Source organism: Eutrema salsugineum, unplaced genomic scaffold, assembly GCF_000478725.1.
Source record: "Eutrema salsugineum unplaced genomic scaffold, Eutsalg1_0 scaffold_17, whole genome shotgun sequence".
Classification (NCBI taxonomy): Eukaryota; Viridiplantae; Streptophyta; class Magnoliopsida; order Brassicales; family Brassicaceae; genus Eutrema; species Eutrema salsugineum.
This window is the reverse complement of record NW_006256852.1, coordinates 2,015,819-2,085,473: the sequence shown is the minus strand read 5'-3', so window position 1 is coordinate 2,085,473 and position 69,655 is coordinate 2,015,819. Positions and strand designations below refer to the sequence as shown.

At 37.1% G+C, this 69,655-nt stretch overlaps 8 protein-coding genes and 1 long non-coding RNA gene across 10 annotated transcripts; 3 read left to right on the top strand and 6 right to left on the bottom strand.

The window, feature by feature from the left end:
* Positions 1-4,704: 4,704 nt before the first annotated feature.
* Positions 4,705-6,558, bottom strand: LOC112087570. The gene is made up of 5 exons (XR_002900137.1): positions 6,512-6,558; positions 6,288-6,352; positions 5,475-6,063; positions 5,096-5,301; positions 4,705-4,972 (listed from the first exon to the last, which is right to left on the bottom strand). It is a non-coding gene; the product is annotated as an uncharacterized LOC112087570 (long non-coding RNA).
* An 8,427-nt stretch (positions 6,559-14,985) lies between these two features.
* LOC18020582 (delta(3,5)-Delta(2,4)-dienoyl-CoA isomerase, peroxisomal) lies at positions 14,986-16,300 on the top strand. The gene is made up of 2 exons (XM_006403204.2): positions 14,986-15,823; positions 15,898-16,300. The coding sequence occupies exons 1-2, from the start codon at positions 15,187-15,189 to the stop codon at positions 16,086-16,088; spliced, it is 828 nt and encodes a 275-aa protein (XP_006403267.1). The 5' UTR covers positions 14,986-15,186; the 3' UTR covers positions 16,089-16,300.
* On the bottom strand, positions 16,260-17,568 carry LOC18020580 (probable WRKY transcription factor 49). Its single transcript, XM_024157573.1, has 3 exons — positions 17,305-17,568; positions 17,052-17,195; positions 16,260-16,871 (listed from the first exon to the last, which is right to left on the bottom strand). Exons 1-3 carry the CDS (start codon positions 17,562-17,564, stop codon positions 16,292-16,294), a joined length of 984 nt encoding a protein of 327 aa, XP_024013341.1. The 5' UTR covers positions 17,565-17,568; the 3' UTR covers positions 16,260-16,291.
* Positions 17,569-23,210: 5,642 nt separating this feature from the next.
* Positions 23,211-23,717, bottom strand: LOC112087468. Its single transcript, XM_024157385.1, has one exon. The coding sequence runs from the start codon at positions 23,715-23,717 to the stop codon at positions 23,211-23,213; it is 507 nt and encodes a 168-aa protein (XP_024013153.1).
* Positions 23,718-36,460: 12,743 nt separating this feature from the next.
* On the bottom strand, positions 36,461-39,165 carry LOC18020579 (glycerophosphodiester phosphodiesterase GDPD3). The gene is made up of 7 exons (XM_006403203.2): positions 39,056-39,165; positions 38,775-38,962; positions 38,027-38,086; positions 37,616-37,894; positions 37,245-37,340; positions 36,931-37,127; positions 36,461-36,849 (listed from the first exon to the last, which is right to left on the bottom strand). The coding sequence occupies exons 1-7, from the start codon at positions 39,105-39,107 to the stop codon at positions 36,609-36,611; spliced, it is 1,113 nt and encodes a 370-aa protein (XP_006403266.1). The 5' UTR covers positions 39,108-39,165; the 3' UTR covers positions 36,461-36,608.
* Positions 39,166-39,868: 703 nt separating this feature from the next.
* LOC18020578 (COP1-interacting protein 7) lies at positions 39,869-45,689 on the bottom strand. The gene is made up of 13 exons (XM_006403202.2): positions 45,381-45,689; positions 44,860-45,039; positions 44,642-44,762; positions 44,524-44,566; positions 44,271-44,323; positions 44,113-44,168; positions 43,867-44,019; positions 43,541-43,728; positions 42,150-43,414; positions 41,079-42,002; positions 40,590-40,995; positions 40,224-40,289; positions 39,869-40,093 (listed from the first exon to the last, which is right to left on the bottom strand). Exons 1-13 carry the CDS (start codon positions 45,437-45,439, stop codon positions 40,038-40,040), a joined length of 3,570 nt encoding a protein of 1,189 aa, XP_006403265.1. The 5' UTR covers positions 45,440-45,689; the 3' UTR covers positions 39,869-40,037.
* Positions 45,690-49,089: 3,400 nt separating this feature from the next.
* On the bottom strand, positions 49,090-52,887 carry LOC18020577 (casein kinase 1-like protein 8). Of its 2 annotated transcripts, none has more exons than XM_006403200.2 (14): positions 52,158-52,887; positions 52,036-52,076; positions 51,865-51,934; positions 51,570-51,718; positions 51,392-51,487; positions 51,213-51,283; positions 51,080-51,141; positions 50,906-50,969; positions 50,738-50,822; positions 50,465-50,591; positions 50,263-50,348; positions 50,107-50,170; positions 49,637-49,782; positions 49,090-49,552 (listed from the first exon to the last, which is right to left on the bottom strand). In XM_006403200.2, exons 1-14 carry the CDS (start codon positions 52,231-52,233, stop codon positions 49,253-49,255), a joined length of 1,437 nt encoding a protein of 478 aa, XP_006403263.1. In that variant the 5' UTR covers positions 52,234-52,887; the 3' UTR covers positions 49,090-49,252. The 2 variants fall into 2 exon arrangements, with proteins under 2 accessions (XP_006403263.1, XP_006403262.1); XM_006403199.2 differs by having other exon boundaries at positions 49,090-49,549.
* An 806-nt stretch (positions 52,888-53,693) lies between these two features.
* On the top strand, positions 53,694-55,896 carry LOC18020576 (malate dehydrogenase 1, cytoplasmic). The gene is made up of 7 exons (XM_006403198.2): positions 53,694-53,832; positions 54,271-54,429; positions 54,547-54,722; positions 54,798-55,075; positions 55,163-55,298; positions 55,385-55,496; positions 55,593-55,896. The coding sequence occupies exons 1-7, from the start codon at positions 53,790-53,792 to the stop codon at positions 55,685-55,687; spliced, it is 999 nt and encodes a 332-aa protein (XP_006403261.1). The 5' UTR covers positions 53,694-53,789; the 3' UTR covers positions 55,688-55,896.
* Positions 55,897-56,292: 396 nt separating this feature from the next.
* LOC112087466 lies at positions 56,293-57,555 on the top strand. Its single transcript, XM_024157384.1, has 2 exons — positions 56,293-56,606; positions 56,832-57,555. Exons 1-2 carry the CDS (start codon positions 56,293-56,295, stop codon positions 57,553-57,555), a joined length of 1,038 nt encoding a protein of 345 aa, XP_024013152.1.
* Positions 57,556-69,655: the final 12,100 nt, after the last annotated feature.

The window sequence follows — 69,655 nt, the reverse complement described above, 5'->3', positions numbered from 1 at the left end:
GAGTTCGACTTAAAGGAAAAAGTAAAAAGACTAAACAGTCTTCGAAGTCGCAGCTTGATCGGCATTGAGTATCTCATCATTTAAGCCAAACTGCTCGCCTCTCGCTGGATCCTGCGCGCTTTGAGTTACGTTCCCAACCGGGGCATCATCATCCTCTTCCGGAAACGGAGACATTCGTTTATCTTCCTCCGTGAGGACGCAAGCATCTACCGCACGAAAGTCTTGTAGCGCCTTAGCATGCTTCGTCTCGATCTCGGCCACCATCTCGGGTGGAACTTCATACAAACCTTTCTTCTTAAGCTGTTTGATGAAGCCGAGAACTCCGGTAAGCTGATTGATCACCAGGTAAGGCTTACGAGCCTGACAGCATCATCCAGACTTTGGATGACCTTCTCTAAGCGTTCGCAGGCTTTCGCGTGAACGCTCTTCGCCCGACCCTTCCAATGCGCCACTAAACCCTGAAATCGCTCCTTATCTTTCTCGAATTCCCGAGAAAGCAAGTTCTGAGCTTCGGTCAGTTCGGCTCTCACAGCCTTAAGCTCCGAACTCTCCCGCTTCAGCAAGTGACAGCAGTGTGAAGACTGTCGTTTATCTGGAGCTCGGTGGCAAGACGTTCCTCAGCTTTAGAAATCCGTTTTTCCAGCTCCGCGACCCTCACCTGTTCATCGTACAGAGCAACCTCATATGCCGCAACCAAATTGTTGGTCTGGCTGGCGAGCTGCGAAAAAGAAAAAGTAGTCAGAACTCATACTTAGGAAAAGAAATAATAGAAGAATGGAATCAGGAAATTACCACGGCAGTTGTACGCGCGATCCCTTTGTACAGATTAGGGAACCGGAGCTCGGAGATCGCCGAGAGACTCGGGACCTCAGTGGAGATCTTGTGGTTGAGGTCGGCACAGGCGTCGACGTTCTCCTCAAAAGGACCTTCCTCATCGTAATCGAAACACATCTTAGTCCTTTTGGCTGGTTCTGGTTCTGGAGAGTCCTCGGCATGACCTCTTTCTTGCCTCTTCCGGAGTTAGAGGCTTCAGGTTTAACCTGAGGAATCGCGAGGTCTGACGTCGCAGCCGTCGGAGGATCAAGCTCGGTGGTGGCATCCTGCACACGAGAAGAACCTTCAATCCTCTTTATTTTCTTCGAGGACTTCTTCCTTTTCAGCTTCTTCTGACCGGCCAGGTCAGGCGAGTTCGCAGCAGGCGGCAGTTCATCGAGCTGCTCATTAATCCCTTCAGTGGCAGGGATAGGAGCCGGATCTGCAACGTTCGGTTCCTCCTCATCGAACAGAGTAGGGATCTCGTCTAGTGAAAGCATCCTGGCAGTTCGAGCTCGTCTAGATTGCGGTTTTGGTGCTTTGCGTCTAGGAGCAGCTAGAGGCTTGTTCGCTCTACTTTTTGGCTTCAGGGGCTTCGGTTCCTTAACAGAAGCTGTAAAACATATAAGGAAGAGTTCGGAAAAACTCAAAGTAATGATCTAAAAGTGAAACTATTAATCAAACCTGATTTCTTAGCTCGGTGCTGAAGAATCTCTTCCCAAACTTCGGGCCAACGATGTTTGCCGGCTTCACTAAAAGCTGCTTGGAATTCGGAAGTGAGTCCGGAGTTGAGAATAATGCTTGGGAGATGACGACCTGCAAAGATGCACCAAAAAGGAGTTAGAAAGATACGAAAACAAAAATCAACGAAGTATAAGATCGTCTAGATCTACCGATCGGAATCTTCCACTCCGATTGAGTTGGGATGTCAGAATTGCTGACTGTGAGATCGTTCATCTCGAGAAAGAAGTACTGGGATTCTCAGTCGTTAAATTTACTGGGTTTAACCCCAGTAACGATGTCCTTCCTCGGCTTGGCGTTCGCTGCGAAGAACCAATCCTTGGACTTGTGGATATTGACCGAGAAGAGGTCTTCGAAGAGCCGACTAGTCGGAATCTCATCGAGCTCAGTACACAGAGTGACAAAGCCTACGTAGTTCGTCACCGATGCCGGCATCGTCTGAGTGAGGGCTACGCCACGCCGATTGCAATATCCAAGCAGACGAGAGGGAATTGGAAGAGAGAGCCCGCATTGCGTGAAGTACGTCAAGTAGATGCAGAGGAAGCTTTCGGGAACGTCCCATGGCCGATCTCCAGCTTCAGGTATTATGAAGATGACCTTATCTGAGAGCCTGTTTTCTTCGAGTACGGCCTGAACTGCACCCAGAGAAAGAGAAGAAGACGGCACATCATGAGGACGGAAAACTCTTCGCTTTGTAATTGGTGGTGATGCGTGGTTCACTGCTTCAAGGTTTTCCTCGGCATTTTGGTATCATTTCCTTCGTGATTCTCTTCTTCGGATTCCGCAACCTCCTCGATCTCGTGGTTAACGCCATCAGCGTTCGGCCCAGCTCAAGCTCCAGTTTCACGAGTCTCTGTTGCCAGTTGCTCAGGCGCTTCAACTCGCGGTCGAGATCGGCTACTATTTGCACCAGCCGATCTAGAATTTTTGCGGACCAGCTGCGGAAGATTACTTTCCCTTTGGGAAGAGTTTGGTGAAGGAGGGTTTGAAGAAGAGGAGCTCGGCTCCAAAGATTCGCGACGATCTTCCGGCAGAATTTGATTAGAAGAAGAGTTGATCGAAGAGCTAGAAGACATTCTGAGTTCGGAGAAACGGAGTTGAAGGAAGATCTAAAGGAAATGAAGAACAGGTTGAAGATCGATCGAAAAGATTGAAGATAGATCGAAGAACTTGAAGATTGATCGGAAAATTTGAAGATTGATCGGAAAGTTCAAAAGATTGCGGCGGAGAAACTAGAAGAAACTAGAGAGAACTGCGAATAAAATCCTAGAGAGAGAAACAAAATCTAGAGAGAAGGGAGAGCAGCGTACCTTATATATGCTTGAGCGAGAATAATGAATGTGTTGGGGATTTATTCCTTTATAAACAGTGGGAATCGTGGTTCCTTGATTTTTGCAAAATCCCGGAATTCACGCGCCTCATTGAAGACAGGTTGTGAAACGTGCGGGAAAGTGAATCGATTGCAGTTACCGAGCTCGGTTTGTGACCTACTTTTAAGTTTAGATCAAATGAGTTCGACTAAAAGCCGTACCCTTTCATCGAACTGAGGGGGGGGGCTAACTGTTGGAGGTGAAAACCGCACCCCCGGTTTTCTCCGGTACAAACCGAGATCGGCACGACGTAAGCCCGGTTTACAAAGGAAATGTACCGAGAATATTGGGCCGAGTGAGTTCTTGGGCCGAACGTAGCCCAACAAGCCGAAGTTGGTCGGAAACTTCTCGAAGGAACCAAGAAGTTCTCTGAGTTCGGAAGAAAATAGAAAGTTTCCGAGTAGAAAAAGGAAATTGACGAGATGAAAGGAAATTATCATGAGAAAAGGAAAAAGACCGAGAGAAAAGGAAAGTCTTCTCGATCCCATATCGCAGAAAAGACTCACGAAGACCAACTTAGAAGACATATATAAAGGGAGAGGAATCGACACCAGAGGACACGAAAAATTCCGGAGAGACTTGGAGATTGAGAGCTCAAGGCATTCATTAACTTCTTAATTTCCTAAGTCTTAGTTCGTTTATTATTTACATAGACGAACTCAGTTGTATTCTCGACCGATCTAATAAAATTCGAATTTTCGATCTAAGTTACTGTTTTGTCCCTTATCGATATACACATATCAACATTTTCTTATATCTGGTCCATAAATAATCTTTAGGCCGCTCTGTGAGTACTGATACTCCACTTAATAACCAGACTTTACCGTATATTTTCTAGACTTTGTAAAATGCCATCTAAAGAAATTTGGTTATATGTACTGTTTATAGGCATACCACGAATTAGCTCTACATTCACTGGGCCAATAACTGCAGTAATTAAACCGTGATTCCACGTAGTTAGTGGGTCAATCCGATGATTAACTTTTAAACTCAGATAATAATTATAATCCTTACAGGTGACAGGCCTCAGGCGAGAAGTGTTAGTTGATAATTGAGTTTGGTCGTATTTTATTTATAACTAGGTGAGTATCCGCGCATACGCACAGTTTTTTTTAATGTTTGTTTAAAATATTTGCAAAATCATCTAAATTTTATTATCTAAGTCACATTATCATCATTCTCCAAAAAGTTGCTATCCCATGTAATTAGTTTTGGTTTATTCTCATGAAATTGCTTATGTGATGGACTTTTGATATCTGGATTTGCCAATTTTAGAACGTACAAGAAAACTTTAATGAATATAAATTTATAGTCACAACCATGAATCAATAGTTATAGATTGCAGTTAGAGTGAGGAAAGGACATTGTTTTTGGCTAATGAGGTGACATAGTGAGAACTCGTTTTGTTGGAGTTTGATATGAATTCAAAATTGTGACTACATACAATGAGTATTGATCAAACATTTAGCCAAATCAAAACTGTGTTACTTTTGTGGAGTTTGATATGAATTCAAAATTGAAAATATTCCGGATGTAATTCAATTAAAAAAAAACATTGATCAAATCTTTAGCCAAGTCAATGAGGTTTTTTTTTTTGTTCTTCTATTATATAAATATATAGTACAACTTAAATATGCACATTACACACCAAGTAACCATGCAAATACATAACCAAATGGATGGGTATTGTAAGCAAAATTGTGAGAAATCACAAAACAGCTGTCAACCATACACAACATTCATTTCCGAAGAAGGCACTACAGGATAAAAGACTGCCGTCTTACTTGCAACGTTGTCGACTTCCATGTATTAAGATCTCGGGGTCGTTCCATGAACCTTTGTCTGAATGCATAGATTCGTCTTTATCTGCGCAGGTACAAGTACCACCCACAAAGGCAGTTCACTAAACAAACAATGAGAAGAGAGAGTCTTTAGATGCTTATCTGAAGATAAAACAACAGTTCCAAAGTCACATGTAAAGAGTTATCAAGTTAGCACTTGGCGTGAATGATTTCTAGCAGTTTGCTTTGGTATTGGTTGCCAAGAACCTGCCATTAATGAACAGAAGCAGTGGTTTTTTACTAACCAACCGAGACTGCTATAGACTATAGTCTTTCAAGTGGAAAAAGAAGTAAAGTTTGGATCTTGAAATGAAAGGAAAGCTTAATTACCTGAATCTTAGCTGTGGTCTTTGGGTCAAGAAAAGACTATACCATTTCCTTTAGATGTCGAAATCGTAAATAGACTTCGGTACCAGTGATACTGAGTATTAGTTTCAGTAAAAAGACAAATTTTGTGATTGGAAAGGCCTTACTGAAAGGAGCTTTTTTCTCCCAAAAACCGTCTCGACAGACATTCCATCCTCGTGGCTCACTGGCTGACAACATTGTAGTTCAGTGAAAGAAGGGGAATTCGATTTACGTATCTATTAAGGTAAATAGTAAGAAACATAGAGGAATAGACATAACGAAACTTTTTAGACGAGAGTAAATTCAGCCTGTTATTAGTGACTCTTCCTGTGATATTAATGAGTAATGGGGCAGTTATTACCATTGACTCTTCATGTCCTTCACCAAACCATAACGCCAGATCACACAAAGCTTGTCTTGTAGATTCTACATTCATTGGCTCACCATACGAGAAGCTGTGGTTCTAGGCTACAGAGAAACAAAAAATAGTTGGTAACATATTGATGTAAGAAAGGAACCACGAGAAGCAAAAACTGAGATGTCACTTGAGTCTTCGCTCGTGCGTGCATCAGCAATCAGATACTCATTGGACAACCTATATGGTCATCAATTGCCATTGTCTTCTCCATACTGCTCCGCTTCTGAAGATTAAAAGAGAGACTGACAAAGTAGTGTGTGACTATTATTATTGGTAAACTTCAAATGATTTTACTTTTGTTTTATACCTTTATGACTCATGCCTCACCAAGATTAAGTTTTGTGATGCAAATAGAACCCACTAAAGACAGATAAAAACAAAAGATTACATCTAAGATGCTTACAATGGAAAGTTGAATGAATCGGAATCAACCAGTTGTATTTTGCTGAACGTAGCAAGACTGTTAATACAAAGACGAGGCGCAAAGGGATACTCTTCTCGGACTTCAGATCAACTCCTCAGTATAACCAAGCTGCAACAATTCAAAAGCCTTGAGAATCAATGGATACACAAGTGCACACACCCAATCTACGCATATACCAACATAGCACATTACTAAATTAATCAAAAAAGAACACTATCTTTGATTCTCGCTCTTTGTCAACACAGGAAAACCCCGTTTCCCCCAATATTCTGGAAGCCGCTATTTTCTAGGGAAGCGATATACTGTAGTAGCTAGAGTATACGAGAAATTACCTTGATAGATTCATTGGCAATACTCAATGTGAAACAGACCTGTGTCGTACACTCATACTCAGTCCCTAAGAACAAAAATACCCGAGAATGATCTATATAAGCACCATAATCGTTGCATTTGTTGCGAACCCAGAAATGATGTTACAAGATTTCGTTTAAATGGATTATGAATGCCTAGAACACTTTACCAGCACAATCTCTTTCTTGAGTCTAAAGCCGCTTACCTTGCTTGTGGCTTCCATGGAAGAGAGGCGAAGCTGAGAAGACCCAATCTCCCACTCATTTGTATCAATATTTCTCCTGGTAGATTTAAAGAACGAATGGTTAGATGAGAAAAGTAAAATGAATTGATTTTCGTATAAATGAGGGAAGAGTAGAAGAGCAAACGCAGGAAAAAATTAATGTCCAGAGTAAATTCAAAACTAAAGAGAAGAAGACAAGAAGGCATGAGTAAAAGCGCGTGAGCATCAAACTATGAAAGAAGACACGTGGCACTTTTAAAGATGCTGACGTGTCGCAAATTTGGAAAGAGTTGAGCATATTTTATAGTATAGATTATATAAGTCCAATATGTATGCTAAGCCAAAAAGTGTGTGTAAGAGTTGTAACTTGTTTGATAAGTTACAATTGTTACCAATGGGTGCTTACGGTTATGTTATGTTATGTAGACGACTATATAAGTGTTATTATTGTCTTAATGTAAAGTTGTCGAGAATAATAAAGAAGGGTGGATTACTCAAGTATCCTGCAAACCAATGTTTATTAATAGTTTGACACACTTTTATTGTTTATGCTAAATTAACCTCGTATACCGATCGATCTTGCCCTTTTGGGCTTTGTTGAAAAAAACATTATTACGAAAATGCTATTATTTTTTATATGCCACGTAAGCAAAAAGTATCGCGACATTATGCATAAGTCTACCATTATTTATAGTAGACTTGTTTGAATTTGGTCAACGCAATTTTTTGATGGTAGATTTATTTGAGAGTTGGTAGATTTGTTGAACCTTAGTAGACTTGTTTTGGTAGACATATTTTTATAGCATAGTAGACTTATTTTGTGTTGGTAGACATATTTATTGTTGGTAGATTTATTATCTTTAATAATAGACTTATGAAAATATCGTTGACTTATCGTAAGTGTTTGACTTTTTTGGTAGATTTAAATAGTAATGGCGACAGATTTATTTGTAATGGTGACAGATTTAAATAGTAATGGCGACAGATTTATTTGTAATGGTGACAGATTTATTTAGTTTGATGTACAGTAGACTTATTTTGCTTGGTAGACTTATTGCTATTAATAGTAGCTTTATCAGGAGTTAGTAGACTTATTCGTATATATGGTAGACTTAAAACAGTCGTATTTTAGAAAATAATGTGGTAGATTTAATTATAAGTATGATAGGTTTTATTAAATTTTGGTAGATTTAATATTTGTAATTTACAATACTGGTAGACTTATGTTTGTATTTTGTTCTTACTCAATTAACCTGCACTTTGAAAAATAATCTTCAGTTTAGTAGACTTATAATTATTTGGGTGATGGTAGACTTATGAAGCTAGTTTATAGTAGACATTTGACTATTTTAAAATTTGAAAAGACATTTTTGCCCAAATTTGTTCGTAGATATTACAAAAAAAACTGATTGTGTCATCTTCTTCGATTAGGGTTGCAGCCGTCGAAGTGTGATACTTGAAAATTTATATTTTATGGTAGACATGTTATTTGAATAACCACTTGTAGTATACTTATTTATATTTTATAGTGAACATATTATTTGAAGTAGCATTTGTAGTAGACTTATTCACATGTTTTATAAGCAGATCAGGGTTGAAGATGCCAAACTTTTGGCTGTGCAAGTTATTGATGCAGATCAGTCAGAGGTTATTGGCACAACTTCTGCCCATGTTGTCAATTTGAAAGAAAAAACATGTACCTGCCGTCGGTTTGATCTTGATAAAATCCCTTGTGTACATGCCATAGCCGCTGAGGAAGCAAGAAAAACTTCACGAATCTCCCTATACCATCCCTACTATCAAACAAATTACTTGCAACATGCTTACGTAGGAAGTGTAATGCCAAGAGATATAGCACTACCAGTGCCAGAAGAAATGGCTAACAAAATTTTTCATACTGTTTTCGTTCGCAATCCTCCAGGCAGACCAAAGAAGACACGCATTAAGAGTGCATTCGAGATCGCGACAACGAACAAACGTCCAAGACAGATGCCTAAATGCTCTACTTGTGGTAAAAGTGGACATAATCGCATCACATGTAAAGCCTAAATTTTCTACTTTCTTGTAATAATCGGTTTGTTAGACTTGTAACACTTGCTTCATTTTTGTACTCTCTTCTAGTACTTGTATTGTCGTACTTTTTAAAAAAAAATATTGTCGACCTAATTGATGCAAAATATTCCAATAATTAACCGTTTTAACATTAAATATACCAAATTTTTAAAGAACCAACATCATGCCAAAAAACATCATGGTCCTTTTTAAGTCTAGTTCATCAATATGTCCTAAAAGAATCCGCCATAGAAGTCTTCCGTCGTTAGGGTTCGACATACAAAACAATAAAAGTCTACCTTCGTCAGGGTAGACATAACAAGTCTACCGTCATAACTGTTTGACATACAAAATAAGTTTATCACTCTCAATCATTTATGGAAACTCTTCTTCTGCAGAGGTGATCTCCCAGGCGAAAATAGTGTGGATGGGTACTCCTTTGTCTTGCTAGAAGAGGCCATCTCTGCATATATGTAATAAGAATTAGTCTACCATTCTTAATCAGTTACAAATAAGTCTACCACTCTCTATACAAATATGTTTACCACTCCTCAATCATTTACGAACAAGTCTACCACTCACTATACGAATATGTCTACCACTCTCAATCATTTATGAACAAGTCTACTAAACTAAACTCTATCTTTACTGAACATGTCTACCACCCTCAATCATTTATGAACAAGTCTACTAAACTAAACTCTATCTTTACTGAACAAGTCTACTACTCTTTCTGCTTTTCCGACAAGTCTACTACTCTTTCTCATTTATGAACAAGTATACTAGTCTTTATGGAAACAAGTCTACTACTCATTTTATATACCAATAACAAAAACTCAGCTTACTTAACAATAAATCGACCATAATATCACCCTAACTCACCGCAGATCTTCACCCTCACCGGATTTCCTCTAACCCACCGGGAATTTCTCTAACACCTGCAAACAAAAAATTAGGGTTAGATTTTACCCAAAAAAAACGGCGCCGCAAGGTAATTTTCGCTGTCTAATCCTTGCTGTCGAAAACTAAAACGGCGCCGCAAGGTTTTCGCAAAGAAATTCCGGCAACTCCTCGAAAATCTGCGGCGACTCAAACCCTAAAAATCGTCGAAAAACTCTGCAGATGCTTTGAACGGTGCAGAAACTTCTGTAAACAAAGAGGAAAGAATTTAGAAGTGTCAGGAAGAAGATCTTACCGGAAAACCTTCTATCTCCGCCGGAATCTGGTCGACAAAGTTTGTTCGTTCCTTTTCACCTTCGCCGTCGCCGCTATCGTTCTTTTTTTTTCAGAAACCAACAACTCCTCAATCTTAACTTTAACCTATTTCTATTTTTATTAATATCTATTTAAAAATAAAATAATATAATTGAAAATGGAAATTCTGTAATACTGTGTATCCTCGGGGTAAAATGGACATTGACAAACTTATTAAGAATAGTCTAGCAAGGTAGACTTATCCAAGGATACACTGGCAATAAACCATGCTTAGGAGGATAGTTTCATGCATTAACTCTAATAAAGAAACAAGGTTTCAGATTTGACTTTATTCTCTCTCTCGCCCAAGTCTCTCGTTCTTCTCTTGAGAGTTTTGTCTCTCATTCTTTGTGTTTTAACAAAAGTCTAACATGGTATCAGAGCTTATCTTGATCTTGGAGCCTGTCCAAATAAAACAAGAATAAGAAGAAGTCCGCTGTAAGAAGAAAAGAAATGGAGACAGCCATCAATGTTGAGAAACCTAAATTATTATTTCTTTGAGAGATTCAGTGGTTATGCTGTTCACTGTGATTGGCCTTCGGGGAAGTAGAATTCTCAATCTCGCGTGTGGAGTGTGGTTCCCGTGAAGAATCATCAGAGTTGGTGTAAGATTGGGAAGATTGAAGCACAAAGAGAAGCAAAAGAAACTGCAAAATCCACGCTAAAAGTTCTAGTAAAAACAGAAACCAAGGCAAGAAAAACACCAACAAGTGATTCTCATCTTTGGTGGAGAAGATGATAATTTCTAAAGTGTATAAAGATGAAGACTATCTTAATAATATGAGAATTATGGCGGTGGTGGATAACGGTGTTCCGGACTAACCGACGCAACCAGAGTAGACACCAAAATTGGTGTAATGGAAAATCCAAGGTAGGAAGCTTTAACGGAGTTAAGTACAGTGTCTGTAGCCTAGTTGGTATGAATCATTCAAGCACAAGAAGAAAACTGTGTTTCTTCACAGAATGAAACACGTATGAAGGTGCATCTAACGCACGACCAAGAAGAAGAGATTCTAGTTTTAAACCAGAAAATCTCAAAGAGAGGTGTGGTGTGTAAGAAAAAAAAATCTCACGGAGGAAGCCGCCTGTTGAAAGAAACAGAGCAAGGCTTATTATGAAAACGTGGTGTGGTATGTAAGAAATCACACTGAGGGTGCCACCTGTTGAAAAAGATAGAGAAGGCAGAAAACCATGGCTGGTGATCAGAGAAAGACACCAAGCAAGGAAGGACGCTGCTCACCGAAGAAGGGAGCAGGAATCGGTTTTAGAAACAACCGAAGAAGATGTGAAGAAAACTCACTAGACGTCAAAGAGACGTGAGGGAAGTTCTTGAGAAACTTGAAGAAGTCGTAGAAAGATTCTGATAACACCATATTTTGACCACTTTTGTGGATCGATTTTAAATTCTTTTCAAATGTTTTTTATTTATTTTAAGTATTTTTACTATTATTTTCTAGTATTTGTAGTTCCAAGACTCTTTTCAGGTTATTAAGGAAAAATGTGTGCATTTTGGAGCAAAAGATCATTTTGGATAAATTCAGACTGTCAGAAGTTTTACATTTGATGGAGACCCTCTCACCGTCTGATCATCCCCAAAATTGTACCTAATATAAAGGAGACAACTAGCTTTTAAATGCAATTAGTTTGGAGAAAATCTAATGGTTAGATCTCCGGATATCCTTGATGCACTGAAGACATGTTCTGCAGTCTCACGAAGGAAGCAAGCGCAGAATGAAGATTCCACCTCACAGACCAATATCCGCGGGTCCAGGAGCCACGACTGTGGGGAACACACTCTCGACCGCGGTTACGAGTCTTTGGCCGCGGCCAAACCCCAATTCACCGGGGTCAGAAGCCTCGCGACCAGGGCCAACTAAAAAGCTGGCCCATGACTCCATTTCAAGGCCAATTCGTCTTCTCTTCATAGAAAACCCTAAGGACGACTGAAGAGAGTTGAAGACCTATAAATATGTACCTAAGCAGCCTTATTTCGTGTGCTTCAGAAGAATCCCTTTTGGGAGCCACCAAATTTAGTTTTCTAGGGTTTTTATGTTCTTAGTTCTTAGTTTAGGGAGATAGAGATTTCTCTTGAACCCTCTTTATGTTCTACCTTTATTTTAATTCGGTTTTTACTCGTATGCATCTTTCAATTTTGTTTTTATCTTCTTCATATTAGATTAGTTGTTTAAAGGATTTGAAGAGAAATTCTTCTCCGAGCTTAGATCTCGAAATCGAGATGCTTCTTCTTCTTCTTCTTGTCTGTTTTTCTCTACTTCTTTCTTCTTATTATTCTATGCATGTCTCTTCTATTTACTTTATGCACGTTTTCGAATGATGAGGTATGAGTTTAAAGGCTCGATCGAAGGGAATCGACTATGATCGATAGGGATCTTCGCGAGATAAACCAAAGCCGAATTCTAGAAATCTTTCTTTTGAATTTATACTTAAAGCATGGATCTAGCGTCGCAAACTAGAGACTGATCCAGGTCCTTGGTGATGCGAAAGTATTCATCCGGGGCCAGATATAGTTTGGGATAGCAAAACAAACATAAGAGTGGAAACCTACCTATGGGCGATTTGTGAATGCTGACTACTCTTAAACATAATGCATCTTTTCTCTTCCAGGGCCAGAGTGGAAACCTACTAGTCAGGGTTGAGAGAGATAGTTGTCTATGATCACGACAGTGGCGTATTCATACGTCCGTGACTCGAGTTCTAAGAATTTAATAGGATCAATATTAAGAGCTTTTTTCATCTTTTAGATTTATTATCGATTTATTCACTTCTAGTTTTTAAAACTGTTTTTAAAACCCTTTTTAAAAAAACCCTTTTTGAAATCCTTTTCAAGCCCTTTTCAAATCTCTTTTTAAAATACATTTTAGAATCGTGACAACCTATCCAAAACTCCGTTTTTCGTCTTAGACTTCGTTTGCTAATTCTGGTTCTAAGCTTATGCAGGTAAAGCGTGGATTCTCTGTGGATTGACACCCTAGGTACTACAACGCATTGCTGTGCACTTGCAGATATCTAGGGTTATAAATTTAAAACATGAAGCCGCGAAGTCAACCCTAACAGTATCAGATTCACGCATGAGTCGTAACGACTTCAAAGAGACGTTGAGAAGATTCACGCACTAGATGTCAAAGAGACGTGAGGGAAGTTCTTGAGGAACTTGAAGAAGACGTGGAGAAGATTCATGCATGAGTCATCAAAGAGACGTAAGGAAGTTCTTGAGGAACTTGAAAAAGACGTGGAAAAGATTCACGCATAAGATGTGAGGAAAGCTCACGAAAGACTCGTATGAGACATGGACAAGGCTCGCGGAGCAAACCAAAAAAAAAAAAACAGAGATTCGACTCTGGAGAAGAAGCTGAGTTCGATCAAGGAGAATCGAAACAGGGGGAGATTGAGAAGAAGTTCACGTAAGAGGAATTTTTTTTTAAAAAAAAAAGAATTGGTCTTGCCGATGAATAATCAATCTCCACATGTTCCAGCCATATTCACTTATGGTGATGACAATGAAGAAGAAGAAGTCTATGAGGAAGACTTACAAACAGCACCACGAGGTCTGAAGGACTAAGAAAATGTCTTAGGGTTAGACCGAAACTCAATTAAGGGGAAGTGTTAATTGATAATTGAGTTTGGTCGTATTTTATTTATAATTATATAAGTCCAATTATGTATGCTAAGCCAAAAGGTGTGTGTAAGAGTTGTAACTTGTTTGATAAGTTACAACTGTTACCAATGGGTGCTTACGGTTATGTTATGTAGACAACTATATAAGTGTTATTATTGTCTTAATGTAAAGTTCTCGAGAATAATAAAGAAACATGGTTTCAGATTTGACTTTGTTCTCTCTTTCGTCCAAGTCTCTCGTTCTTCTCTTGGACTTTTGTCTCTCATTCTTTGTGTTTTAACAAAAGTCTAACAAGAAGAAGGTATCCAAAGATCATTTCATATTAAAATGGAAGTGCTTGAATCTGACTCTTTTAATTAGCTTTTTAATAACCAGAGATTTTACTTATATGATGGAAAATAAGATTAGATAAGATCTAAGGAATCCGGTTCCGGAAGTATCTTCCTTCCAAAACCCTTACGAACAAAGACCGCATTTTGTCTATAATCTCCACATATGTTTGGTCAGTAATGCTATATTAACATTTACCAAATTATAGAAACTCAGTCCCTCTTCTGATTTGCATCTACATATTTTTCGCTATTCCAGCCAATGCTTTTTTTTTGTTGTCATTTGAAAACCACCAATAGTGTGAAACCATCTACAAACGTGGAATTACGTCAATTGTTATTTGCTTAATTTTAGTAAATCATTGACTATATTTTTTAGGGGTGGACAAAAAAACCATGATTAATAAAACCAAACCGAACCGAACCGAAATATGTAAATTTGTTTTGGTTATGGGTAACCTAAAAACCCATTTGGTTTTCATTTTTATTGAAATTTTAGTTTCGGTGGTTTGGTTTAAAACCGTAAAACCGAATGAGTTTTCTGGTTTTTAGATTTAATATTAAATAAATAAATAACTTATATTTTTTGATTTAATAATATTTTTTCTAAGGACTAAAGAAGTTGATGAGAATCTGAATTTTCTTCTATTTATATTTTAGGTTTTTGTAATCTTGATTTTCATTATTGATGATTTAGATTTACATTTAGATTTTTAGTCTTTGAATTTTTTTTACAATTATTAGCTTAATATATTATTACCATTCATTTTATTTTTGTTTATAGAAGTTTAAACTCTATCATTATGAAATTCACTAAAAACCGTAACCGAACCAAACCAAACCGAACCAAATTGAGAAATGGTTTTTTTATGGTTTCAATTTTTATAAAACTGAAAAACCAAAAAACTGAAAAAAAACCCAACCATACCAAACCGAAATATATATGGTTTTTATATGGTTTGAAAACTGAAAAATTGAAAAACCAAAAAAAACCGAACTGAAACCAAACCATAAACCAAAGTGTCTACCCCTAATATTTTTTAAAAATTATTTACATTTGGTTATCCACTTAATTGTTCCAAAAGTCTTTTAAAATTTTGAAAAAAGAAAAACAAAAAAAAAATAACCAGAAATTAGAAAAAAAAAACTAAAATATTTTTTCAGTAAATTTGCTCTGACCCGCCGGTCAAGCACCTGTACGTTGACGAGTTTTGTTTCATCGGTTCATCGATTGATAACCGAAAAAACGGTTCACCTTAACCGTCTCCAATCATCCCTGCTAAACCATTCAAACCCAAAAAAACTCATGATTCATCAACCACCATCATCATCAAACCTCGAATCTCTTCAAACCTTATCATCACCAAAACTTCAAAATCGAAGCTATGGAGTCATACAAAACCCTAGAAATCGTTCGCAAGAACACAGATTCATCCGTGTTTCACCTCATCCTCAACAGACCATCACAGCTCAACGCTTTATCCCTCGATTTCTTCTTCGAATTCCCCAAAGCTCTAACATCCCTCGACCAAAACCCAGATGTTGCCGTCATCATCCTTTCCGGCGCCGGGAAACACTTCTGCTCCGGAATCGATCTCAGTTCCCTCTCTTCAATCTCCGAACGATCCGCGTCAGGCGAAAAAGGACGCTCGAGCGAGCGGTTACGCCGAAGGATCAAATCGATGCAAGCGGCGATCACCGCCGTTGAACATTGCCGGAAACCTGTCATCGCCGCTATAAACGGCGCGTGTATCGGAGGCGGTGTTGATTTGATCACCGCTTGTGATATTAGGTATTGCTCTGAGGACGCTTTCTTCGCGATCAAGGAGGTTGATCTCGCGATCGTCGCGGATTTAGGTACGCTCCAGCGATTGCCGAGCATCGTCGGACACGCAAACGCCATGGATTTGGCTTTAACGGCTCGACGATTCTCTGGACGTGAAGCGAAGGATCTTGGTCTTGTTTCTCAGGTCTTTGGATCTAAGTCAGATCTTGATAAAGGCGTCACGACGATCGCCGAAGGTACTCAAATTTTTCAATTTCAGTTTGATTCTGGAATGAGAATTGGATTTGTTAAAAAAATTTTCTTTTTTCAGGAATGGCAGCGAAGTCTCCTTTAGCTTTGACAGGGACAAAGGAAGTGTTGTTAAGAAGCAGAGAGATGAGTGTAGAACAAGGCCTTGACTACGTAGCAACTTGGAACTCTGCAATGCTTATATCAGATGATCTCAACGAAGCTGTCTCTGCTCAGATAATGAAAAGACAACCTCGTTTTGCAAAACTGTGACAAGAGTCTCTGTTGTGTTCTTGTCTGCCTAAAGACAACAAAACAATAAGGTCTTTCCTTGGAAGAACTTTCTCACTTTGTTATATAGTTTCTACAACGCTCAAATAAGGTTTGAAGAAATATATCATAGTCCATGATCTACTTTGATCAAGACATATATTCAAGTATAAGTTGATATTTATAAAACATACAAAAACGTTTCTTTAATACAAGCCGAATGATTCAAGTATTTCATCACTAAATCCAACGTTAAAATTGGGAGACCAACATAAAGAAGATGGAGAAAGGGGTGGTGAACTAGTCAGAGAAGAGGAGCTTGATGAAGAAGTATAAGACGATAATGAAGACCAAGAAGCTGCCAAAACACCTTCCCTCGTCGTAACATTTGTCATTGCCGGAGCCACCACATCTTCTAGAAGCCCTTGTCGCCGCCGGCACTGGTCAACTGAGAAAAACAATTCATCTCCGAGGTTTGCCGGTGTGTTTTCTTGGGCGTCATGAGCCGAATGATTTTGGTGGGTGGGTTCGACTAGTTGGGTTTGTTTGCTTTCTTCTTGTGTTTGAGATTTTTGCTTGTTTTCGAAATGTGGTTTACATTGAGCATCGTGTTTAAGTATTTTGGGCTTTTTATTGGGTCTATGCGTTCTCTTGGGTATGAAGAAAGGGTACGTGAAGTGCAAGTGGAAACCTTCGTAGGTGATGATATATGTGTTAGGCTCATCAATTGATCGCTCAACTTGCTTCTTTGCATTGCAAATTGGATTTGTGCACTTGTAATAACTCCTACACATAAATCACAAATAGTAGTAACGTTAGGATTGTGACCAAAACTATACATTATACAGGTTAGACAAGCCGATATTGGCTGAACCAAAGAAGTTCAATATATCATAGATCATTCATAGATTCCTTTATAGTACGTAAACAAACGGTTTCTGAAACGGAGTATGTATATATGCCTACCTTGGGTTAGGGCTATTTTTGATGGATTTTTGACCATATTTTCTCCATTTGTATCCATCATCATTCATCCCATTACAACTGCTCTTCACTTTTAATGTGAACCTATCCGCCTTGCTTGAAGTACCCCTTTCCAATATTGGGTTCCTTTATAATAATCAATATGGATAAACAAGAGACTCATGAGTAAATTTTATAGAAAAAATAATAAGGTATTAGGAGTTCTTGAAATTGAAAATTTTCTTTGTATATTTACGTTGATCCTGAGATTTGTCGGGATGGGTGCGTTAGGGGTTCGACCACGGCCAAAGCGTTTGCGATATCTTGGATTCTTGGACCAGAGTAAAGCGTTGATGAGACTAATAACTTGTTGGTGATGGAATCTTCATTTGGCATGAGTCTAAGATGTTCCTGAGGCTCATTAACGAAAAGCTCGTCAACGGCTTCGTTTCCATACCTTCTCCTCCACTCAGGAAGTTCTTCTTCTGCCATTTGAGTATGGGAACAAGATAACATATACAAGCAGGTGGAGGGATAAAGAGAGAGAGAGAGAGAGAGAGAGAGAGAGAGAGAAGGATTCTTTGTTGTTTTAAGACAAAAATGTTTGAATATATAAACTTTTCTTGACGGGTCTATGATAAGTTTATTACATTCTGTATATAATAGTATAATGAATAGTTTCGGTTTACTTTGTGTTTAATAATTTGTTTTGTTGATTTGTAATATATTGTTGACTTCAAAAAATGAGTTTGGTTGTTCTTCCTCTTGTAATTAATAACTAGGATTTGATCCAGACCGTGAGTCTAAATACATCTAAACACGAAAACAAAAAAAGTTTAGATGGTGGAATCCATAATAATAAAAGCCGTCAAAAAACCATTAACTCGATTAGAAAAGTATCAAAGACGAAGTATAGAAATTACATAATCGAATGGTACTAGGAAGTGATCATATTATATGTTTTGATTATTGGCCTAAAGAATGCACGGACTTTAGTTCAGAATCTCTTAATCATAAGATTAACAACAATCTTTATTAAAATCATAAAACGTAAATCACATTTTAGAAAAATATATAATATACATATGTACTAATCTTTGTTAAAACATGTATTATATGGTTGAAATTGGATAATGACAAAACGAAAATTTTATATATGATACATTTATAATTTTTTTTTAAAGATAAGGCAATAATGCATATTTTGTCATGTTTGAACTTGCGACAATCTATAACACGACCATTAAATGGGTCATCTTATCATTAGTTATTTTCCCCTGTAATGTCCACATATCTCATAAATCAACCGTCGTGGCTAACTTTGTAAGCTTATATCTTAGGCCCCATAACATTTACAAATCGAGTTTTCTTTTCTTGTTGCTATGTGGCTTTGACTTTGTGACGTAAAGACAAAAACATAGTGTGACTAGGTAGTGGACAGAAAAAACGTTTTGGGTTGACTTAGTGGTTTAGGTTTTGTCGTCTCTTCTATTGAGGAATTGGTTTTGGATTTTTCCTTCGTCAATCAATTAGCAAAGTCAACCGTGAAGTGTTTTTCTATTTTCACTGGCAATTAAGTTTTATAGATAGAGCCGTCCATATTGTCTATTTAGAATCCATTTTTTACGACTTTTTTTTAAATGAGAATTTTTTTAAAAGCCTATATTATTTTATTGCAATTTGAGAAGCATTTGTTATATAGAAGCTTAAAATAAGAGATACCTTTTTTTTTTAACTCCATCAAAAGTTTATGAGACCTTTTTCGAAGTTAATAAACTTAAATTTGTTACAAAAATATCGTTATATTAAAAATGGTAGTCAAACTTTATAGTAGAGAGCAAGTACCAATTGCTTTCGAAAGTTAAATAGAGTACCAAGTATAGCATGTTCTTTGTTAATCGTGTTATTGGAACATAAATTTTGATTTGAGAGTATTTTGTCAATGTAGACCACGTTCTAATTGGAATTTTAATTCGTATTTTGTTTATAAGAAAGATAGTTATTTCTAAAATCAATCCAAGCATGGTTTGGTGTTTGATATATATTCACTATTTTGGTACTCTCTATTTTAATAAGTAGAGTCATCGTCTCTTCCTCATTGCATCACAATAACTTACAAAGTCAATTGGGCATCTCTAAGTTTATTATTCTTTTCCGTCAACTCCTCTTCTTCTTCTCTCCATCCACTTCTCCCTCCCATACTTTAGTCACACTTCATTCATCTAATCCAAAACAAAATCCGCCTTTGTCTTCATGAATGACAAAGCACGGCCCACATTCTTCATCAATTTATTTGAAAGTCATGTTGGAAGACATATTCTCTGTTTCGGGCTTCACAACAACAATCTGAGACTTGAAACATAGTCTGTCTGCCAACATGACTCTCTTAAATAAAAAGATTGAAGAATGTGAGATGTGCAGTGCATATATATATATATATATGAGGAGAAAGTTTGAAATATTTATGTGCACAATGGACTCTGAAATCGCAAGAGACTCAGTTCATGGATGATTCGACCAAAGTTATTGTGATACATTGATCACTAGGTGACCGACCACCTACATAAGGCTTCAGATTTTTTGAGGTTGTGTGAACATACCAAAACAAAAAATTTAGCCGTTAAGGTGGAATGCAAAATTTTCATTACCGAACACAAGAGCGAAGACTCTTCCAAAAGAATATGGAGGTTCTGCTGAAACCCTGAAGCCAAAACAGAAGCTTAAGTTACATTCTGAACCTACTAATTAAAATCAAAATAACATAAACTCCAAAACCAAAGTAAGAAATGAAAATAAAGGATTTCAACGTACCATTTATAAACTCACATAATATCAACAGATAAACAAAACCTAAATCGTCTTTGAGAGTCATGTTGAGAGTTTCAGGCTTCTTCACAGAAACGACCTGAGACATAAACTTGAACTAGCTTTATGTCATAAAGTTGATGATGTGAAAAGATCCAAAACTAGCTATGACCTCCATTGTCTTGTCCTTGTAAAGAATATTTATATTCTTATGTGACTTATGTGTCTTTTCGGTTTAATTATAAAAATTAAATTCATATTAAAGTTTACGGCTCTAATATGAAAGACGATACCGCGATGGATCGGTTTCGATTAAAGACATTAAAATCTGGGTGTATTGATAACCCTCCTCCCTTACCATATTAAATTTTATAAGTATTATTTTCTTATATGGTTATATATATACATATATATATAATATGAAAGCATATATATGAAAGTACACTATGTTGGAAAAGCAACTCAATTATCTGTACATATATATATGTTGGTGGTTAATGTTGAAGGATGTGGGAAAACAATTACGTGTCTCTTCACTTAGAAGAGAAACAATTAAGTTTCCTTAAAACAGAAAACTATCGATCAAAGAGAAGAGGAAATTCCTTGTCCATCAAAAGGGATTATAAAGAAATTAGAGGTCAAAGGAAGGAAGAAAATCAATTGGTGAATAGAATCCATATCAAACTTTATCAAGCATGTATCAAGGTTAGTCTTTCTTCTTGTACAAGTAATTGTTTGTGGTTGAATTAAATTAAATCTAAATCATCCTGGAATTAGATTTCATAAATAAAATCATAAAAGTAATTTACATGTGGTGTCAGAGCCATCCTAGATTTGTTTAGTTTAACAATTAAATTATGCATTAGTGAACAAGTGCATATCGGCAAAATTCTGGAATTTTGCTCTGCATGATTATGACTTATGAGTATTCACTTATGCATTCATGAACGTAAAGCTGCATGTGTAAGGCATATTCTGGAAACATGTTTGTCTTCATGTTGTTGGAGAAGAAACAAAAATAACCGTTTTGCATAAAAAAGGTTATATGCATGTAACCGTTTCGTTCATGTGTCTTTACGTAAAGAGTCGTTATTATAGTAACGCCATAATTCATGAGAACACCATTAAAGAATAGAGATGACACATGAACCGCTGGTTTAGGTTGGTATGGTTAGGTGTCTCTTTGATATCTTTTTTTTATTGGTTTTGGTATAATCATGGAATTATGAAATCACGTGTCGCATGATTGCTCTGCATATAAAATTCGGGAAAATCGCATTTTAAACTTTCAAAGTTGGAAAAGATAACAGTTAAACCTTGAAGAAATTTCACTCACACTTTAAACCTTCATACTATTTATATATACACTTTAAACTTTCAATCTGGCCAATTTGTTCGAGTCGCCGCCGAACTTGACGGAACAGTAACGTACTGTCACGGAATAATTAACTACCGTTTAATTTACTAAAACGTAGGTAATTTCAAAATTATTTTTAATCAAAACTAAGTACTCAATTAATTTTTATCAATTAGAAAAAAGAAAAACAGCATAACCAACCAAATAAAAAAACCCAACTCGATTTGAGAATAGGGTTCGTCGTTGTTCTAAAACCCAGAAAATTGAAGGAGAGAAATAGGAGAAAATTGAAAGAAGAGTCACATGCGTTCAGATCGAAATGAGGTATTGTTGCTTTCTTCGTCCTTATGCTGTTCAATTCTTCTTCATTCATTGATTTCTGGGTTTGTGATTTTTATGTCTCTTCCTTCATATATCTTCGTTCAACTTCATATTCGTTATTTACAGCGACAATTCGACCATAAAACTCACAATCCACTTTGGTGGATCTATGAAGAAAGAAGGTGACGAATACAGCTACAATGGAGAGTTGGGTTCTGAAATTGTCAACTGGAAAGTCTCAGAAATTACATGGAAGTTCTTTTCTGACTTCTGCAAGCTTAACGCAAAGTTGAATGCACCGATCAGGTTCATATAGTACAAAGAGGCAGGAAAAGAGCTGAAGACAGTTAACTATGTATTTGATGATGCTCTCGAAGATATGTTTCCTTTGGTTCTGTTAGGGCAAAGTTCATCCCACCTTGACATTTTTATGGAGCATGATATTTCAGAAAACAGTGAGGCTGCAGCAATTCATCATCTTCCAAGTAGAGAACGTGAAGATCTTCATGATGATAGAAACTTCAGTTCAGATGGTGAAGAAGGGCAGAATGAAGAGCATAACTCAGACAGTAATGTAGATGTGGAGAGGCCAAAAGAGGATGAAGAACCTGAGCAATCTGAGGATGAAATACATGACGAAGGATATGATGCCGAAGGTGAAGCTGAGGCTGAGGCTCAAGATAAGGGCGATGGTGAGGATGAATTTTTTACTGAGAAATTGGCTGAAACTAGAGATCAGAATGTGGTAGCTTCGGATTTGAATAGAAATGAGAATGTAAATCAGGCTGATGATGGAGACGAAGTTGTTTTAGATGCTGGTGATGGTGCTAACGATGCTCGTTTTAGGTTACTCTTTGAGGAAGGTTCAATGGTAAGACCAGAGAAAGAGGCATATACAAATGTCTAAGTGCTATAGAGGAAGACGTATTGCATTGGATTCTATTCTTGAAGCTCAAACTACTCAATTTGGTAAACTCTGGGATTATGAGGCTGAGCTCATACGAACACATCCGCGTATCACCACGGAGCTTAATACTGTCGATGTCAATGGCGTAAACATGTTCGATTGCTTCTACATCTGCTTTGAAGAATTACGTAATACTTGGAAAAATTGTTGTAGACTGGTGATTGGTTTAGATGGTTGTTTCCTCAAATGGGAGTTGAATGGAGATTTGCTTGCAGCTGTTGGTAGAGACGCTGATAATAGGATGTACCCTATTGCATGGGCAGTAGTTAGAGGCGAAAACAAAGACACTTGGGGTTGGTTTGTGAGGAAGCTTAAGCAAGATCTTGGCATAGGGAATGGAGATAAATTGACTATTAAACAATGTCCTAATGCTTGTCTGGCTTTTTCCTTATGAAATCAAACACCATTTTTTATTTTTTTGCTAGTTTGTTATGAAATCAAACACCGTTTTTTATTGTTTTGCTAGTTTAGTCTTAATTATCGGTTATGTAACAGATTTTTCATTACAATTTGTCTGTATATTTTTGTTGCATTAAACAGTCCTAATGCTTGTATAGCTTTTGCATTATGAAATCAAGCACCATATAAACTAAAAATTCATTGCATAATACCAAGATGAACCAACAACTTAAATGATCCTTACATATAGTCTTCTAAATTAAAAGCATAACAAATACATGATTTTGCAATCCCGGGAAAGCATAACAGAATCTTACCACTTCCACATCGCCATTATTCCTATTACCACTACAAATCCAACCGACGAAGTTAAAAGAACATTGCGTAATATCGTACTTCTTTCACGTAGAATCAGCACCTCTAGCTTAAGTGCTTCATACTCATCCATTTTTTGCTTCATCTTCTCCATTACTTCACTCCTGTTTTCCATGGTCTCACCTTCCATAGTTTCACCTCCATGAGTTAGAGCTCTGACCGTGTTTCTTAAACCTTTGATCTCCTCTTTTTGCTCACGAATGGTATTCCTTGCCTCCAATAGTGCTTCATGTTGCCATCCTTGTGGTTTCTCCACATCAAACCAGCGAAAAAAGTTGCAATTTTCGTATCCGTTAGCAAACTTACGCCCTCTACAACTGTAGAATCTCCTTCCAGGGTTGTCAATTGTCCAGGCTCTCACAATTTTAGCTGATCGGTTACAATTACATAAAACACCAGTCTCGTTTTTAAATGAATTGGTTGATGAACTTGCACTATGAGCCATCTGCTAAATAAACAAACAACGTTTTTTATCACCAGCCACAGCTACATGACACACAGAAAATCCCATTTTGAGATTCCCATATCGAAAAACTATGGTCTTCTTCGTCCCCAACAATAGCAGAAAAGAAACTAATTAGATAAAAGACTTACCTTTTCTTCTTTATATGGTCTTCTTCGTCCGTTTTCTGTCACCAATACTTCTTATTTCTCTCCTTCAATTTTCTGGGTTTTAGAACAACTACGAACCCTATTCCCAAATCGAGTTGAGTTTTTTTATTTGGTTGGTTATTCTGTTTTTCTTTTTTTTAATTGATAAAAATTATTTGAGTAATTAGTTTTGATTAAAAATAATTTTGAAATTATCCACGTTTTAGTAAACTAAACGGAAGTTAATTATTCCGTGACAGCGCGTTACTGTTCCGTCAAGCTCGGCGGCGACGCGAACAAATTGGCCAGATTGAAGGTTTAAAGTGTAAGTATAAATAGTATGAAGGTTTAAAGTGTGAGTGAAATTTCATCAAGGTTTAAACTGTTATTTTTTCCAACCTTGAAGGTTTAAAATGCGATTTTTCTTATAAAATTCTATATAAAATTCTGGTGTTTGTTAAAACTGTTTAAGACACTGTTTCGATCAAGTGGTTTCGATCAAATGGTGTTTTTTGATTTTGAATAAAAAGTCATAATTAGAGTAAACACCATTAAAATTGAATGACTTAAGAAGAATAAAACCACTGCATAATAACGTTTTCTATGTAGTAAATTAAGACACGTATGTAGAAAATGATAAAATATTTGCATGAATGGATTCATAAATGTGAACAGAATCCATAATCATGGATAATTTAAAATTTCCGCTGTGCATATAAGTTAAAGGGTAATTTGTGTTATGAAATATTAACACAATATAAAAATATTTTTTATCCATTAAAGTTTTAATGTTTGTAATGTATATAACATGCTAGCCATCAAAATGGCCTTATTATATTACATATATACATTAAAATGTCATAAAAAATTTTAAATTGATCATGATTAAAGAGATGCTATAAATGACATTAAAGTTTTTGATTGATCAATTATTTTACTATCTATATTCTAGGAGATCACCCAAAGGTGGATCATTGAATATAATTAGTAATACGAAAAGGATTAATCATTTCTTACTATAGGCAATAATATGTATACCCAAAAGTAGCATACAGTAGAACCTCTATAAATTAATACTCGATAAATTAATAATCACTATAAATTAATAAATTTCTCTGGTTCCGAGTTGGGCCAATGTAAAAATCCATCAAATTCGATAAGATAATAAGATAATAATTTTTTTGAAACTCTTATGTAAATTTATGGTCCCAACATAAACATAAATTAATAATTATAAAAATTTATGTATATATAAATAAGATATAATATACTAAAATATGATTAATATGTTCTTTGTTATTATCTAAGTTCATCTCTTTAATTATTAACATTAATAACTTTAAATGTTGTTTTTTTTTTTAACTCCATTCAAAATTTGTGAAAAAATTTAGATTATATAATTGATTTTTTTACTCGTAACTGTTTTCAAATTATATTATGGTATTGTCTTCAATTTCAGCACTAACATTAAACATAGTAGCCATATTTTTTTCTAAATTTTGTACTAATGAACATTTATATAGATAATTCAGTCCACAATTAACAAGTAGAAATAACTATTCTATTGTGATTGCTATGATTTTAATCATAATTTTAAGTTTGTGCATGCCATTTTATAAACATATGAGTTTAAGTTCTTAAATATAACATCATTTCAAAAAAAAATTAAGAAGAATACGGACGAAAAATAATCTTTCTTTATAAATTAATAATTATAGATAAATTAATATCACGATAAATTAATAAAATATTATGGTCCTGACATTATTAATTTATAGAGGTTTTACTGTACTTATTTGACTTGTGTGTGATTTGATTAATTATAAAAGTTTAAATTTAGCATCGATGAAAGTGTATGCATTTAAGTATTGCCCAAAGGTTGCTTAAATTCATACTTTAAAGTTTTTATTACGGATTTTGTATCTGTATTAAAGTCTCAAAACACTAATGGGTAAGCATGTATAAATGTTTGCAGCTTCATCAAATTTGTTTACATCTGCTAACTCTGTCTTAAGTACAATGGGCTTAATTATGGAGAATGGTCCGAACAGATCCGGTTTACTCTGGGTGTTATGGCATTGGACTCTGCCATACTAACTGATGAGGAACCCTCAGCCATTACAGTAGATAGCTCAGAATCTGAAAAGTCTCGATATGAGAGATGGGAGCGATCTAACAGGCTGAGTTTGAACCTCATGAGGATGACGATGGCGGAAAGTATTAAGCCATCTATGCCTAAGACAGAGAAAGCAAGGGAATTCTTACAGAAAATTAAGGAGTGTTCCCACTCGGATTTGGCTGACAAGTCAATTGTAGGAAGCTTAATGAACGAGCTTACTACAAGAAAGTTTGACTGGTCTCAGCCAATCCATGATCATGTGACACACATATCTAACTTGGCAGCAAAGTTAATGACCTTGGGAATGGAGGTTCATGAACAGTTCTTGGTCCAGTTCATCATGAACTCTCTACCTTTTGAGTTTAGCCAGTTCCAGGTGAATTACAACACCATTAAGGATAAATGGAACTTTAAGGAATTAAAAGCTATGCTGGTTCAAGAGGAAGGAAGATTAAAGAAGATGAAGGATCAAGTTGCAAACCTCGTAAGTCATGGAAGTGCTAGCAGCAATAAAGGAAAACCAAGTAGAAAGGACAAAGGAAAGGCTTTCATGGAAGGACCTGAAAGTAAAATCCATAAGGAAAAGAAGTGTTTTTTTTGCAAGCAAATGGGACACTTCAAGAAAGATTGTCCGAAAAGAAAGGTGGTTCGATAAGAAAGGTAAACACCAGGTTTATGTTTGCTCTAAAGTGAACCTTATTGAAGTGCCTAATAATATTTGGTGGTTAGATTCTGGTGCCACTACTCATGTGTCTCATATTAAACAGGGATTCAGTTCGATCCAGCCCATAAGAGGACCTGAACAGTATTTGTTCATGGGAAACAAGATGAAGGCAGGAATAGAAGGCATTGGGACATATAGATTGATCATGGACACTAAGTGTCATTTGGATCTCGAAGGGTGTCTCTATGTACCTGAATGTGCTAGAAATCTTATTTCCATAAGTAGATTGGACAATTTAGGTTTTGACTTTAGGGTTGGACATGGTGTTTTTTCATTGTACCGGAATGATTACTTTTATGGTAGTGGTACTTTGTTTGATTCACTATACAAGTTCAATCTCGATTCAAAGTTCTCTGAATCCCTATTTAATATTGAAAGTCGAGGCATTACGCGTAGTGCATCTGATGAAAGTTCTGCTTTCTTGTGGCATCAAAGATTAGATCACAATTCCAAAGAAAGGATGATGAGATTGGTAAAGAATGAGATTCTTCCTCAATTGGATTTCAGTGACCTAAATGTATGCATAGATTGCATTAAAGGAAAGCAAACTAAGCATATTGTAAGGAAACCAGCCACTAGAAGCACTCAACTTCTTGAGTTAATACATACCGATATATGTGGCCCTTTTGATGCTCCTTCTTGGAGCGGTGAAAAGTACTTTATCACCTTTATCGATGATTACTCACGTTATGGTTATACATATTTATTGCATGAAAAGTCTAAGTCAGTGAATGCCCTAGAGGTATTCATTGATGAAGTGGAAAGACAGTTAGATAGAAAAGTAAAGGTTGTGAGGTCAGATAGAGGTGGTGAGTTTTATGGAAAATTCGATGAAAGTGGACAATGTCCAGGTCCATTTGCAAAGTTACTTGAAAGGAAAGGCATTTGTGCATAGTATACAATGCCTGGTACACCTCAGCAGAATGGTGTAGCTGAGAGGCGGAATCGTACTTTAATGGATATGGTTAGGAGCATGTTAAGTAATTGTTCTTTACCTCTTTCTTTGTGGGTATATGCATTAAGGACTGCAACATATGTCCTTAACCGGGTTCCTAGTAAGGCAGTTCGTAAGACCCCTTATGAATTGTGGACGGGAAGGAAACCTAGCTTAAGGCATTTACGTGTTTGGAGTTGTCCAGCAGAAGTAAGGCTATATAACCCACATGAAAAGAAACTTGATTCTAAGACTGTCAGTAGATTTTTCATTAGCTATCATGAAAAATCAAAGGGGTATACTTTTTACTGTCCTAGCCATAGTACGAGAATAGTTGAGACGGGTAATGCTCGGTTCATTGAGAATGGTGAAACTAGTGGAAGTGGTGAACCAAGAAAGGTTGACATTCAAGAAATACAAGTTGAAGTCCCTCCACTTGGTATTGTACCTAAGGTTGATGTTCCTATTGTTGCATCACAGTTAAATGGCACAATAGAACACCATAATGATGTACAAACCCCACTAGTTGAGACTACATTTAATGAACCAGTCATAATTCAAGAATAGAATAGTGAACCACAAGAACCATTGCAGCGATCTGGAAGGGAAAGAAGATCTGCCATTTCAAATAACTATGTGGTTTATGCTATTGAAAGTGAATGTGACATAAGCATTGATGAAGACCCGAAGTCATTCCAGAAAGCCATGGAAAGTGACAATTCTGAAAAGTGGTTGATTGCTTCAAAAGAAGAGATAAAGTCTATGGATGATAATAAAGTATGGGACTTAGTAGAGTTTCCTAACGGTTTCAAAACTGTTGGTTCTAATTGGGTCTTTAAGACTAAACGCGACTCGAAAGGTAACATTGAAAGGTACAAGGCTCGCCTTGTTGCTAAAGGTTTCACCCAAAATGACGGCATCGACTACAAAGAGACCTTCTCTCCAGTTTCAAAGAAGGATTCTCTAAGACTTGTTTTGGCTTTGGTGGCTCAGTATGATCTCGAGCTTCACCAAATGGATGTGAAAATCGCCTTTCTGAATGGAGAGCTTGAGGAAGAAGTATATATGGACCAACCTGAAGGGTTTGTAGCCACAGGAAAAGAACATCTGGTATGTAAGCTGAGAAAATCAATATATGGACTAAAACAAGCTTCTAGACAATGGTACCTAAAGTTCAATGATACCATCACGTCATACAGTTTTGTAGAGATCATTGTTGATCGCTGTATCTACATTAAGGTCAGTGGGAGCAAATTTGTGATTTTAGTCCTATATGTTGATGATATTTTGCTTGCTGCAAATGACATGGGCATGCTACATGATGTAAAGACGTATCTCTCTAAGAACTTTGAAATGAAAGATATAGGTGAGGCATCTTATGTGATCGGAATAGAAATTCTTCGAGATAGATCACAAGGATTGTTAAGCTTGTCTCAGAAAGGATATATCAATAAAGTTTTAGAGAGATATAAAATGGATAAATGCTCCGCAGGGATACCTCCAATTCAGAAGGGGGACAAGTTCAATCAAATGCAATGTCCTAAAAATGAATTGGAGCGTAAGGAAATGGAAAGAATTCTATATGCATCAGTGGTTGGAAGTTTGAACTATGTTCAGACATGTACTCGACCAGATATCAGTTTTTCTGTTGGTATGTTGGGTCGATATCAAAGTAATCCCGAAATGGACCACTGGAAAGCTGCAAAGAAGGTTCTCAGGTACTTGCAAGGCACCAAAGAGCACATGCTTACATATAGGAGATCCGACCAGCTAGAGGTCATTGGATATTCAGATTCAGACTATGCCGGGTGCGTCGATAGCAGGAAATCGACGTTTGGCTATTTGTTCCTATTAGCTGGAGGAGCAATATCATGGAAAAGTGGGAAGCAGTCTGTCATTGCTACTTCCACTATGGAGGCCGAATTTGTGGCATGCTTTGAGGCCACAATTCATGCATTGTGGCTGCGGAATTTTATCTCAGGGCTTCGAATTGTCGACAGTATTGAGAGGCCGCTGAGAATTTATTGTGATAATTCCGCAGCTGTCTTCTTTTCAAAGAACGACAAGTACTCGAAGGGTGCTAAGCACATGGAGTTAAAGTACTTGTCTGTCAAAGAAGAAGTACAGAAACGTAGTGTGTCCTTTGAGCACATAAGAACAGATATGGTGGTTGCGGATCTGTTAACGAAAGGATTACCACCCAAGGCGTTCATTGGTCATGTAGAGCGTATGGGTATTATAGATAAGACCTTGCTGTATTGATTATGGTTTGCTCATTAGGTGTGTGACACTACTATGAATTCACTTAAAGTTATGTTTCTGTTTTAATGAGTATGTTATCATTAAAGTATGTGTATACACTTAAAGTTCATAGATAACATATGGTTAGGTTGAGAATTAAGGTTCTTCTCAACATAAGGAAAACTATCTATATTAAATTAGAATTGGTTTCTAATACATGGAAGGAATCATGTCGTTCAATGACGTGTGACCGCCATGATTCGATCAGTTCCGATTTTATTATGATAGTTAAAGGTCAAGTGAACTTGATATAAAGGCGCACATTATAGTTATTGAACCATTAAGTCGACACAAAGGTCAAGTGGGAGAATGTAAGAATATTTATATTCTTATGTGACCTATGTGTCTTTTCGGTTTAATCGTAAAGATCAAGTTCATATTAAAGTTTACAGTTCTAATATAAAAGACAATACCGTGATGGATCAGTTTCGATTAAAGACATTAGAATCTGGGTGTATTGATAACCCTCCTCCCTTACCATATTAAATTTTATAAGTATTATTGTCTTATATGGTTATAGATTTATATACATATATATAATATGAAAGCATATATATGAAAGTACACGATGGTTGGAAAAGCAACTCAATTATCTGTACATATATATATGTTGGTGGTTAATGTTGAAGGGTGTGGGAAAACAATTACGTGTCTCTTCACTTAGAAGAGAAACAATTAAGTTTCCTTAAAACAGAAAACTATCGATCAAAGAGAAGAGAAGATTCCTTGCCATCAAAAGGGATCATAAAGAAATTAGAGGTCAAAGGGAGGAAGAAATCAATTGGTGAATAGAATCCATATCAAACCTTATCAAGCATGGATCAAGGTTAGTCTTTCTTCTTGTATAAGTAATTGTTTGTAGTTGAATTAAATTAAATCTAGATCATCCTGGAATTAGATTTCATAAATGAAATCATAAAAGTAACTTACAGTCCTCACATAGCTTGTTTTCTTCGAAAGCAGATCAAGAATCTTTGTTTTCCAAATTCTTCTCAACAAGAGCCTGTGACAAAAAACCTTGATGTGATAGATCGTAGCTTCGTAACCTTTTAAAGTTAGGTCTAATACTGTTGACATGAACAATTTGGAAAAGAGAGAATCTTTTCTCCTTCCATCACTGATAAGATCCTACTGAATATATCAAGAAAATAATAAAAGATAAAAACACCCTAAACTCGTATAGAAACATGACTCTCCGAATCTAAAATCAAGCGGAAACAGAGACGACACAATAATGAAATAACGTTCGGATATGAAACTAATCATGTTTAACGGCGAATCGGCGATGGCCCTGAGACGCTTGGAACCTGATGGCACGTCACACGCAACAAACATGTACACTGTCACTCAGATCAAACCTTCCTCTTATCGGACTTGACTCGTCATTTAGAGGAAAAATGCGATCTTCAACGATGGTTTAGGAGCGAAACTCCTCACATCTTCAGAGGAAAGAGATAAATTTATTAGGTTACAATGCGGCTCGAGAGTCAAGACCCTAAGGGTGGCTCAATACTATAAGAAGTGTAGGGAAATTTATCATTATTATTTCTAACCTTTTTAAAAATTAACCATGGAATATTGATCGATAAGACTATCAGACACATTCGTTATTCTTTATTATCTATCGCTACTTGAAATGATGTTTTCTTGTGTGAAAAGTAACACCATTTACTATGCTATTTTCAGATATTCTCTTTTCCATTAACGAATTAATGATGGAATATTGATTGATTCGTCTTGTTTCATAAACTAATTAAATTTATGGAAATGAAACGCGTAGAAGTTGGAAAAGTGAATACGCTAACGCGTATGAGTTTAATGGAACAATTAATAAATCAAAACAAGTACAGTACATAAGAGCAGCATTATCGCTAAGAAACAATTAGTGTTTCTTAGTATTATTTTATGCATTAATTTGAGTTTAGAAACAACTGTAAGAAACCCATGTTTTTTATGGGCCCATTGGTGGAAAATGTTTGAGTTTCTTAAACATAAAATATAATATGATTTCTTTAAAAAAAAATAATGAAAATTTATTATTTATTTCATTCATAACACAAAACAACACAAACATACATAAATTTAGCAAACCTTGAATTTATTAATCAATTTTAGCAAAACAAACTCAATTGTCGATTTGATTATGTCCGAACTTTTGCCAGATATATTCCACCAAATCATCCTTCAATTGTTGATGATGTTGCGTATCTCGGATTTTTTTTCGAACACCCATCATATTGGTTATGTTTGAAGGCATAGATGTTTCGTACGTGAGATCCACATTTGAACTCTCGCTTTCTTCTCCATTTTGGAAACCTGAAATGTCAAAGTGTGCATATCCATCTCTTTCATCTTTTACTATCATATTATGGAGTATGATACAAGCTCTTATAATCTTTCCCACTTTTTCTTTATCCCAAAAGAGAGCTGGATTTTTAACAACGGCAAATCGAGCTTACAAGACTCCAAACGCCCGTTCGATATCTTTTCGGGTAGCATCTTGACGTTCAGCAAATAAACATGTTTTTGCTCCCTGTGGAAGTTGAATAGATCGGACAAAAGTTGCCCATTTTGGATACATACCATCTGTGAGATAGTATGTTAAGTTGTACTCCCTTCTGTTGACAGAGAAATTTACTCGCGGAGCATGACCTTGTATTATATCATCAAAAATGGGTGATCGATCAAGAACATTAATATCATTTAAAGTACCTAGAGGTCTGAAAAACGCGTGCCATATCTACAGATCATATGAAGCTACCGCCTCTAAAACAATAGTGGGGTTTTCCTGAACCACGTGAATATTGTCTTTTCCAAGCGGTTGGACAATTCTTCCACTCCCAATAAATGCAGTCAATGCTTCCTATCATTCCGGGAAATCCTCGTTGCTCTCCAGTATCAAGCAAGTGTTGAAGATTCTCTGGGGTTGGTTTTCTTAAATACTCATCACCCAAAAAATCAACTATTCCTTCTACAAAATGTTCCAAACATGCACAAGCTGTAGTTTCACCTAGACGGAGGTATTCGTCAACCGCATCAGCCGCAGTACCATATGCCAAGAGACGAATGGCAGCTGTACACTTCTGAAGTACAGACAGACCAGGCCTTCCGAGAGCATCTTTCTTTTGTCTCAAGTATCGAACTTCAGTGGAAATTTTTTCAACAATACACAAGAACACATGTTTGTTCCTCCTAAAAAGTCGCCGGAAGATATGAGCAGGATATGTTGCATCATCTCTGAAATAATCGTTCCATAACCGATTATGGCCTTCTTCGCGATCTCTTTCGATAAAAGCCCGTTTTTTCTGGTTTTGGTTGTCTCTTGATTCTCTCCATAAGCATTGCACAGATTCTCAAAAGTTTGATCAAAGATTTCATCAAACCTTTTATCAAGTGCTTCATCAAATGATCTACCAAAATCATTGTTGGAAGAAGAAGCCATTAATTTTTTGGTAGTTGGTTTGGTATTGTATAGAAGAAGGAGAATAGAAGGTGTGTTTTGATATCAAAGAAGGAGCTTGTTTTTAATCAATGAATAGATCGGATAAAATGGGAGAATAGAAGGTGTGTTTTGATATCAAAAAAGGAGCTTGTTTTTAATCAATGCAGAAGGAGAATAAAATGAGAGAAGAGAACATTGAGGATGAAGATATGATAAAACACTAGGTCATTACTCCAAATATATAGACGAGTGATATTTTACATGTGGTGTGAATTATTCTTTTCATTTTGTGGTCTCAAACTTATGATAACAAACTTGTGGTATGAAATAAAAATAAACAAACGATAAGCATAAAAAAAAAGACAAAGACATGTGACATTGTCTATTGTTTTGTTGTGCCCACCATAACCCAACCTTTGTAATTATGTGCCGACAATAGCTCTCAACCTGAGACACAACAAAATCACAAACAAAGTCAAAGAAAACAATTTGTCATCGAGTATTCTGCAATATAAAACTCTTGAGGACCTAAATCAATATTAAGAGTATGACATAAAATCAACAGATTATGTATACAAAGAATATTATGACATAAAATCTAACCTCAGATTGGAGGTGCCGGATGATGATGCACATGCCATTGACTTTCCACAGTAATGACAATTACACTTGTCATAGTTTGCCTTCGTTCTTGTGTAGTGGTCCCAAACAAATGATCTTGTTCTTTTCTTTCCCTTAGCAGTAGCCTTCTTTTTCCCTTTACCTTTACTTGCAGAAGTAGGCGTAGGAGTCTCAGCTTCATCCTCTGTCACCTCTAACTCATCATCCATATCAATATCTGGATCTTCATTCATGTTCGGGTCTTCTGGATTTGAATCCATCTGCAGTGTTTTAAGTGATTCGAAGAATAAGGTTTCCTTATTCTTACTTAACAATATTACACTACCAACACAAGCAAATCATAACTCATATGCAACTTTACATATCCGACATTCACCTAATGAAACTAATAAAACATAACTACCATTCACGATTACATTCACCTAAGCTAAGCAGATTCTACTTGAACATTCACGAAATAACAATTCACAAAGCCAAAGATTCACGATAACATTCACCTAAGCTAACCAGAACATTCACGAAATAACAATGCAGAAAGGCTAATGACTATTTCATTTAAGAAGAAATTTTAACACAAACTCAAAAAAAAAAACAAAGGCAAATGAACTCTATTTGTTAAATAAAGGTAAAGAAAAGACTAATCCCCAAATCAATTCATATTTTTGCACCGAAAACCTTAAATCCCTAAATCGATTTCATTTTTTTTTAAAAAACCCTAAATCCGATTTCCAAGAGAGTGATGACAAATTCGTAGTATAAACGTCCAAATAGATGATTACATGAACTCAATTTGATATTTTCGCAACCAAAAACCCTAATCCCCAAATCGATTTCATTTTTTTAAAAAACCCTAAATCCGATTTCGAGAAGAGTGATGAGAAATTCGTAGTATAGACGTCCAAATAGATGATTAAACGAACTCAATTTCATATTTTCGCAACCAAAAACCCAAATCCCCAAATCGATTTCATTTTTTTAAAAACCCTAAATTCGGTTTTCAAGTATATGTTGACAATTTCATAGTGGAAACATAAAAAAAGATGATGAAATGAACTCATTTCATCATGATTCAAACGAAAACCCTAATCCCCAAACCGATTTCATTTTTTTTTTTAAAACCCTAAAATTGATTTTGCTGAGGCAGAGAAAGAATAAGAGAAGGAGAAGATGCTTACCTTCGGCTGGTTTATCGATGCAAAGGAAGGTGGAGCCGGCGACACGCGACGGCTGTTAGGGTTTGCAGATTCCAGTTTGGTGATTAAAAGGGTTTAACGAGAAAAGAAAGAGATTAGGTCGGTTTTAGAATCGGGGTTCTTTCTCCTTTTGGTCGTACAATTTTTTTTAAGGTTTTATTGTTTTTTTTTTTTTCCATTTTGGTTACTGGGTTAGTATTTGCCTAAGCCCAATTTGTTGGTAACACACAATTTTTTTTTTGCATATGGTAAGCCCACATAACTAAATCGATCAAAGCCCAACTAAAATAAGCTTCGGGTATTCGGTTCGGATCTTCGGTTCTCGGGTAAAAACCGGAACTGACCCGATATCCATGGATCTTCAAACCAAGATCCAATAGGTATTAAACTCAAATCTGAAGCCGAATCGAACCGGTTATTTCGGGTCGGTTCTGGTTCGGTTCTTCGGTTCCGGTTATTAAGCCTAGGGCGAGTTACTCACTCCTTTCTTGTGAATACCTATGGCTTATTCATTATGGTTCCAAATGAGTAGATAACAAAGTGCCTACATGATCCTTAACATTTTCGAGTCCCTCTTCAATTATGTGAATATCTCTCATCTTTACTCTTCCTGTTCTCATAATCTAAATCTACAGCATCAACAATGTGTCTAGAATTGGCAGAGAGCTCATCTTGAAATGTGGAGAACGCTTAGAATATCAGCCAAAGATGAACATGACTTGACTAAGTTGCAACAATTTCATGAGTCTGCAAGGAACTGTTGTTAGGTCGACTTTCCACTCACCTTCTCTCTGTGAAGGTATTGTCAAATCTATTTTGCTATGTAATTTGGGTGATGACACTAATCACGGCATCTTGCCAATGCTATTGCAATTAAAGCTAGTCGCCTATCTAAAATGGTGGATCGAGGTTCAAAATTCGAGAAATAAAGGAGAGATTTCCCAAGTGCCAAGGAAATATCTAGCCTTGACGAATTAAATAAAATGCGCCATGTCATACTTCAAAAAATTGTTGATATTGCGACCAAAATTTGTGACAATATTCTTGTTGTATTAACAATAACGTGACAATTTACATACAGACCTATCCAGAAACTATTTGGTCAAACAATTATTCCATCATAATATTGTTTCCAATCATCTAAATTTCTCCCTATGAAAATTTCTATTACGAACTGTGTTAATGTGGATGATATGCGATTTTCCCTAAATGGTTTTTGATTTTTTTTTTTTGAAAATATGTTAAATTGGTTTTTGATATTTCGAATGTATCAGACTATCAACAAGATTTATTCTTGTCGTTAATATTTTTCGTTTACATACAAAAACTATGCCCCAGTTTTTATTTTAATTTATAACCGCCTAATTAAGTAGTCTATGTACAAGTAATTTACACTGTAAACGAAGCAACATCACTGTTGAAGTTTTTTTGGTACGAATTTTGTTAAGAAAGCGATCTCATCCTTAGAAATCCTCACCTTTTTCCTCTCGTCTCCAAATATAATCAGACACTCTCTTCTATCATCTTCTTCTTCATCTTCCTCGTTTCTAACCTCAATGTTTGCGATGGCTTCGGAGATCTCCTTTACCATATCAACGATCACTCCCTCCACACCCATCAGATATTGCAAGTAAATCACCTCCACGACATTGCTGAAATATCACAACAAGTTGTTTCAGAGCCAAAAACAGAGGAAACGTAAGAGAAAAGACAAGGATGTTTTGGTTCATTACTTAAGCTGGCCATAGGATAGAAGTGAAAGGTTTGATTCTTTGATTCGTGTGATTGCATTTGGGTTTCTTAATATGGCCTTAACCTCAGATACAATCCCTTGCAAACCGCCTTCTTTGCAAATCTTGATGGCCTCGTCTAGCGAGTTCCTTCTCACATCCTTATAGATTTCACTTCCTCCATTTGTCAAGAAAAATACCTAAAAACACATATAAGCATTTTCAGCTACATAACCAAGTAAACTACTTGACCCTGATCAATTAATGATGGAGAAATTAATGATGGAGAAAAGAAAAACCAAAGAAGCAAATCGTACAGGATAACTCCTTTGCATATTCCTGATGAGTCGAGCCGCATCAGGATGAAAGCTTGAGAAGATTATGTGGCGGTTCTTGGCATGCTCATCTACGACCTGTTCAATCATAAATGTATCAATGGAAGCTAAAACAATTGACATTATTGATTATTGGGATATCCATTCAAATCTCGCGTTGAAGTTTGCATAATTAATATATAAGTCAAATATATAAGTTAAGTTCAACTCTTACTAATATGAGATTTTTTGGGAAGGAATCCAAAATAAATCGGTGCAGGTTTTGCCTTTTGGACCAAAGCGGATCAACCCCAACACTGAAGAAGCAGCATAACAAGATCAAAGAACAGATGGGTGAAGAATATGTTGTTTACCTTCAAGATGTTGACAATATTTTGACGCAATTCTTCTTCTCCATACACAATATTGTCGTCTAATTTGAGCTCAATATTGAATCCTAGTGAACGTTTAACTTTTACAAATGCATCTTTAAGGGTACACAAATGATCATCCTTCTCGACTTTCCACTCGAAAATTCTACCATCTTTTGTCTTCCTAAACATAGGCTTCACATTTGAACCATCCTTTTGTGGGCCATATGAGAGAAATTCATGTGAAGTCATTTCCGTTACTCGTTTCTCAATGATAACTCCCTGTAAAAATTGATACCAACTTTGCTGATTTCTAAATTTTTGCTAATGGAAAGTGAAAAAAAACTAAGACTTATCTATCAGCAACAAGATTATTTGTGTAAAAAGAAAAAAGCGAGAAAGAAAAAAACTAACCTGCTTTTGTGTGAACATGAAGTTATCATGGAAAATTACAGGACAACCATCTCTTGTCACCTATAAAAATAGTTACATTCTTAATTTAGGCTAATTTACATTTTTAAACAAAATCTCACTAAATGCGACTGGGGTTTCCTTTACCGTTTGTTTTTGGTGTTTGTGTTTAGCTTTAACGTTTGCAATTTACAAAAGAACTTTTCTATTTAACACTATGGCTTCATTTGGAAAAGACATCATATAATTGAATATAAAAGCAAATGCAAACGATGACCAAAAAAACAAATGCAAACAAATAATTTCGACCAAATCATTGATTTGATTTGTGGTTTTTTTTTGTATTTGTGTTTTCTGCAAAAACAAAACCCCTCCAAATGACATTTTTTTTTTTTGCAAGTTTACATTCAATTCGCAAAATATAAGTCAAACCTATGAAGTCGAATTTAACCCGGAGTAGTATCCTCTCGTGTTTTTTTTTTTCAAAAAGTTATACTATCACATACATATTTTAAATTCTAAAAGTAGATTTGGATTCCTCATTTGCTAAGTCTTCGATTTGATTATATCTAAGCGGATTTGATTTTGGTGACGGCGGGTTATATCTAAAGTGGATTTGATGTGTATTTTTTGCAAGTTAAAGGTAAATTTGCAAAACAAAATTTGGAGAATTTATTTTGCAGGAAATTTGTCTATTCTTCCTTAAATAGAAACAAAATAAGAACAGATTCTTCTGAGGGAAAAAACAAACCTGGACATCAAACTCAATGAAGTCAATGGGGAAACCAGCAGCGACATTGAAAGAAAGAATAGAATTTTCTTTGATCATTTTCATTTTCTCATCTGGAGATTGAAGCATATTCATCCCAAATCCTCTGTGACCAATCACAACAAATCTAGGGGAAACAAATGCCTCCTTATTATCATCATCTTCAACACCTAGAACCAATCTTAAGATATTAGAAACTTGAAAACAAAAAAAAAAACAAAAAAAGAAGAGATTGTTCAAGAACCCATTTGATATTTACTTACCTGATGAAAACTTGGCACAAGATAACGACAGTGCCATTGTTTCAAGAGCCATGTTTTAATGTCTTGCAAAGTTTATAGAAGCAATGACAGTTAAATGCAATAAGCAGAGGGAATCTCCATAGTGTCAAGACCAGAATATTCCATCGACACAAAAGAAGGGTCTAGAGATCGAATGGAATACTCCATTCGCAGAATCTACACGTTTTTCTTACTTTTCTTGATTTATTCGGTGAATTTTCTTCTTTCTGATTTCTTTTTAATATCTTTTGTTGTCTTTTTCTGGACGATTCTGTTAAGTTCTTGATTTATAAGACACATGGAGAGGGTTTAATTTAGATGAATAAAATATAGATATATATATATATATATATCTAAATATATTTTTTTTTTGGATTTGCTGAGTTAATTTTAGAAAATACTTAATCTTTCTTAGGCTTTAGGATTAATTTTTAGATTAGACACTTTTTCTATAATCAAGTCTAAATTTTTTGGTTTTTTTTTGTTAGTGTAAGTTAGTAAATGGAAAATTGTATAGTGGTTCCATAAGCTTTGGATAAAAATATAAGAAAAAAAATGAACAAGAAACCGTTAACCAACCTCACCATGTTAACGGTTTCTTGTTCATCTTTTTTTTCTTATGAAGATGAACACGATGATAAATTCAGGCAGAACTCAGGAAGAAGATGAAGCAGAAATGACTTATGACCTGAATTACAAGAAAAATGAAAAAAAAAATCAAAAATTTCTATTTGGGGCTTCGAGCTAATATGATTATAACCCTAATATCTATTATTTGGCATCCATCTCATCTCATGGTGCAAAAAGGCACATTTCATTGCATTGGGAACCAAATGTTTGCATCAATGGTAGTTTTTCTTTTCGGAAATTGTTGCAGAAAATATCGGACTCATCATAAATACTCAGTCATTACAAGATCTCAATGCTTTATGATGGAGAGGATCCTCTGATTCATTCAGTGTCCTCAAGATACTGTCTTCTTGTTCTTGAAGGGAGACAGTAATGAAAAATGGCGAGAAGCTGAAAAGAAACGCAGAAGAAATGAGCAAACTTTATTGGTCTATGGATCACTCACAGCGTAGATTATTGATCAAAGTATAGTAGGGGAAGGATAGTTTCTATTAACGACAAAATAAGGTTATCTACTTACATTTCTGTGAAGCGGCTGCTGCTGTAGGTGTTTCATCTTGAGATATGAGATTCTTCAGTGTAAAAGCTGGATGGCAAAACAGAAACTTTAACTCCGAGTTATATAACCAGGCTTTATACCGACTACTTCTTAAGGTACACAAGTCATGAGTATCATATTCACTATACCACACCATGAATTCAACATCAGTAGATCCATATATTGGTGTAAAATTCAAAGGTTCTTGGTCTCATGGGAAAGTATAATTCTAGAGCAAAAATACTTCAGTGCGACAAAATCGTAAATATATCTACAAGAAAGCAAACAAGATTTACATATGCTTCGGCAGTAATTACTGAAAGATAAAAGGATGTAAGAAGTTTGTACCTTCACTTGTCGCAGCAGCGGTTACAGCTGAATCTTGATCCTCATTGCCATTACCAGGTGCATTATTAGACTCGGTATGGTATTCACTTGTAGACGAAGACTGACTCTTTTTTCCAAATTTCAACAGTTTTCTGAGCCCTTTTGACGCTGACTCCTTTGTTTGACATTTCTCTGAGGCCTCACTTATGTTCTTCTCTGGTACAAGGACTTTGACAGCTTTTTGCTCTGTCTCATTTGAATGTAAGCTTGGTGCAGGTGCTTGGGAATGCTCTGAGTACACTGTACATGGATCTTCTAACGAAGAAACCCGAGCATATGGAGCTTCATATGGTTTCTCAACAACACTTCGACTTGTCAGAAACTTTGGTGTTTCTGTTACTAAGTCACTCAGAGTCTCCAATCTAACCTGAAAGCAAATTAACCATTCCGGTCACCAGAACCGTCTAAACATTAAATAAAAACTGATCTAGCTAGAATAAGAGTGCTTACTAAGACAAGATCATTGCCACTCTCTAGCATTGTTTCATTGACTTCCTTATCACCTCCTTCCGAAAAAATAGAGTCACGGGTCGTGGAGCTTCCAGGGACTACCTCGGACATCTCGTGTTTCGTCCGATCTATACTAATACTTCGAGCTGAATTTGGCAACACCATCACCACTGTCTTTTCAATCACTGGGGTTTCATCAACATCGTTTTGGCACAAGGATTTGTTCTTGTTATCACTTGGTTCAATCTCTGAGGCTGAAGCCTTAATATTCTCTCCTTTCACCAGAACATTAGTAGGACCTTTGGGTGGTTTTATCTTCAGTTCTGGAAGAGATGCAATTTTCGCTATATCATAGTTGACAATGGCAGATATTTTCTTTATCTCAGGAGCATCAGATACTTTTTTGGGTGCTATTGTGCGCAGTGACCTCACTGAAGAAGTTGGCGCACCATGATTACCCATTTTGGGTTCTGATAATCGTCTTGTTCTTGAGACAGGCTTGTTCTGACTATCTAGACTTCCTCTCTTAGACAGAGGTAATGGTGATATCGACCTGGTCACCCTATTCCCTGTTGCTAAGCTTTCTCTCTTAGATGGAGGTAACGGTGATATCGACCTTGTCAGCCTATTGACTGTTGACTTACTTCCGGTACTCAGTTTACCATTCTTGGGGAATTTCTGAGAGTCATTTGACCCTAGAGAAGCACTTCTTATGGGAAGACGTTGAAGAGGAGATAATGATCCTGGTTCTGAGTCACTAAACTTAGAGGCCCTAGGAGCGCCAGGAGAAAACTTGTTTAGGATTTTTTTCCTGGCTTGCTGTGCTGGCAACTGTGACTGGCCTACGGCTGAGTTGCTTTTAGAAGCAATTCGCTTTTGCCTTGCTATTTTCAGAGCCTCAATACGTTTCCTCTCTTCCTCTTCCTATAAAAAGAAAGGATGGTCATAAGAGAGTGTGATGCAAAGTTTCAACTAGAATTTGCTTTATGTCCTTCGAGATTGTGCTTTCTAGATGATCAATAATAAACAAAAGCAATGATCTCATCAAATTGTTTTAAGTCGAGAATATACCTTTTCCTTTTTCATTATCAGGAGATCAGCTTTGAAATTTCTAAGCTTATCAGCACGTGCTCTTGCTTCATCTAAAGGGCTCATCTTTGAGGGTCTTCCTTTCCGTATTGGCCCCGAAGCCTTCCTCTTATCTGCAGCACCATTAGATAGTCTTGATTTTGGATCTCTCACTGACTTCTTAGCAACTCCAGCTGCCTGGTTATTCTTCTTCAAAGCTTTGGATCCAAAATCTAGTGCAGGATCATACCCAGCTGATAACTTCTCTGTTTCTCGTTCTCGCATTAAGCTCAGATCATGAGGCTCATAATTGACCTGCTTTCTTTCATTTCCATCCGGATGGTGGTACGAAGAGATCTCTGATCCGATGTCTATAGCATTTCGCTTATTTCTTCCAGCTTCATCTAGCACTGCAGATCCCCGAGTAACAATATAAGAATCATCATCCATGTTAAATGATGACCTCTTATCCAGACCATTCCTTGGATTATCAAATCCATTTAAGTTGAGAGGATCAGAAGAATTTTCAAAACCATTTTCTCTCTGGTGAACCATAAAAGAGTCACTAGATCCCCTGATTCTACGAGTCACAGCTCCATTCCGAATGTCAGATGTATCCCTTTCTTGATATTTTTCTCCTCCACGTTCATCATAAGCCAACGGATCATATTTCCCTGTACCTTGCCTCTTCTTCCCTGCAATCTCCTTTTCCATCATATGGTCAATGGTACGTTCTTCTCTATCAGCATCTTGCAATAAAAAAGTTTGAAAGGCCTGCCAATCCCCAGTGTCAGCCTCTGTCCCTTTTGTTACTCTCTCTTTACCATTGTAACATTCTACTCTTGCCCCTTCTTCATGATTGTTATCAGCATCAGATTCTGTTCCCGGATGATCTTGCTTCTTTGAATCAATGTAATTTATATTCCGAATCACCACCTTCCCTGATTTTCTTCTTCTACCTGATTTTCCTTTCTCTCTTTCCTGATCTTCTGATCCGGAGTCCTCGCTAGAAGATGAATGATGTTTCTTAGCCTTTCTTTGGCAAGAACTACGTCTAGAATCATCGGTAGACGGATAGGGAGATGGATATGGACTAGCTCCTGGATAGCTCGGGTAGTACGGCATACCCTGCATTGTATATCCTTGAAATATAGGAAAGGTACCTGGCGGAGAGTGGACTGGCCAGGGTGCATACTTTGGCTGCGGATGCTGCCCTTGCACATGTTCTTGATTTACATTTGGTTTATTATCTGTAGGAGACTTCACATCTGGATACATGAAGTATACTGAAATAAATATCGGCTGTGCAAAAGCAATGCCAAACAATGCAAAGACAAGATATTCAAGCTTAAGCTAATATGGCTCATACATAATCCATTTATGGATCATCTTACCACTATTTTCAGGTGTCCCTGGCCACGAGTCCCTACGCATATTAGCAGCATTTGCGAACATAATCCCTGAATCGTTCATTGCAGAGATGTTTGGCTGTGTTGCCATTACTTCTGTTGCTTCAATTTCAACCCACTGGCCAGTTTCGTGCTTTTTCTTCCACAAGTCCTTGTATTTTAAACAGGCATCCCTATGACATCGAAGAAGCAAAACATGAGATAACTAAGTTAACTCAAAGATTCTTTCAAATTTGAACACTTAAATGGATATGAGCTTGTTGGTTACGAAACAATGACAGAAACAGGTGAGAAAGATGAAATCTTCTCACATCAAACGTGAGGCTCCAAAAGATTTGCCGAAAGATATCAGAGGGAGCATATCATCAACATCGAAACCAGCTGCCACAGCACGAGCAAATGCCATTCCTTGTTCTTTCTGCAACACTATCTTCCTTGTCTCCAGAACTTTCAGAACTTGAACTCTGATAGACAATTCCACATTACCAATCAGACACTTATCTACTCTCGTTCTTAAATACACAGAAAATTAATATCTTTCATGCAAAGAGCTATACTTAGAGTTTTCATCTGATGCGGCAGACCGATTTGCTTGCTTTGGATGTGAATCAGGCTGTCAAAGATGCAAGAAGATGAAATTAATTGGTTTCTCCAATAGAAAAAGGATGAAAAGAAAACCCTTTTAATTAGAGGAACCATTTCGGTTCTTATTAACCTCGTAAAGGACAATAGCTTTCTCCTCGTTGAGCTGTAATAAAGGCCTGCTACCTGATTCACATTTTCAAATACTGGTTAAACTGAAAGATCAAGAGCCAAGTAGTATAATATTTTCCATTTTATGAGTTGAGATAGTGTAACATGTTCATTATCAGTTAAATCCTGAGAGACAATGATTTTTCCAGTGAAATATCTCTTCTAAAGCTTTAGCATAAAGACTACACATAAACTACAAAATAGTTATAGAATACCTTCAGTACTTTCTACTCTTTTTCCTCGTAGATCTTCTTCCACCTGTTTATACATCTTACGTTAAATTACATTGACCAAACACCAAAAAAAACTATTCAAAAATCCAAGTTTACTTACAACAGTCAATGCCATTTCACAGTTCTTCTGAATACCAATTGCTTCCTTCATCTGTATGATCTCAGTTTCTAAGGTGTAAACACGTTCAAGGACATCCGGATTGCTCACAAATCGAACAAACCTAAAGATAACAAAGAAGAAAAGACCCTTAATTTCAATCCAAATGTCCAATCCCAACTCAAAAAGTTCCATGTAAAGACAATTGATATGATATACACCTTTCAATTGTTCCCTTAGTGAACCAAGCTGCATTGTCACTATCCTCAGGCTTAAGAATTATCGAGTAGCCACCTTTTGCTACTTGATCTTGTGCAGTCTTCAAGTGAGCAAGAAAAGGGTCAAGCAACCCTGTAGCTATTTTCTCAGTCTTTCCATTAGCTGTTACCAACAGATCACACCTGAATACAACCCACAAGAAGAGGACTTAACTTTCCCGTAGTAATTTGGTACGCAGACCTATATATTCAACATTATCAAGGAACACAAAAAAAATGCAACTTTCGTGGAGCAATATCTCACAAAAGTCAGCGACTGAACTAACCTATTTGGGATCAATTGCCATTAAACGACTTATGATCTTCTCAAGAAACCAAAAAGAAAAAAAGCAGCAATCTTTCCATTATTATAGAACAATTATGTCACATATATTATCGGCTTTACAGTTTCTATCACACAGATTAACAACTTAACTAACCCATTTTGGATCAATAACAATTAAGGAAAGAAGATTATTTTTTACCTGGTTCGAGTGGGAGTGAGCTGAAAAACAACTGAATCTAGCCGAGTCGAAGATTTCATCGCAAATCTTAAAACTTTTTCAGATAACTATATCATCCGAAGAAGAAGAATACCAGAAAACGAAAGAGAACTAAACTGATAAAAATTAAATAAATTAATATAAGAAGTCGAAATGTCTCAAAAACCCGCGATAGTGAGAGAACCGAACACAAATTGCAGAAAATCAAATTAATAATGGAGAAATGGAATCAGGGAGAGGGAGAAGTGGAGAGAGAGGCTTGTATTCATTTTCTGCCTTGGATTCCAGCTGGTAGAGTGAGAGAGAGAGTGATCTGCGAATTTTCCGAGGAAATGTGGGGATGAAAATGTAAAATCGGAAATAGTTCAGGGGTACAATAGGAAATTCGAAGGTGTCCACTGGTGTGCGTACTGTGTAGTATGTCATCGGCTCGATGGTAACATTCATGGCTTCCTTGGTCAAAATCTCACAGCGGTAATGTTTTTCACCTTACATTAAGAAAATATAATTATTCATATAAAAATTAACACAATAAATTATTGGAACCCAATATTAATAAACATTTGGATTTGTAATATTGAGTTTATGTGAATAAGAAATGAAGTTTAATAAGCAAATAGGCCTTATAAATTCATTTGAGATTTGGGTTTGAGTCTATGGAAATGAAATATTCCTATTGGCTATAACTAAAAGTAAAAGTTTAATGGAAGTGTATTTGTCCCACATTGCTCACCAAAGAGAAAAATCTCTTGTATATATGTGGCCTTCTCACAATAAAGGTCAACAGCATTGTGGAAGTAAAAGGGCATTATGCAAAAACACCTACGCACGCCACCGCCGTCGCCGGTGTCCGTGCCGGGCTCGTTGCTCGTTGCATTTTTTTAGTTGGCTCTTAGGACTCTTAGGGCTCTTAGGGCTCTTAGGGCTCTATATAGCTGGTCGTGGACTTCTTAGTTCCTGCGAAATATTTTTTGCATATTGAAAGGATAAATCTTAGGAAATAAAAGATTGCGTCCAGATAATAACAGAAGATTTCCAAATCCTTTTACTTGCGGAAAAAGGAAAATATCTCGTGAATATTCCTTTTTGCCAAACCTTATTCCTTGCGGATTAGGCTGAACCTTCCAGTATAAATAGACGTCCTCTTCTCTTATTCTAGATGATCGAATTCTCGAATACCTCAAACACACAGCAAATAATTCTTTCCAGCAAAATCTTTCTCGTCTTAATATCGTAAGTGTCTCGAGAGCTATAGCGTAATATTTTAGTTCGCAGATTCTATTACGAGTGTTGTATAATAGTCTCATCACGGTTGTATCTCGGGATTCAAAAGTCGCATCATACGGTCACACATTACCGGCGATTTATTGAGTTAAGGAAAGAGATCATATCTCGACTCCGTGTTTTTTTTCGTCTGTTTTAATCTCTTACCTTAACATGTCGTTTATATTATTGTTATTTTTCATTCGTGATTTCAATCAGATTTTCGCGGTCTTTCATAGATCATGATTTTTTTTGCCTAAAAAATCAGTTAATATAGCATTTAGAAGATGCAAATGTTATCTTTTTTTCTCTATGCTTTTTCAAAACATTATGCTTTAAAATATTTCAATAATTCAAAATAATTTTATATAATTAATTTATTTTATTAAAAGAACATCAAAAATATGTTTTTACTGAAGTTTAAATTTTACATTTGAAAAATTAATATTTACTATTTTATTTTGAAAAAATGTTATTATAATTATATGATAATAAAAATATAAAAAATCCAAAAATTTTACATTATAAATATAATATACCGCAAATTAATAAATATATTTAATGTGTTTAATATATATATATATATTATTACTCACAGTTCTACTAATCATTGTGTCCATTAATAAAATCATATAACTTAAAATGTATATAATAATAAAATCATATAGTTTCAGCATCACACTGATAATGCTTTACTATCAAATATCAACTATAAAATCTAATTAACAAATTTAAGCCCACATTGTTGAAAAAAAAAAAACCCAAAATACTATGCTCCATTTCTCATTGAACCAATATCCTTGTGGTTTATGAGTTCAAAGATTCATTTCTTATTCACACTCGTTCAATTTTTTTTTACAAAAAAAAAACAATGTAGCTCAAATGGCTTATAAAAATTGATCCAACAATTTCAAAGTATAATATATCTCATATTTCTATCAAATATTTAATACTATATTTGATCGATTGGGTAGACTTTGGGAAATTCTTGGTGACCGTAGCTAGACTTGGGGAATAGTATCAATGCAACGGTGGAAGAGGCTGTATAGACAAAGTCATCGTATTCTATTGTTAAACAGAGTTGAGTATGAGATCCTAAAAAGTCAGACCAATGAAAACATACAAGGATGATATAGCACAAAAGAAACAAAGGCCTGATAAATTCACAAAGGAGTTCAAATCGAACCACACTTAGAATCTCATTAGAGAGGAACAAGTGAGTTACGAGTGGTCTAAGGCTGTTTGGTTTACTCATGCCACTCCCAAGTTCTCGTTTCTACTGTGGATCGGATGGTGAAGCGAAACCCAAATACAGTAAAACCTGTATAAATTAATAATGTTGGGATCATGATATTTTATTAATTTATCGTGATATTAATTTATCTATAAATTAATAATTATTAATTTAGAGATAAACATTGCTTTCTGCATATAATTTTCTAAATATTTATTTGAAATAATGTTATATTTTAAAATTTTAACAAATCTCATAATATATATTATCAGTAAAAATTTATGATGATTTTTTTATGTGATAATTGATTTTCTTACATGTAAATATTTTTAAATGCATTGTAGTGTTATCTTCAATTTTATCATCAATAATATTGATAATAGCAATAATTTTTTTATATATTTTCAACTTATGAACATGTATATTTTTATATGGACAATCCAATATGGTAAAAAATTATTTTATTGTGATAGTTATGATTTTTAATGATAATATATATTATGAAATTTGTTAAAATTTTAAAATATAACATTATTTCAAATAAATTTTTAGAAAATTATATGCGGAAAGCAATTTTTATCTCTAAATTAATAATTATTAATTTATAGATAAATTAATATCACGATAAATTAATAAAATATCATGATCCCAATATTATTAATTTATAGAGGTTTTACTGTATATAGTAAAACAGTAATAAGAGCTACTGATATAATAAGTAGAAAGATGAGAACTAATGAGATTTCAACTTTAACTAAAAACAAACACATTAGTCATATTTTAGAATATTAAATTTACATATATTTGCATAAATTTTTATAATTATTAATTTATATTTTTATTGGGACCATGTATTTACATAAGAATTTTAAAAAGAATATTATCTTATTATCTTATCGAATTTGATGAATTTTTAAATTGGTCCGACTTGGGACCAGCAAAATTTATTAATTTATTGTGATTATTAATTTATCGAGTATTAATTTATAGAGATTCTACTGTATTGATGTATCGTGTGTTCTATCTCAATATCCAATGGAAACAAAGGCCATTTGTTCTTCAACTGTGTGTACTCAGGCTCAAGTTTAACAAAAGAAAAAGTAAACAGGCTAAAAACAAGGTTTTTGCTTAGTAAATAAAGAAGACATTTAAATTATTACAAGTTAAGCACATGGGATTTAGTGAAGAGCTTAATGAGTTAAAACTTTAAGACCATATATTTATCACATATAATTTTTAATCAAATGATGTTCGTTTTATTCCTTAAAATTAGGAAACCGATAATTTTGCAAAAATAAAAACCAAGTATCCATAAAAAAAAGTCACAGTTTCCTCCACTCACTCATCATAAAGCCTCTCACTTCCTCTTCCCATTCCCTATGGTGAGTAGCTCAAAGCTCTGAAGCGTGATGTCACGAGCAGTCCTCGATGGTGCAGCTCGGGCAAAAGAAGAAGACGATGGTCTAGTGGTCGGGTCAGGAACAAGCTGAGTACGTTGAGCGGTTGAGGAACGTCCATTGCTTGGGACAACTCTGCTCGAGCGGTTCTCTGTGAAATCAGCTGAAGAAGTAGCTCGAACGCTCGAGACAATGGCTTTTCTTGAAGAACTCGCGTGTCTTGTTGAAGAGATTGGTCTTTCCACTCTCTCGTAGTTCTGCTAGTTTCAATCAAGAACGATTCTATTGTCTGAAGAAAATTTCAAGAGCATAAAAAAAGATTTTTGTTGTTTTAGATGACTCACTGGTGTTGTGTCCTTTGATGATGCTAATACATTCTCTGAGGTTCTTGGTCTAGATCGATCAGCTTGAACCGCACCGCTTCCTGAGCCATTTCTTCTAGCATATGCCTCTAAAGCACCAGAGAATCTATCTCGGCTCTCTTGTCCAGCTGTATACGGGAAGACAAATGCAGACACAAGTTTGGTTTATTAGGTCTGGATTTTGTGCAAACACCAAACTATGAGAAGAAAATGTGCAGCAACAAACAATGTCTTCAACCATAGGATTTGTTTTGTAACAACAGTACTCAATCAAGACTAAAATTGAATCACTAGGCGTATGATTTAACTAACTATAAAACCAGGAAAAATCTGGAATTATTGTTCTACTCTATGAAATTGTAGACAAGATTCATTGGTTGCAGATGGAGGAACAAATAACAATAAGAGGGTAAAAGTTAGTGTAGATGCAGGTAATACAGTTTAAGACTTACCTGAAGGTTTCTCTGGTCTCTCAGCGGATGGCACTGGAGGATTCAGAGCTGGTCTAAGGCTTGACTGTTGGAACACAGAGACAATAGTGAATATCTTGATAAGATGCTTTAGAAGATTTAAAATGATGGAAAACTCAAAATATAGATGATACTTACTCTTGGTTTGGAGCTGGAGTTAGAGCTGGAACCGAACTGTGGATACTTCAAGATTGTCCAATCAAAAACATAGTCAAACTGATAACCTGCAAATATATAACATTAAAAAAACACAGTTTTGAGTTTTTTTTTTTTATGTAAAAATCTTCAAGCATAAGCTACATGCAATTCCAAAATAAGCAAAATCAAGAGTTTTCCCAACCTTCTCGAATAAAGAGATCTCTGAAAAGCCTCTTCAGGTAAGGATAGTCTGGTTTGTCTTCAAACCGCAATGAACGTACATATAGAAAGTATGATGTGAACTCAGGTGGAAAGGATTTACAGAGAACCTGCCATTGGATATTTAAATTGCATCTATGAATGCATCATTTTGGTAAAATATAAGATTCTTCTGCTAGCTTTAAGACAAGAACCTTGGCAAATTCCATACAGGTTTCTCAATACTAATGATTGTAAACGGATTAGGAGCTATTACCTCTACGGGTGTAAGCCTTTTCTTTTCGCTGATCTTGTCATATTTCTGCTTTTTGGTACCTGCACGAAGGCCTTGCCAAGGCAGACTATAGCAAGGGAATTGAGTGTAAGAAGGAAAATTAAATAAATGGAAGCAAATTAAAGTAAGGATGTATAAGTATATATATACCTTCCCCGAAGAAAATACATAAGCACATAGCCAAGAGATTCCAGATCGTCCCTCCTACTTTGCTCTGCGTAAGAGAATCTCAATTTAGAATTTGAAATTTGATGGAAGTATAGAATGTCAGGTGCACACAAAAATGACGGGATAAAAGAGAAAGGAAAAGCAAACAACACTCACCAATTCCAAGATGAGTGTTAACACTTGCATATCGAGCTGTTCCAGTAAGATTCTTGTTTTCCCTATAAAGTAACTCTTGATTAGCAATATTCCCTTAACACTTCTTTCAACAAGACAAAAGCATAATATGTACCTGTAGGGAATGTGCCTATGAGTTTGAAGATCTCGGTACTTTTTCGCAAGCCCGTAGTCAATGATGTACACCTAAATAAGAACAAAGAGGGACATATCAGAGAATTGATACAAAACATATTACTGTATTACTTGATGAAAATTTTCACACAAATAAGGTTGCGTACCATAACTACTCACCTGGTTTGCTTTGCGTCCAAGACCCATTAAAAAGTTATCTGGCTTGATATCACGATGAAGAAATCCCCGGACATGCATATACTCGACTCTATTTATCTACAGAAATAAAAATACAATCAAGTAAAGCAATGTAATAGCTCAAAAATATCAGCACACAACGGAAGAGAATGATTCATACCATCTGATCAGCGAGCATTAGAACTGTCTTTAGATTGAACCTCCGGCTACAATAATTGAACAAATCCTCCATGCTAGGTCCCAGAAGATCAATCACCATGCAGTTGTATTCACCCTCGACCCCATACCATTTTAGGTGAGGAATACCAGCTTCAAGAAAACAAGTATAAAGATGAAAAAAACATGGACATAATAGAAGATGGTTTTAAATAGACGAATGAACACTCTAAGAGCAAAACAAGGATATAGACAAAAGTTTAAAACTGGAGAATTGTACACTCAAGATCAAAACTTACTTCCTCCTTGGAGCAGCATATAGAGCTTTGACTCATAATGAAGTTGAGGATGCCTAGCCCTGGCAGGTTCCTACATACAATAAGAAGTCAAATGCTAAATCTTAATCATGCAAATAAAATTAATAGTGATCAAATTAGTTTGAAAATGGTTAAGTGAACATTGTGACTTACAAGCTTCACAGCCACTTCTTCTCCAGTTTGCACATTGACCCCTGGAAACAAATAACAAGTCAACTAAAAGAAAAACTTGAATTTACCAAAAGACATAAACAAGAAGAGAAACTTTTCAATACCTAGAAAAAGTTCACCAAATGATCCACTTCCGAGTTTACGTCCCAGCTTATACTTGCCACCAACCACACGATCCATGGTTTTAACAATTCCAACCAAAAAGTTTTCTTCTTTCTTCGATCTGTTTTTATTCTAATTCACCTCAAATTAAACCCCAAAAGCTGATAAGATCTCTTAAAACTCTAATACCGAGAAAACCCAAGTTGACCCAGATCTCTAATCGAATAGATCGAATTTTTCAACGACAAAACCACAAAATCAATTTTTTTTCTCACCAAGTAGGAAATTTCCAGTATGAATCCCTCAAATTCAAACCAAATCCACGCTCCAATCGCTAAATCGATCAAAAGTGTTTGACCCAAATCGATTACCAAGTAATCTAATTGATTGAGCTAAGCTTCTTCTATAAACACGAGACTACAAAATCACCCATTGACCACCATCGTCATCGAAAAATTCTGACTATTTTCTGACAAAAGCTTCAGATCAGGTCGCGGAGAGATGAATCGGAAGAAAAAGAAAAAATGGGTGTTCGGCTTCGATTATCGTCTGATCTATTAAGAGCTTCTACGAGACAACTTTGATTCAGGGAAAAAAAATCTGATTTTTCTAGGGAAGATAACGAATTAGAGACGAAACCAAACGTTAAAAGAAAAAATGGAGAAAGAAATCTGATGAGACGGCCTTCAGAGATTTTCTTTCCTTATCCCTAATTTGTTAACGTTTGTGTTTTTTTGCTTAACAAGCTTAACTATTTGTTTTTTTCCTCCCAAAACTTGCTTTATTCTTCGTTTATGAAATTATTATTCAATACGAGTAACGTCACGATATAAAACCATATGATAATAACAACAGTTATTGCTTTTTATTTGTAACATTAGTAGTTGGATTTGATTTGGATGTTCTGGTAGCATCTAAAAAACAAATTAAACAAAAATGTTCTCTAGCATATCTATATTAGCTATTTAAATTGTTAAATTTCTGCTTATTTGATTTTTACCCGCAATATCATTTTTTTCTAGTTTTCTTTCCAAAGAAAAAAAGGTTTTTTTTTACCACATACAGTTTCCCATTCTTTTTCTTTTTTCTATCACAATCGCAAATTCATAATATAGAAATATTACTTCTTCGAATTTCTCAAATTCTCCAAGAATTATGTCATCAATCTAATCTAGTTTAGACCTTTTCTTCAAGAACAGTGTCAAACATATAATGACATCCATTTTCTACAAAGACAGCTACGATTTTGGTTTAAATATTCAGACAGCACTTAACAAAAAAACGTCTAAACTATTAATTAAAATAAATGATAAAATAATATATTAATTACTCCGTATTAAACATTGAGCATGGACAAGGGCCTCTAAACACTATACATATGCGCTTAAATATTTGGGCTTCATTTATGGAAACTCGGCCCATTATAGCATTATACGATAGCCGTAATCTCCACGTTCGAGATAATCCGACTTTATTTAGATGACGTGGCATCACACCATGGATCTGAGCTCGTCATAACCAATAAATATACTACAGACCAGCTTCATGCCTTTCAAGCTCTCTTTCTCTGTTAAACTGATAAATCACGATCCCTTTTAGTTTTTTTCGCCGGCGATATTTCTCGATCCGATCAGATGGCAAAGGATCCAGTTCGTGTTCTCGTCACTGGAGCTGCAGGTAAACTTCATATTCCTCCGATCTAGTGTCTTCTATATTCTTGTATTGGATCTTCGCTTAGAGAACGCAAAAGTTATTGATTAGTATCGTCAGATCTTTATGAAACCACGAATTGATTGCTAATCATAGTTTATAGTCTAGTATTTTTGTGTTCTAGAGTGAGATCTGTATCGGATCTCTGTTTCGATACAATAAAAGTATAGTTCTCGCTCCAGTGTCGTTTGTGTGAATCCTGATACATGTGAGATCTAAGATTTTCTGGAATAAATTGTCACTTTCGATGAATCATATGAAGCATTATGTGATTTTCTGATGGATTTTTGTCATTTTGGGTTAAAGCAGCTTTGGTTTTCTTCTGATTTTGCAACCTTAGTTTTAGCGTTTGGTATGTAGTTTTCTGTAGAGATCATTTCTAACTGTGTTTCGACTATTTGGCAGGACAAATCGGATATGCTCTTGTTCCTATGATTGCGAGGGGAATAATGCTTGGTGCGGACCAGCCTGTGATCCTCCACATGCTTGATATCCCTCCTGCAGCAGAAGCATTGAACGGTGTGAAAATGGAGTTGGTCGATGCTGCTTTCCCTCTTCTTAAAGGTAAAGTTCAATTTTTTAAGAAGTTCTGTGTAATTGTAAATGTTTGCACTGATTTGATCGAATATGGTTTTGTTCCTCGAGTCTGGAATGTGATGTTGGCTTTGTTCCCCGTGACAGGTGTGGTTGCTACAACTGATGCCGTTGAAGGGTGTACTGGTGTCAATGTTGCTGTCATGGTTGGTGGTTTCCCGAGGAAAGAAGGAATGGAGAGGAAAGATGTCATGTCCAAGAACGTTTCCATTTACAAGTCTCAGGCTGCTGCCTTGGAGAAGCATGCCGCACCAAACTGCAAGGTGATGAATCTTTCAAATCTTTTTTTGCTGAGATAATTCTGTGTATGTAATCTAAAGTTAACCTGCGTTTTGTAGGTTCTGGTTGTTGCAAACCCTGCAAACACCAACGCATTGATCCTTAAGGAATTTGCACCTTCAATCCCGGAGAAGAACATCACTTGCTTGACCAGGCTTGACCACAACAGGGCATTGGGACAGGTCTCTGAGAGGCTAAGCGTGCCAGTTTCTGATGTTAAGAACGTGATTATCTGGGGAAACCACTCATCTACCCAATACCCAGATGTCAACCACGCTACAGTCAAAACTTCTTCTGGAGAAAAGCCTGTGCGTGAGCTAGTCAAGAACGACGAGTGGTATACAAACCTTTTAAAACCCCTTTGATATTCTCTGCCTAACCTTCGTCTATGCGATCCTAAATTTTGGTTGACTTATGTTTGTAGGTTGAATGGAGAGTTCATCTCTACCGTTCAACAACGTGGAGCTGCCATTATCAAGGCCAGGAAGCTTTCTAGTGCACTCTCTGCAGCTAGCTCAGCTTGTGACCATATCCGTGATTGGGTCCTTGGAACCCCCGAGGTTCGACATTCTACTTACTTGATTTCGAATCAGTTCATTGTTTATGTACTAAACAACTAAACAGGTTCTTTGATTCAAAATCTCAGGGCACATTTGTTTCAATGGGAGTATACTCAGATGGATCATACAACGTTCCATCTGGACTAATCTACTCTTTCCCTGTAACCTGCCGTAACGGAGAGTGGTCTATTGTACAAGGTAAAAATGATTTTCTTGAAACCAAAACTTAACCAAAGTGAAATAAAATGATGTTCTGTAGAATGTTCTGATGTGTGTTTTTGTTGTTGTTCACAGGTTTACCGATTGATGAAGTATCGAGGAAGAAGATGGATTTGACAGCCGAGGAGTTGAAGGAAGAGAAGGACCTTGCTTACTCATGCCTCTCTTAGATGGACCGGTTTTTATCAAACCGGTTTAATCAGTGGGAGATTGTAAGAGCTTTGTTTTCGAATAAAGAACTTTGTTATAAAAAGACACTTTGAATTAACCTCTTTGAGGTTAAGAGCACTACTTGTTTTCTCTTTTCTCTTTCTGATGTGTTCGCTGATTTTGCTGATCATATGAAAGCAGCATTTTGATCATTGATCTCTTTCGGTTATGACTTTGGTGTCTTTCTTCTCTTTCTGTCCAAAGGCTTTGATTTTTTCTTACGTAACTGAAAAAGAACTTGGAATTGTTATCTAAAGTTTGAACATATGTTCCGAAACTATGTTTGGTTTTACTTTCTTGTCTAGATAGGGAAAAAAAAACTGTTTAATACGAATGAAACGAAAAATGGGGAGAGTTTCTTCTTTAAGAGCAAATCGATTCAGCTCTATCAAGTTCATGCAATAATAAAAAAGATAATAGTTTAACATATTTATATCATGTCTATATATCATTTAATTCAATCAATTAGCAAACAAGTTTAATCATATCATAAACTATCTGGAGTGTACCAAGTCACAAGGTGATGAGTGAGGCGATTAGGATTTCGGATGTGCAAGATACGGCGATGGCGGATGTGGGAGATCGGGGGAGGTCGCCGGGTGATCCTCCGGATGTAGGGATGACATGGGCAAATAAGGTGGCAGGGCAGAATGTGGGTGGTAGGTTATCACCGGAGAAAGTGGTAGATGCGGAGTTTGTGAGGGCAAGACTGAATCTTGAGTTTCCGGATGGAGAGGATGGAGAGGCGGTCATTACTATAGGGCAGGAGGTTTTGGATGCTATGAATGGACTTTGGAAGCAGTGTATAGTGGTGAAAGTTCTCGGAAGGGATGTACCGATCACAATGTTGACAAGGAGACTCAAAGAGATGTGGAGACCGTAAGGAGATATGCACGTAATGGATCTCCCACGAAAGTTTTTTATGGTTCGATTCGAAAAGGAAGATGAGTACTTGGCGGCGTTGACTGGGGGTCCATGGAGGATTTTTGGTAGCTATCTAATGGTGAAGGCATAGGCACCGGACTTTGATCCGATGCAGAATGATATTATCACAACACCGGTTTGGATTAGATTGTCTAACATCCTGGTGAATTTTTATCATAGAGAGATCCTGATGGGAATAGCGCAAGGAGTCGGGAAGCCAATTAAAGTGGACATTACTACACTGAATTTTGAAAGGGCTCGTTTTGCTAGGGTATGTGTGGAAGTGGACTTGAACAAGCCATTGAAGGGCTCTGTCAGGGTTAATGGGGAGAGGTACTTTGTTGCCTATGAAGGGCTAACAAACATTTGTGCGGGTTGCGGGCTGTACGGGCATGCAATTCATTCATGCCCGAGAAGACCAGTGGAGGAGGATGCTCTTGCTTGTGTGCCAAGTAATGCAGTTTTGAATGGGAATGTGGGACATAAGTCGGATGTGGAGTTCACGAAGGTGAGCAGGGGTAGCAGGAAGACTGGACCGGTGCAGAAACTGGGTACGGTCGTGGCAGGGAGAGTGGATAAGGAAAGGGAGAGAAATTTACGGGAGATTCCTCAAAAACATTTGGTGAATATTACAATCTCTAATAAGTTTGGTGAGCTAGAAGTTGCCGATATTATTGAGCCGAAGGAGAGGGAAAAGAATATTTGCTCTGCAGCAAATAAGGAAAATGCAGTTATTCGATTTAATGTCCAAAAGGAGGCGGGACAGACACATAACCGAGAAGAGAGGAATGGGTCGTTTTTGGGCAAAGGTAAAGGGGCTCAAAGAGTTGGGCCCATTGAGAAAAAAGCCCAACAAAACAGAGGAAGCTGGGTATGTGCAGAGGCAACAGAGTCGGGGAAGTAAAGTTGGACAGGGGTGGTGTTCGGGTCGAGCTCGGAGGAGATGACTCTACCATCAAGTGGTAAAAGCCTAAGAGTGGAGCTGGGAAAATGCGGGGAGACCGGGAGGAGTCTTCTCGGCCAGAGGAAGAAACCGGTTAGAGGATGTGGGTGTGAAACCCCGTAGGTGAAGAGGGAGGTGAGATAATCAGTCTTGGGACCGAAGTGAACCCAAAGAGGATTGAAACGGAGATGATTGATGTTTCGTCTGATGGAGGAAAGGTGAATGTCAGTAAATAACGGGTTACCCCGGTGATTCTCATTTGGAAAGAGATGTTAATCATGAATTGTATATTCTGGAATTGCCGGGGGGCGAATAAACCCAACTTTAGGAGATCAATCCGGTATTTGTTAAAGAAATTTGAAACGGATATGTTGGCACTGTTTGAGACGCATGTGGGAGGAGAGAATGCGAGTAGAATTTGTCGTGGATTGGGGTTTGAGGACTCCTTTCGTGTGGATGTCATTGGACAGAGTGGAGGTATTTGGTTGTTGTGGAGAGAAGGTATTGGAAGTGTGAGAATCATTCGATCTTCTGATCAATTCATCCATATTCGTGTGGAGAATGGAGATGAGATTCTACACGTTATAGCAGTGTATGCTGCGCCAACTGTGAGTAGGAGAAGTGGTCTTTGGAACCAGCTTCATGATTCGTTACAGGGGGTCGATGGACCGGTGTTAATCGGGGGTGATTTTAACACGATAGTTCGGTTGGATGAGATGTCTGGTGGTAATGGGAGATTATCGGTGGATTCATTGTCGTTTGGTGATTGGATTAATGGAGAATCACTTATCGATATGGGGTTTCGTGGAAACAAATTTACGTGGAGGAGGGGGAAGGTGACGCAGAATTATGTTGCAAAGAGATTGGATAGAGTGTTGTGTTGTGCGCAAGCGAGACTCAAATGGCAGGATGCTAAAGTGACCCATTTACCGTTTCTGGCTTCAGATCATGCGCCTCTCTATGTCCAATTGAGCCTGGTGGTGAGTAGAGATAGGAGTCGGAGACCTTTTCGGTTTGAGGCAGCATGGTTAACTCATCCGAGTTTCAAGGATTTGGTGAAAGCTTCGTGGAGAAGGGACATGGACACACCGAATGCTCTTGCTTATTTACAAGAGGCTTTGCGAAGATGGAACAAAGATGTTTTTGGAGATGTGCATAAGAAAAAGGAGATGTTGTTAACGAAAATAAGGTGGTACAGGATACTCTTGAGCACACTCAATCGGATGCGCTGTTAATGGAGGAGGAGGGACTGATCAAAGAGCTCGATATGGTCCTTGAACAAGAAAAAACACTTTGGTTCCAGAAATCTCGTGAGAATTGGATTGTGTTAGGAGATCGGAACACAAGTTTTTCCACACCTCAACTATAATCCGAAGGAGGAGGAATTGGATAGAGATGTTAAAGAATGACAATGGCACTTGGCTCACGGATCCGCAAGAGTTAGAAGGGCTAGCGATCGATTATTACAAGAGATTATACTCTTTAGATGATGTTGATCCCGTTGTAGAGGGGCTGTCACGGGATGGTTTTCAGAAGCTGTCAAATGAGGAGAAGAAATTGTTGAATAAACCGGTGTTGCCGAGTGAGGTGGAGGCTGCTAGTCGAAGTATGAGAGCATATAAAGCACCGGGGCCAGATGGATACCAACCGGTCTTTTACCACAAGTGCTGGGATGTAGTGGGAGAATCGGTTACTAGCTTCGTGTTGATTTTTTTCGTGACGGGTGAGCTGCCTCTGGGTTTGAATGATGCTCTGGTAGTATTGATTGCGAAAGTGGCTAAACCGGAAAAAATCACTCAATTCCGGCCTATTAGTCTCTGCAATGTCGTGTTTAAGATGATCACCAAAGTGATGGTAATGAGGTTAAATTCGGTGATTTCTAAGTTGATCGGGCCAGCACAGTCGAGCTTTATACCAGGACGGCTTAGTATAGACAATATTGTCATAGTGCAGGAATCTGTGCATTCTATGAAACGAAAGAAGGGTCGCAGAGGTTGGATGTTATTGAAGCTAGACTTGTAGAAGGCGTATGATAGGATACGATGGGATTTTCTGGAAGATACTCTTGAGGCAGCGGGATTCTCACAGAGCTGGGTGAATTGGATTATGAGATGTGTCACTGGGCCTTCGATGAATATCTTGTGGAATGGGGAGAAAACAGATTCTTTTAAGCCACTCCAGGGATTACAACAGGGAGATCCTTTGTCTCCATACTTGTTCGTTCTATGCCTTGAACTACTATGCCAGATAAATGACGTTTCCATTACTCGGAAAGAATGGAAACCGATCCGGTTATCACGTGGAGGTCCTCCACTTTCGCATATCTGTTTTGCGGATGATCTTATTTTATTTGCAGAGGCGTCGGTAGCACATATAAAAGTGATACGAAGGGTGCTTGAGAAATTTTGTGTTGCGTCGGGTCAGAAGGTGAGTTTAGAGAAATCAAAATTTGTTTTCTCTAACAATGTATCCCGAGATATGAAGCGAATGGTGGCTGATGAGAGTGGGATTAAAGCCACGATGAATTGGGAAAGTACTTGGGTATGCCGATTCTCCAGAAGAGAGTGAATAAGGCGACGTTTGGGGAAGTTTTGGAGAGGGTATCTTCGAAGTTAACTGGATGGAAAGAGAGGTGCCTGAGCTTTGCAGGGAGATTAACTTTAACGAAGGCTGTGTTACAATCTATACCAATTCATACGATGAGTGTGATAGCTTTACCTAAGGTGCTATTGGATGAGCTGGATAAGGTTTCGAGATCTTTTCTCTGGGGCAGTACGAGCGAGACCCGAAAACAACATCTTATCGCGTGGGATAGGGTATGTAAATCGAAGTATGAGGGAGGTCTTGGTATAAAAAGAGCGCAAGAGATGAATAAGGCGATGCTTGCAAAGGTGGGCTGGAGATTGTCACACAACCGATCTAGCTTATGGGCATGTGTTTTGAGAAGCAAATATAAAGTGGGGAAGTTAAAGGAGGCGGACTGGTTAGTGCCCAAGAATACGTGGTCCTCAACATGGCGGAGTATTGTTATCGGTTGCCGTGAAGTGTTGGTACCGGGGCATAGGTGGGTGGTGGGGAATGGACGGAGTGTTGCATTCTGGAGAGATAAATGGCTAATGAACAAGTCGATTTTGGAGGTGATAGATGGGAATATTCCGAAGAGTAAGATTGATGAAGGAGTTAGTGAGTTGTGGAGAGATGGTTTCGGTTGGGATTAGAGCAGGATTGTGCCGTGGGTGACTGAATTAATCAAATTTCGACTCGGAGCTGTTGTGGTTGATTATATTACGGGAGCTCAAGACCGTTTGTCATGGGGAGAAAGTTCAGATGGGGAGTTTTTGGTTAAAACAGCGTACATGATGTTGACCCGAAATCATGTACCATTACCGAATATGGAGGCTCTTTGGGTACGCGTTTGGCAAGTTGTGGCTCTAGAGAGAGTAAAAATATTCTTGTGGCTAGCAAGTAATCAAGTGATTATGTCTAGTGCGGAGAGATTTCGAAGGCATATTAGTGACTCATCGATATGTCAAGTTTGTAAAGGAGGAGAGGAGACAATAATTCACATTTTGCGAGATTGTCCAGCGATGTCAGGTATATGGGAAAGGCTTGTACCGAGAAGTAAGAGACGTTGGTTCTTCTCCTGCTCGCTTCTTGAATGGTTGTTTGCAAACTTGGCTTCGGATACAAGCTTGGGCGGTTTAAACTGGTCCACATTATTTGCTATGGCGGTGTAGTGGGTTTAGAAATGGCGTTGTGGGAATGTATTTGACAGTAATAGAAAATGCCGGGACAGAGTGCAATTTGTCAAGGATTTGGCTAGGGAGGTCTCGGATGCAAACTGAGTTCAGAGGTTGACGGTTTCAGATACACAATGGGTCGAGCGCGTGATTGCTTGGTCCCATCCGCAAGAAGGTTGGTTTAAAATGAACACGGATGGAGCTTCAAGAGGTAATCCGGGTTTAGCTGCAGCTGGTGGTGTTTTGAGAGATGATCAGGGGAGATGGATAGCGGGTTTTGCTCTTAATATTGGGATATGTTCAGCCCCGGTAGCAGAGCTTTGGGGGGTGTATTATGGGTTGTACATTGCTTGGGAAAGGAGAGTTCAGAGGCTAGAGTTGGAGGTGGATTCGAAGATGGTGGTGGGTTTTCTAACGACAGGGATTAGTGAGGCTCACCCTCTGTCTTTCCTGGTATGACTGCGCCATGGCTTTATCTCGAGGGACTGGATTGTCCGGATTGTTCATGTGTATAGGGAAGCTAACCGTCTTGCTGATGGGTTAGCTAACTATGCTTTTTCTTTACGCTTTGGTTTTCATTCGCTAGAGTTGGTCCCGGATTGTATTGCCCCTCTGGTTTCGGAGGATGGTTGTGGAATTGGGACTTCTAGACGAGTTTGTATTTGAGTTTATGACTTTTGAATAAAACTTGGGGAGAACTTTCTCCCTGTTGCATACCAAAAAAAAAAAATTTCATAAACTATCTATTTGTATAGTGATTTGCTGATGTGTTGCGCTCACAGCGAGTTTCACAACTTTTTCGCTGACGTGTCAACTCTAAAATAAGTTTCGGCTGCAAAAAGACCGTTTAGCTCTATTAAGCAATTACATGTCATTTTTAATTGGTTGTTAATTGATGATGTGTAAAAAAACTTAAAACAAACTGGTCTAAATTATTATGGTCTAATGCTTAATTTTATGGTCAACCAAACCGTTTAAATTTTTTTATAAAACCAAAATTTAGAAAAAAAAATTTAACAAAAACGTTTTTGAAAAAAAAAAAAAAATCTTCTATATCTCGTAGTGTTTACCATTTCTTATATTTCCAAAATTTTGATAAAAATCTAACAAAAATATTAAAAGAAACAAAAAAAATGGAATCCATTTAAAAAGCTATAAAATGTCATTTCAAAACAAACAAAAAACAAAATTTATGCTAGAATATCGATAAATATTATAGTGTTTATGATTTCTTAAGTTTATAGGTTTTCGATTTCTTATGGTTTAATTTAAATATCAGCCACTTTTCTCTACTTTTCTCACAACTTTTAAAATTATTTAACCTCTTCCTTCTTCTTCATTCTAACTACTTATTTGTGTAGTGATTTGATTACGTGTCGCGCTCACAGCGAGTTTCACAACATTTTGCTTACGTATCAGCTCCAGAATGAGTTTTGGTTGCAAAAAGACCGTTTAGCCCTATTAAGCAATTACATGTTATTTTTTATTGGTTCTTATGTGATGATGTGTAAAAAAACTTAAAACAAACCGTTCTAAATTATTATGGTTTGATGCTTAATTTTGTAGTCAATCAAACCGGTTTTAAAATGATATAAAACCAAAATTTAGAAAAAAAATAATTAAAACGTTTATAAAAAACAAAATATATATATATATATATATATATTTTTTATGGAATGGTGTATAAAGCCCATCGACCATTTTAAAAATTAGATCTAAGTTAGTGTTCTCGATAATTATGATATATAGGTTAGTGTTTACCATTTCTTATTTTTCTGAAATTTAGAAAAAATCTAACAAAAATATTAAAAGAAACAAAAACTGAAATCTATTTAAAAATTAATGGACTGTCGTTTCAAAACAAAAAAAAATCAAAATTAAAAAAAAAATAATATCTAATAAAAAAGTTTTAAAAAATCTATTATCTAACTAATGGAATATCGTTTAAAACAAAAAAAAATAATTTCTAACTAATAAAATATCACTAATTATTATGATAGATATGTTAGTGTTTACAATTTCTTATGTTTATAAGGTTTTCGATTTCTTATGATTTAATATAAATATCAGCCACTTTTCTCTAATTCTATCATCACTTTTAAAATTGTCTAACCAATTTCTTTTTCTTCGTTCCAACTAAAAACTCATGGAATCATGGTAAATATATACTAATGTTTTTCTAAACAAGTATTAAATAAGAATTAACTTGAATCATATTGGTCTAAATTATTATGGTTTAATACTTTACTTTATTATCAATAAAGTTTTTCAAATTTAATAAAACCGATATTTAGTCAAATCTAACGAAAAAGTAAAAATCAATCAATGAATGTCTAATGAAATGATGGTATTTGTGATATCTAAAATACATAAAACAATGATTAAAATGGAATAAGTTCGTACAATACTTAAAAAAATTACATCTAAAATGCATAAAATAATGATCAAAAGATCTCAAAACAATTTAAACTAAACTATCTCGATACTAATATGTTTTTATTTACTCTCTTTTATATTGTTTTCATGATCATGTTTTCAAACATTAAAATGCAGGGAAATTTAACAAACAAATATATTCAACAATAGAGGATAAAAAAAAAACAAATGAATCCAAACTACTATTAGATTCCCAAACAACCAAATGGAAAATTATATCGGTCCGCGCAAAGCGCGAAAAAGTTAACTAGTACCATTGTAAAATGAAATAGGGATTTTTGGGAAGGACACGTGAAAATATAAAATTCATGGCATCCGACTTTTTGGCATCCGACTTTTTGACATTTTCATTAACTGATTTTTTTTGTCATCAGCTTAAATATCTAGAAATCGGTTACCCCAAACCGATGATATTGAGTTTTGTTGGAGGTGAAAACCGCATCCCCGGTTTTCTCCGGTACAAACCGAGATCGGCACGAAGCAAGCCCGGTTTACGAAGGAAATATACCGGGAATATTGGGCCGAGTGAGTTCTTGGGCCGAACATAGCCCAACAAGCCGAAGTCGGTCAGAAACTTCTCAAGGGAACCGAGAAGTTCTCTGAGTTCGGAGGAAAATGGAAAGTTTCCGAACAGAAAAAGGAAACTGACGAGAAGAAAGGAAATTGCCGTGAGAAAAGGAAAAAGACCGAGAGAAAAGGAAAGTCTTCGGTCCCATATCGCAGAGAAGACCCATGAAGACCGACTTAGAAGATATATATAAAGGAAGAAGAATCGACACCAGAAGACACAAGAAATTCCAGAGAGACTTAGAGACTGAGAACTCAATACTTTAGCTTCTTAGTTTCATAAGTCTTAGTTTGAATTCACCGAACTCAGTTGTATTCTTTGATTGATCTAATAAAATGCGAGTTTGCCGATCTAAATTATTGTTTTGTCCCTTGTCGATATTCACATATCAACAAGTTTACATAGATGACTTCTTGAGAGTAGATCCAATCACTTTTTGTTAAATTGTCTACTTTTAAATTCTTCGTGCGTGGGATATATGATAAAGTGAAAAAGCTAAACATGTCCTTCATCTTCACAATCTCCTCCAAGTGTAGAGCAAATGCTGACCATTCTCATGGTGTAGACACCATCTTCACCAACTCCGAACAGTCTGTTGCAAAAGTTACTTCTGTTTTCTGGTTCTCTAACATACAATGCATAGCCTATATTAGAGCTTCCATTTCTGCATGCAGGGCTGTTAAATTTCCTTTTGTGCCCCCATTATTTTGTCCCTTGCACCTTCTTTAAAATAATACCACCACCCTTCAAAAGTAGATAATTCCGTTTCTTTCCAAGAGCCATCGATATAACACCACCACCCTTCAAAAGTCGCGGGTAATAAAGATATGTCCATAGAAATGTCCGTATTTATGGGGTCTGAGTTCCCTGAATCATGTTCCCGCCTTTGAGCCTCTTCCCATAATGCCGCTTCGGTCTCCGCTATTTTTAAAGTAATTTGTGGATCAACATCAAGGTTCAAATACACTTTCTTATTGCGTGCCTTCCAAATATACCATACAATCCATGAGAATTGTATGTTGTTTATATCGTTTGGTATTTTCCAAAAAAGATGATCAAAATTTGAGTAAACTAAGGTCATTGGAAATACACCCGGGGGTGTTGGTATATGGGGTATTACCCAAGTTTGTAAAGCGGGGGAACATTCGAAAAGGGCATGGTTTATTGTTTCTTCCTCCGCTCCACATCGTGCACATTGTGTGTCACATTGTATTCCTCGCTTATTCAGCCTAGCTGGTACAGAAAGACATCCCGATATTGCTTGCCATCTAAAGTGTTTTAACTTAGGTGAGCATTTCAATCTCCAAGTATGTGCTTGTAGTACCTTTATATTTGGACAATAGTAGTCCTCTGAGCCCCCTATTTTATAATTGTCTTTCAGTTTTATACCCTGATTTAACCATGTATTTTCCATATTTTGTGAAATGTCAGCCCAATTGATTAGGCAGGGATTCCCAGATTATTTCCACATCAGCTGGTTCGATTATTGCTCTTATCAAATTCAAGTTTTATGTTTTTGTCACTGGATCAATCAGATGATTGACCATTAGATTAAGGTAGTAATTAAAACTCTTACAAGTGGCTGATCTTGGGCAATAAGAAGGTATCCAGGGATCATTCCATATTGAGATAGAACATCCTGAACCAATTCTTTTAATTAGCCTTTTATTAACCAGAGATCTAGCCACAATGATGCTCCGCCATCCGTAAGACGGTGAGTAAGAACGTACAGGATCCAAAGGGCCTGCGTTCCGATAATATCGTCCTTTGAAAAACTCGTGCAAACAATGAGTCTGGTTTATCTATTAGTCGCCATAACTGTTTTGCCAATAACGCTGTATTAAAATCATTCACATCTCGGAATCCGATTTCGTCTTCCACTTTATCTCTGCACATCTTTGTCCATGCCAGCCAATGCATCCCTCGTTGATGACCATCTGAGCTCCACCAATATCGTGCCACTGCACTATTCAATTTTCCTGTAGTAGACTTAGGTAACCAAAAACATGATATGACAAAAGTGGGCATTGCGGATGCCACTGACTTAATTAACGTTTCTTTTCTCCCTTTTGATAACAATTTCGAGGTCCAACTATTAATTCGAGTCTGTTGTCTGTCTGCGACAAAATTAAAAATCTTTGATTTGGCTCCACCCATGCTTTCGGGGATGCCAAGGTAAGATCATGTTCCCCCTTCCCTCGTAATTCTTAAAATTTGTTTGATCTCATTTTGTACTATTTCAGGAACCGTGTGGCCAAACTGAACTGAGGACTTAAATAGACTATCATCAGCAAAAAGTAAGTGTGAGACTGATGGACTTGCCCTTGCAATTTTAAGCCTCGTTAGTAATTTTTCATTCTCCGCTTTCCTTATATTTTAACACTTCCGTACATAGGATAAATAAGTACGGATAGCAGATCTCCTTGACGGAGTCCACTTCCCGGAATTATTTGCCCTTTTGGCTGCCAGTTTAATAAAACTATATATTGAACAGAAGTAATACATCGCATCATCCATATTATCCACTTTTTCACAAACCCAAAGTGTCTTAGTAGGTGTTTGATAAAAGACCACTCTACTCTATCATAAGCTTTGCTCATGTCTGTTTTAATTGCTATATATTTACTTTTGCATGATTTATTGGTCTGTAATCCGTGAAACATCTCATGAGCTATCAGTATGTTATCCAAGATCAATCTTCCAGCCATAAAGGCGGATTGGGTTTAGCTTCTTAGTTTCATAAGTCTTAGTTCGAATTCACCAAACTCAGTTGTATTCTTTGATCGATCTAATAAAATCCGAGTTTGCCGATCTAAATTACTGTTTTGTCCTTTGTCGATATTCACATATCAACAATTGGCGCGCTAGGTAGGGGGACTTAACAGAATACTCAGTTTTAGATCGGATTTTCGGAGAGATCGAATCAGCTATGACAGACCAAGTCAACATCCATGAGGAAGAAAACCCTCTCGGTCAAGAGAACGGCGCCATCCGAACCCCCGCAGAGCAGACAGGAGGAAACCCTGGGGAAACCGCTGGAGCAGAGGCCGGCCAAACTCCTGCAGCCGTAGGAGGCTTTGGAACCGAATTACTGCTCCAAGTGTTCAATGCTCAGTTTGAAGCTATCCACAAAAGGAGCGAAGAGCGCTTCAGTCAGATGGCGGCACAGATCGCCGAGCTCAGTCAAGCACGGACTCCCCTTCGAGTTCGGAACATCATTGACGACCTCAATACTGATGGGGACCCAGCCGGAACTATACGATCCACTGCTGTCAGATCGACAAACGCTCCAACACTACCGGATCTGAGTCGCGATGCCGAGTTCGAAGCGATGAAGGCACAGCTCTGCCAGATCACTTCGAAAATTCACCAAGCAACGAGCGCGGCCCCGAAGATCGAGCGCGTCATTTAGGAAACACAAAAGACATCCTTTACACCGCGCATAGCGGGAACGCCTGTCAAACACATGGAGATACTCAAGATCAAGATCTATGAAGGCAATACCGATCCCCGACATTTTTTTACCTCATTCGGAATCTGCATGAATCGATACCAGTTCAGGTCTGCCGAGGAGAAGGATGCGGTCCAGTGTCAGCTATTTGTCGAGAATCTAGGAGGAATAGCTCTCGAATGGTTCTCACGATTCGAGGCGAACTCAATAAATAACTTCAAGGAGCTAACGACGACCTTTGTCAAGCACTTCTCAATGTTCATAGGACAGAACACCAAGAACTCCGAACTATGGTAGATAGCTCAAGGAGAAAACAAGATCCTCTGTGACTTCATCCAATGCTTCAAGACGATCGTTGCCAACTGCACGAAGCGACGAAGCCGCCCTCTTATGTCTCCAGAAAGGAGCTCGAATAAAAACAAGCTTCTGGAGCGCGATCACGCACAACCCCCCGCAGACCTTGGAGCACGCACTACACCGAGCTAACACTTATATCGCTGAAGAAGAAGAGGAGGCAGCCTATGAGCAGAGCTATTCGGCAAAGCAGCCCGAACGACCAAAGGCCGCCACTAACGAACCTCAATTGGGCTATAGCAGAGGGTACGAGAATCACAAGAAGTTCTACGCTAACGCCATCCAGCAACCGGCCAAGCAGTGGAATAATAAGTGGATCCGCAGCGAAGAAGATCAAGACGAGTCATTGTTCTGCGAATTCCATAACCGTAAAGGACATAGCACCGAAGACTGCAGACATCTACGGGAATACCTACTTGCACAGTATCGAAAAGGACAAATCTCGCTCGACGATCTCCGTCGTTGAAACGCTCCAAGGAACAGGTCACCTCGACCGAATAACGTACCGCCCGAGAACGCCGTCGCCAAAGATCCACCAGCTTTACCGCCGCCTCCACCGAAACCTGGTTTACCCGAGCAACCGAAACGCAACCGCGATGACCCCGCGCCAGAAAACCATACTCCCAAAGCAAGGAAACGTGTATACATGATTATGGGAGCTATCGAAGCCTGCAGCTATTCAGTTCGGGCCATCAAGGAATACAGCAGACAAGCCGCCACCGCGCCTAAGCTCCCGCACAATCCACCGAAGGGGACCCCTTTGATATTCACCGAAGCCGACACAATCGGGTTGCACAAACCACACAACGACGCCCTCGTCGTCGAACTACTTCTCGACGATGTCGAAGTTAGCCGCATTCTTATTGATACAGGCAGTTCGGTCAACATTATCTTCAAATACGCGCTTGATTAGCTCGATATACCGTCAGACAAAATTGAGCCCTTTATCGAGCCACTCACAGGGGGTTTGATGGCAAACGTTGCATGACGGTCGGCACAGTCAAAATCCTGATCTACCTCGCCGGAGTGGCGAAGATCATACAGTTCCTCATCCTTGACAAAGCGATCTACAACGCTATTCTCGGCACACCTTGGTTACACGCGATGAAGGCAGTTGCCTCTACGTACCATCAATGCCTCAAATTCCTGACTCCCGACGGTATTTACACTCTCCGAGGTAACCAAGCCGTCGCCCGATCGTGCTACATAAATGAATGCAAGCTGCGCTCGGCCAACCAAGCCTGCATCATCAGTTCTCAAGGTCCAACTGCCGATCTCATTGTCCAAAAAACAAAACCGAAGCAAGAGTCGATTACTCAAGTCTGCATCGACGAACTAAGGCCGGAGCACAGGTCGGCATTGGCGCCAAACTTGACCCAAAGATCCTGACATTTTCGTTCACTTCCTGAAGCAACACTTATCCACCTTTGCATGGTCAGTAGAGGATATGCCCGGGATCGATCCACAAATCGCTTGTCATGAACTCAACATCGACCCGACATACAAGCCGAT

What these genes read in the sequence shown, in the direction of transcription:
- LOC112087466 (XM_024157384.1), top strand. Translation starts at nt 56,293, where the DNA reads ATGGCGGATGTGGGAGATCGGGGGAGGTCGCCGGGTGATCCTCCGGAT. An exon ending in CTCAAAGAGATGTGGAGACC is followed by an intron (nt 56,607 to 56,831) that starts GTAAGGAGATAT and finishes TTTTTATCATAG; the next exon opens with AGAGATCCTGATGGGAATAG.
- LOC18020579 (XM_006403203.2), bottom strand. Translation starts at nt 39,107, where the DNA reads ATGGCTCTTGAAACAATGGCACTGTCGTTATCTTGTGCCAAGTTTTCA. An exon ending in TTGTGCCAAGTTTTCATCAG is followed by an intron (nt 38,963 to 39,055) that starts GTAAGTAAATAT and finishes GATTGGTTCTAG; the next exon opens with GTGTTGAAGATGATGATAAT. An exon ending in ATATGCAAAGGAGTTATCCT is followed by an intron (nt 37,128 to 37,244) that starts GTACGATTTGCT and finishes ATGTGTTTTTAG; the next exon opens with GTATTTTTCTTGACAAATGG.
- LOC112087468 (XM_024157385.1), bottom strand. Translation starts at nt 23,717, where the DNA reads ATGGCTCATAGTGCAAGTTCATCAACCAATTCATTTAAAAACGAGACT.
- LOC18020582 (XM_006403204.2), top strand. Translation starts at nt 15,187, where the DNA reads ATGGAGTCATACAAAACCCTAGAAATCGTTCGCAAGAACACAGATTCA. An exon ending in CGTCACGACGATCGCCGAAG is followed by an intron (nt 15,824 to 15,897) that starts GTACTCAAATTT and finishes TTCTTTTTTCAG; the next exon opens with GAATGGCAGCGAAGTCTCCT.
- LOC18020576 (XM_006403198.2), top strand. Translation starts at nt 53,790, where the DNA reads ATGGCAAAGGATCCAGTTCGTGTTCTCGTCACTGGAGCTGCAG. An exon ending in CTAGTCAAGAACGACGAGTG is followed by an intron (nt 55,076 to 55,162) that starts GTATACAAACCT and finishes TTATGTTTGTAG; the next exon opens with GTTGAATGGAGAGTTCATCT. An exon ending in GGGTCCTTGGAACCCCCGAG is followed by an intron (nt 55,299 to 55,384) that starts GTTCGACATTCT and finishes TCAAAATCTCAG; the next exon opens with GGCACATTTGTTTCAATGGG.
- LOC18020577 (XM_006403200.2), bottom strand. Translation starts at nt 52,233, where the DNA reads ATGGATCGTGTGGTTGGTGGCAAGTATAAGCTGGGACGTAAACTCGGA. An exon ending in AAGAAGTGGCTGTGAAGCTT is followed by an intron (nt 51,935 to 52,035) that starts GTAAGTCACAAT and finishes TATTGTATGTAG; the next exon opens with GAACCTGCCAGGGCTAGGCA. An exon ending in GAGACCAGAGAAACCTTCAG is followed by an intron (nt 49,783 to 50,106) that starts GTAAGTCTTAAA and finishes TCCCGTATACAG; the next exon opens with CTGGACAAGAGAGCCGAGAT.
- LOC18020580 (XM_024157573.1), bottom strand. Translation starts at nt 17,564, where the DNA reads ATGTTATCTTGTTCCCATACTCAAATGGCAGAAGAAGAACTTCCTGAG. An exon ending in CGACAAATCTCAGGATCAAC is followed by an intron (nt 17,196 to 17,304) that starts GTAAATATACAA and finishes ATTATTATAAAG; the next exon opens with GAACCCAATATTGGAAAGGG. An exon ending in AAAAATAGCCCTAACCCAAG is followed by an intron (nt 16,872 to 17,051) that starts GTAGGCATATAT and finishes ATTTATGTGTAG; the next exon opens with GAGTTATTACAAGTGCACAA.
- LOC18020578 (XM_006403202.2), bottom strand. Translation starts at nt 45,439, where the DNA reads ATGAAATCTTCGACTCGGCTAGATTCAGTTGTTTTTCAGCTCACTCCC. An exon ending in ACTAAGGGAACAATTGAAAG is followed by an intron (nt 44,763 to 44,859) that starts GTGTATATCATA and finishes TGTTATCTTTAG; the next exon opens with GTTTGTTCGATTTGTGAGCA. An exon ending in AAGAGTAGAAAGTACTGAAG is followed by an intron (nt 44,324 to 44,523) that starts GTATTCTATAAC and finishes AATGTGAATCAG; the next exon opens with GTAGCAGGCCTTTATTACAG.